Source organism: Aquarana catesbeiana, linkage group LG01, assembly GCF_042186555.1.
Source record: "Aquarana catesbeiana isolate 2022-GZ linkage group LG01, ASM4218655v1, whole genome shotgun sequence".
In the NCBI taxonomy this organism is placed as follows: domain Eukaryota; kingdom Metazoa; phylum Chordata; class Amphibia; order Anura; family Ranidae; genus Aquarana; species Aquarana catesbeiana.
Genome location: NC_133324.1, coordinates 972234607 through 972299133, shown reverse-complemented (window position 1 = coordinate 972299133; position 64527 = coordinate 972234607). Strand labels below are relative to the sequence as shown.

At 45.5% G+C, this 64527-nt stretch overlaps 1 protein-coding gene across 1 annotated transcript; it reads left to right on the top strand.

The window, feature by feature from the left end:
• The first annotated feature begins 6341 nt into the window (after positions 1-6341).
• On the top strand, positions 6342-23486 carry LOC141126923 (killer cell lectin-like receptor subfamily B member 1C). The gene is made up of 6 exons (XM_073612993.1): positions 6342-6459; positions 18172-18465; positions 18921-18989; positions 19246-19394; positions 19512-19612; positions 23012-23486. Exons 1-6 carry the CDS (start codon positions 6414-6416, stop codon positions 23115-23117), a joined length of 765 nt encoding a protein of 254 aa, XP_073469094.1. The 5' UTR covers positions 6342-6413; the 3' UTR covers positions 23118-23486.
• The last annotated feature ends 41041 nt before the right edge of the window (positions 23487-64527 follow it).

The window sequence follows — 64527 nt, the reverse complement described above, 5'->3', positions numbered from 1 at the left end:
CTTGCCAAGCTTATCCATACTGGGGTTGGGGGTTATATTAAAATCATCAATACTGCCGCAGCAGGATATTGAGCCAGTATAGGGGTCAATTTATGGAGGACAGCCAGGGAGGCTGGGGGTGGGTTGTATAGTCCAACTATAACCAATTCCATCCTGTCACACATAGCATGTATAGCAACGTATTTCCCCTCAGGATCCAAATGGAGATCTAGGAGGGTGAAGGGTAATGATTTGTGGATCAGGACGCTAACACATCTGGAGTAGGTGGAATAGGTGGAATGATAATAGGATCCTACCCAGGGCTTTTTAAGAGCCAGCGTCCTGCTCCCAATTAGATGTGTCTCCTGCAATATGCAGATATGGGGGTTGTATTTTTTAATAAAATTAAATACTAAGGAACGTTTTATTTTGGAATTGAGGCCCCGCACGTTCCAGGACAAGATGTTAAGTGGAGTCATAACATGTCTGACAGGATTGGAATAGCCCCCTTGCCACATATAACTTGCATAATACAGTAATATGTCTGATAGGTAGTGCAAATATTTGTGCATCAGTTATTGAATAGACTACTCCCTCCAGTGGCAAGAGAGCAATCTTACATGTCTTACGATTATCAATCAAATCATCATCAAAATTTAAAAAGGAAAAAAAACAAAAAGAAAACCCAAAATAGAACATGGAGCAGAACCAGTCACTCCAACCCCCCCCCCTCCCCCCACCCCGCACCACCACCCAAACCATGGGGTGCCTGATCCCCGTAACAAATTGTGACAACTGCCCAGGGGGCACGTGAACAGTGGAGCACCAGAACGACACAGTCTGTGCTCAGAGAGTCTAGGTATGGAGACAAAAATTCAGGATAAACAGTCCCTGCAGATCAATAGTTCACCCAGAATGTACTGGGGGTCATACTTCTTGAACTTAAACATGTTACTAACCCAAAACTTCAGGCCTAAAAACTTCAGGTGTCCATGTCAGAGGTAGTGGCAGGATCAAATGGCTCACTCCATCACAGCAAACATATAATTCCTGAACCGTCACTGCGTATACTCACAACACAAATTCTTGTGAAGAATCCTGGGCAATGTAGTCGCAGGTGGATGGAGGAGTCGGCGAGAAGCCTGAAGACTCAAAAAGTAAGTAATGGAAGTCAGAAGGCCGGCAGCAGAAAAAAGCCTGCATAGAGAGTAAAATCAAGGCGAGTTGAGATGTGAGATCCTAGCAGCAGTAGGTTCAACCTCTTGGTAGTGTATCCAACCATCTGGACGCATCTTCAGGGAATGTAAAGAACTGCACTGACTCTCCATCTTGGACTCTTAGTCGAGCAGGGAACAACATGCTGTATTTAATCTTACGATTGCGTGAGTCCAATTTAATTTGGTCAAAGGATCTCCGCATTTTTTGTGTGTCAACTGAATAGTCCAGGAATATCATAATCTTTGCTCCCTCATGGCGGAGTAATTCAATCTGCTGCGCTTCTCGCAGGACTAGGTCACGGTCCCTGAAATTCAGAAGTTTTAAGATAAAAGTGCGTGGAGGAGCTCCCGGGGGCCCCCGGGTAGCAGGCATTCTGTGTGCCCTCTCCACTACAAAGAAATCGGAAAACCAGCCATTAGGAAGGAGGGTGCTCAACAACTGTTCGGTAAATGTTGTGGGGTCCTTCCCTTCCGCTCCCTCAGGCAGCCCCACTATCCGAAGGTTATTTATGTTATGCGATTTCTGTTTTCAGCATCCTCTGCACGCGCTTCCAGGGTTTTCATCTTGGTCTGCAGCGTGCGGAGTGAGACTTCATGTGATTGCAGCATGTCCTCTGCCTCTCCCACTCTCCCCTCAGAATCAGTCAATCTGGAACAAAAGCTGTCCATATACCTGCGGATCAGGCTTATATCGAGCTGCATCATTTCAATTTTCCCTGTCAGGGTGGACTGGCAGGTGGTTATAGCTTGCATGAGTGCAGCAAAGTTGTCCTACTCCCTCATCCCTATGTCAGGCCCTTCTGTTTGGGATGCCATGCTGGTAGCTGTGGCGGGAGATGGCCGTGCTACGGAGGACGGGGTTTTGGCTGTATTGCGGGTGGTACGAGACACCGAAGTGTGTTTCCCGCTGGGCATACCGCTCCGTAGGGGTTCCTGCACCGTTCGGGTTCAGTTTGGGCCAGTTCTTCTGCAGGGAAACGGATGATAAGGCAGCCAGGTCACGGAGCTCTCCTAAAGCACGTCTGCTCTGGTGGCCATCTTGGACACGCCCCCCCCAATACCTATAATTTAATAGTTAGTAATAGTTAAGTTATTATTAGTAAATTATTATTTCAGATTTCCTAATTTCCAAATTTATGAATTCACTAATTTACGAACTTAATAATTTACGAATGTATGAATGTACGAATTTACGAATATGCGTATTTACGAATGTATGAATTTACGAATTCACGAACTTACGAATGTGCGAATGTACGAATTTACAAATTTTCAAATATTCAAATATATTCCGATAAATTCATTAGACGGGTTTTCGTTAATTTGAATATTTCCAAATTAACGAATGTGCCAAAATTTGTTAAAAAACTAATCCAGAACAAAACGAATTGCACATGTCTAGTAGCCGAGCTCAGCGAGTTAGGAGGAGGAGAGTGCCGTCCTGTAGCCACGATGGGACCAATGTCACTGATGAGGTATGACACTGCTCAGTGTCTCCTAGTCACCAGCTGGGATTCTCTGTACCCCCCCACCTGGGGATGTCTACTTACCCCACTTCCCTGACAACTGGGGAAAAGACACACACCTCCGGGAGGTGACCTTCCCCCAACACTGACAAAGAAACCTTCAGAAATTGCTAAAAAAATCCCTTAACACCTCCTGAGGGGCCCCTGAAGGGCTGCAGGCTCCAGATTTTGTGTCAGATGACTTTGACCTCCCAGATCTAAGTTGTGCCCCCCCAAGGCCCCCTGATCACCCCCTCCACCCTGCATGCTATGCCCAGCTGCTGAGCTCCTTTCCCTTTACAGCACTCTATACTGTCCCTACTCCACAGGCCTGAAATCACATTCCTTTACAACACAGTCACAATCTGCTCAGGGTGTATCTGCCTACTGCAACGACACTGCTATTCCGACCAGAGAATTTCACAGGTGAGAAGGGAAACATAAAACAGACTGTGTGTAAAGGAATGTGATTTCAGCCTTGTGTAGTGTGTGGGGGGTTGTATACAGTGCTGGAATGAGAAAGGAGCTCTGCCAAGTGACCTGCCAGGGTTGATCCCTGTCCTCTGATTCTCCAGAGGTGATCCCTGTCCTCTGATGTAAGGAGGAACTCTGGGAACTCAAAACTCTTAAGCCACTTTGAGTATCTTGGCGTGCGGTGGATGTATCTGCACACACGTTGGAAGTAGTGGGGGGCCAGGTCAATTTTTGCATCGTGGCCCACAAGCTTCAAGCTATGCCTCTGAGGGGGAGGGTTTCCAGAGAGAAAGGAAAAGAAGTTTAGTGAAGTGGAAGGCAGAAGAGGGAGATTTAAGAGAGAAAGAGAGTGTAGATTAGAGAAGGGGGGGTCAAGAGAGGAAGCAAAAGGAGGTTTGAGAAAGGGATAGCAGTTTAGAAAAGGGAAAGGGAAGGGAGTTTAAGAGAGATAGGTAAAGGAGGACAGAGAAGTGAAAGGGAGGGTTTAGGGGGTGGAAGGGAGAGGAGGGGATGTTTCATGAGAGGAAGAAAGAGAAGGTTAGAGGAGATGAAGGGGGTTCAAGATAGGAGCGAGGTGGTGTACTGAGAAGTGGAAGGGAGAGATGGGGAGGGTTCAGGAGTGGGGGGGGGGGTAGAAGGGAAGGAGAATGGAGAGGAGGGGGTGGTTTAGGAGAGAAAGAAAGAGGAGAATAGAGAAGGGCAAGAGAGAGGTGGGGAGAGTTTAGGAGTGGAAAGAAGAGGGGGATAGAGAGGGGAGGGGTGTTCAAGAGACTAAGGGAGATGAAGCTATAGAAATAGAAGTGGGGGGCCATATACAGTAGATCCTGTGTGTTCCCCTCTGGACACCAGATGATGGGTCTGCTTCCCAGAGTAGCACAGACAAGGTGGGAAGTCTTACCTCACCTCAGAGACAAGTGTGTGTATTTCAATCTTCAAAATTCTGAAAGGTGTAATAACTCATCACTTCCATCCTGTGCAATGTATAATTATAAAGCTTTCTGCAAAAGCCTGGCAGAAGACAAGAGAAGTGAAGAGAATTGGCATTGGAATTTAAGGGGAGAGAAAGCATGGAGAAGAGGAAAGGAGGAGGGCTGGTGAGGGAAGAGGAGGAGAAGAGTAAAGGAGTCAGAGAAGGGGTGATAAGAAGCAGGGACGTGCAGTCAGGGGAGGCAGAGCCTCCCCTGCCATAACAATAAAAAATAACAAATAAAGACCCCAAATTTGTGGGGTAGGTAGCCGAAGTCTGGGTACTCAGCTGTCAGCAGGGTGAATGTAAAGAAACAAAAACCTTCCCAAGAAAAAAAAATGCACAGAAATTGGCGTGTGGTCCCCCCCAGGTCCATACCAGGCCTTTTTTTAAAAAAATGGCGTGGGGTCCCCCCCAAAATCCATACCAGGCCCTCTGGCTCTGGTATTGATTTTAAGGGGAACTCCACACCAAAATGTAAAAAAAAAAATGGCGTGGGCCCCCCCCCAAAGTCCATACCAGAACCTTATCCGAGCAGGCAGCCTGGAGGTCAGGATAAGGGGGGACGAGCGAGCGCCTCCGCCCTCCTCCTGAACCATACCAGGCCACATACCCTCAACATGGCGATGGTGCTTTGGGGTCCCCCCCATGTAGACCTCTTGTTGATGGGGTCTGCAGCTGAGGGCTTATCAGTATCTGGAAGCCCTCTTTAACAAGGGGGCCTCCAGATCCTGCCCTCTCCCTTTTATTTTTTTTATGTATTCATTTGTATGGTTCTTTTTCATATGACTTTTTATGTGAATTTGTTTTTTTTACTTTGTTTTATTGATATTTACATGTATTTCAATTTTTTGTTTGCTACTTTCTGCTACTATTTCTTCCTCGCTTTTTAAAAGTGCTAAGGTGCACACTATCTCTAGTAACAGGCTGCATCTGATCCTTCTAATGAGCAGACCACAGGATCATCAAGTTTGTCCACCCCTGCTATAGAAGAATGTGCTTTGTTCATTTTTATTTTCAGAGGTGTACAACCACTTTAAAGGGAAACATTTAAAAAAAATGCTGAAATTTGTTTAAATAACATGCCTGGGGGATGTGTTAAACCTGCCTGTGAAGTCTGTACGATGTACTACAGCAAAAGTGATATTCACTAAGTAAAAAAAAAATAATTGCCGGCTGCTAAATGATATTTCCCAGCACTTTGTTCTGTTAGTAAAAAAAAAGACCAGGATTACCCTCAGCATCTATATCAGGCCGACATCTTGGGTGAGGGTCTGCTATGGATTGTAATAGGGGAACCCAAAAAAAGCAAACAAAAAACTATGCACATATCCTTGAAAAGGTGTCTGGTATGGATGTCAAGGGGGAACCCACGAAAAAAAAAAAAAACTGCATGTGGTCCACAAAAATGTAATATCAGTTTCCCTTTATAAATAGAGGCCTTCATGCTGCCAACACAGAATTCACCTTTTTGCACATTTTGCTAAACACACGGGGGAACCAAAAAGAAGCAATGGGTTGTGGAAGTGGAACTATACTCACCTCCATTCCATGATGTGGCATCAACGAGCTCCTTCACCAGCAGTGACATCTTCTCAGATAATACCAGTGGATAGTACAATTGTGCCCCATCACCCCCCATCCCTTTCCCTGGCAATGGTAACACTCTTCTTACCCGCTTCTCTTCTCCCTGATTGGAGTAAAAGGAAGGCAAGCGTCACCAAGATTTATAAATGAGAAAATCCTAATTCCAGTGGTAAAAACTGGAAAGTTGAAGAATAGTACTTCCAGTTGCCAAACACAACTATGGAAACCCCTTTTATAAATCGGTGAAATACAGATGTGAGAGGAATGACAGAGGTACCAAACTTGGGCTAAAAAGACCCATCTGACCTGATGTAAAATGTAGACACATTCCTTAGTAGAATAAGGAGTAGGAGGACTTTATAGAGATAGAAGACACAAAGGAGCATTATTTGGATGTACTACACAAACAGTAAACTAGGACCTCTCCGTACACATTGGACATCCCTGTACGATCAGATAGATGGATTCAGGGATCATTAATGCACTCTCATGTGAACCCCCGTCTCTTCTTCATTTCCTTTAGTAAATCAGTCCCATCATCTCTATTAGACGTCACACTCTTGTTCCTCCTGCCCCCGTACAAGGCTAACCACAGACTGCAGACACAGATGAGCTCTCAGATCTCACTACCTCTTCCCCTCCAGCCGGAGAGACCACAGAACATCATATGAGAGCAGAGACACCATGGAGGAGGACGATGAGTCTGCACGGAGGAGCGCTCAGAGAGCAGGTAACCTTGGGAGGGATGGGGAGAACAAAGTGAGGACATTTATTAAAGCCATTGAGGCTATCACCAATCTTCATCTGCAAAAATGTCATGTCAGCAGGTATCGCTGGGTCTTTTTTTGCAATCAAATCAACAGGTGTAGTTTTCTATGGTAGTGCCACCAGATAGCCGATGATATTTTAATGTTTGTCACCAACCCTATGGTCACTCTCCCTAATTTTAGAACCCTTTTGTCCCCCTTTGGTAGTTTCTCTGGCAGTGGCAGTCTGTCCAATAGGGGCACCTGTGCGCCGCCCCCCCTATCCACAGCCGACCCCCCATCCATGCATCCGGCTGCTTTCAGGACGCCGGATGCATGAATTCCAACAGGGGTGTGTTTTCTTTGAAGCATCTGTTTAGAGCCAGAGACTCTCATGCCCCGTACACACGGACGGACTTTGTTCGGACATTCCGACAACAAAATCCTAGGATTTTTTCCGACGGATGTTGGCTCAAACTTGTCTTGCATACACACGGTCACACAAAGTTGTCGGAAAATCCGATCATTCTGAACGCGGTGACGTTAAACACGTACGTCGGGACTATAAATGGGGCAGTGGCCAATAGCTTTCATCTCTTTATTTATTCTGAGCATGCGTGGCACTTTGTCCGTTGGATTTGTGTACACACGATCGGAATTTCCAACAACGGATTTTGTTGTTGGAAAATTTTATAGCCTGCTCTCAAACTTTGTGTGTCGGAAAATCCGATGGAAAATGTGTGATGGAGCCTACACACGGTCGGAATTTCCGACAACAAGGTCCTATCACACATTTTCCATCGGAAAATCCGACCATGTGTACGGGGCATAATAGGCTTCAAAATAGGGTGGCTCAGGGCGCAGAGAATTGCGATATGGGCCCAAACTGGTGTGTTACAATAGCAAATTAATATTCTCTATTGAAACACTGATCCTCTTCCCAGCCAATCAGGAAGTGGGTCTGAGACAAGGGTCCCGATTAGCTGCCGGGAAGAAGGGAGGAAACAGAAGACATTGCCGCCGCCACGGGGATGCCTGTGGAGAGCAGGGGAAGGGAAGCTGCCGCCGCTGTGATGACCGCAGGGAGCAGGAGAAGCTGCTGGTGAAGCCCGGGAGAAGCACTTCCCACCATAGATAGGGTGAGTGACCCAACCGACTGAGGGGGTTGGCAGCGGCACTGTTTGCCACCCCCCCAAAAAAAAAATACCACCGGCCGCCACTACTCTCTGGTCTCCATATCAACCATACCAAATCCAAGATTTTAAATGTTTCCTTATCACCATCTTTAGTGGTCTCTTTCCCCTACTCGTTGGAACTGAAATGCCTCCCCTGCCTGGGAATTAATCTTACCTCCTCATGTGATACTCTATACGAGGCTAACCACCCACCACTTTTTCATAAACATAAGCACTTGTTAGTTTTCTGGTCCACCCTCTATCTGGGTTAGGCTCTATTGCAGCAATTAGGATGAAGTCACTATATCTGTTTTGGGTCTTACCTCTACTAGTCCCCTCCCACATTTCACATATACAACAAAGCCAGATCATATCATTAATTTGATGCCATCACAATCCTGGACTTGTTAGCTACACTCTTTTTTACAGTAGACCCCAAGTCAGCCTAGGAGTTCATATATATTTCCAAGCTGTTCAGTTGTTCTCCCCCACCAAATACCATGTGACCACAGAAATCCCTCTTTGGGTCTCACTGGAGGCAGATGATTGCACCCTTCTCTGCATAGATCATTTACGTTGGATTCTCCAGAAGGACAGAACTTGTATACACAATCCTGTTACATTACATTCTCTGAAAATTTGGGATAATCTTAAGTACTCTGGGCAGATCCAATCCCCCCATCTGTCTTCATAGAATTTTGTACAAAATCCTTTCTACTGGGTTTTGAGGATCCTTCCCTTGTTAAACAGTGATTACAATGAAAGATCACTCGCTTACACACCCTTCTTACACCAGGTGGTGTTAAGTTATTCCAAACTTTTCAAAACACTTACACCCCCCTTAATTCTGAGATATTTAATTTATTGCAGATAAACCATTCTGTCACTTATTCGGTCCATAGCACGTCAGATAGAACTACCCTCACATAAATGTAAACATGACCCCCATGCACCGAATATGGGCTCCTTACAATCGTATAATCAGCTTCTGACTGAAACATCCAGGCCCAACCATGTCCAAATGGCTGCCAGACCTTGACATCCAACTGGACCCAGAGCAATGGTCCTTGATCTGGGATACCACCAAGTCTTGTTCTCAGAATGCTATGGCCCTGGAAACGAGCTACAAGTAATTACACCGTTGGTATTTGACCCTGACTAAAATTGCAAAATTCACCTTGGAATATACGGTAGCTTGCTTCAGAGAGTGTCTAGATCTGGGGATATACCTCCACACCTGGTGGACCTGTCCAGTTGTACAACGAATATGGACTAAGGTATACAACATGTTAGCCCTTCTGTTGACCCCTTCAATCCCAATGCTCCCAGCTGAGGCCTACTAAAAAACAAATTCAGATAAAAACAGATAAAAATTGGCTTCATACAACCTTTATCAATGAAAAACTAGCAGTGAGACTGATGGCTAAATGTCCTAATTCCACTAGGTTTGGGACCTTTGGGTCGCACATTTTATGGCAGAAGACTTCTACCATAGTTGACCTATGAAACTTACTCTGCTACTACTGATCATTGTTGCCTTTTGCTCAGCGAGCTGCTCCTCTCAAACCTTGTCTAAGCTGTAATGATGCCAAATCTTGTATTACTAGTCATACTCTCTTTGTATTATGTTTCAATAAAAAATATTGGATGAAAATTGGAGGAAATTTGGTTAAAGCTGTATCAAACCCAAAAGCAAACATTTATTATATTGCAACTTATCAGTTCCTAAGAAAGGAAACGAATGCAGTCATCACAACTACATATTGGTAAGCTGCAATATATGACATTTTTAGTTTTTAGTTTAATACCACTTTAAACTGTCACTTCTTATAGAGCACTTTTAAACTTTAAAACTTTTGGGTAGAGTTATTTATAGAAAGAAGAACACGGGAGGCATGAATGCATTTCTGTCTGGGAAGATTTAATGGACTCATTCTTGTTATTTGCAACCCAAAGCTAAAACATTGTTTATCATATGTGTTACATTGTATCTTTTATTAAATTGTATGAGAGGTGTTTTGTTACAATTGTGTTTTTATATAGAGTATTGCACTATAATGACTGTAATGTTCTATTGAGCGATGCATTAGGAGAGATTTGGTTTACATACTTCTGCTTTTTGTATACTTTGTATACATTGTATACATACTTTGTATACTTTTGTATACATTTACAAATTAAATCTTATTGCTAACAGCTTTGATTTAAGTGGACTTAGTGTACATGTAAGGTAATCCAAACAACTCAAACGCAATCATTATTTCATAACCAAAAGCCAAAAAAAAATGCAAAAATCCCACTCCCACGCCAAACCTTTGATCCAATCCACCCATCCAACTAACACCCATAACTCATTCTAAACCTTTCACCTACCCCAAACACCTTCTCCCATCCCAAATGCCCTTACCAAACCCAAACATCCCCACCCAGCCCATTTAATTGTACTCAATACAAATACCTTTGTTATCTCCTAACCCACTCAAATAATCACCTTAAGTCAAATGCCTTATCCAACCAAGATCCCTCACTCATTCTAAACCCTTAACCAAATCCAAACACCCTCTCCAACTCAAGTATACTTAACCCTCTAACATCTTTTCAATCTTAGTTTATTTCAAAATAAGGGTAGAACAGGAAGATAAAGTACTTTACAGTATAATATTGCATAAATTATATACAGAACAATAAGGGAACCCTTTACTATACACGCACATGAATATATGTTTTAGCATACAGCTTCTGGAGAAATACTATATTATCATATTGCATGTAGAGGATTTTAATGTAAAAATAGAATAACGTGTGGGGGAACCATCCTGTATCCTCCTTTGTGATTTCGCGTGTTTGTGTTATCTGGAGGTTCCTCCTAATCGGACTGGAACTCCGTAGGGATCATTCAATCGCTTATTATAAATATGCATGTTGTTGAGCAATTCTGGGTATATGATGTTTGTTTATATATTTGAGTGACTGGTTCAGTACATAAAGAAAAGGAAACAGAGGGAGAGGGGTAAGAATGATAGCATGTAGATAGATAGGAGGTGACAACAGAAGTGGGAAGCACCCCAGCATGGCTAATCGGTGGGTAAAGATGGGGCATCCCTGACCCATATGGGGAAGTCATCGGAGTAACGAAACATCGACCATGAGGTCCAGGTGGTGAACCCTCTAACATCTTAACCCCTTCCAATGACCCTCATCCATCCCATATATTGTCCCCCAACCCAAACACCTTCATTAACCTATTAATTTATAAAAATCCCCAAACCAAACTAAATCTCTCAGCCAGTTGAGTCCCCTCACTCATTCCTAACTCATTACCCAACCCAAAACCTTTACTTACACCAAACACCTTCCTCTACTACAAACACATCACCTCAACCCAAAATTCCTTCATCCTTCATAATATTCTCACCAAACCCAAATATCCTCACCCAACCTAACTATTACCTTCTCACCCATCTACTGTAAAAGCTATTCAAAACCCAAATGCCCCACTCAACCAAAGCACCCTTACACAACCCACAATCCTCATCTAAATCCCTCATCCAAGTTATACATCATCAGCCAACTAAATCACCTAATCTGAACCCAAATATCAAATATACCCAATCCAATTCTTACCCCACTTAAATATTGTTACCTAACTGACACATCCTTACCAAACCCAAATGTGAGAGAACCAACCAGGACAGGGGCTTCTGGAGGGGACTGCAGGGTGGCCTCTTGCCTACTGGCTATGGGCCCTGGCATTTCAGGGAGCTACAAGCATTCAGGAAGATGTTCTGTTACATAATTCAAAATTACATGTTATTACCACATTTAACAGTCAAGGAAGCCATGATGGTCTCTGCCAACTTGAAACTCATTAAGAAGATGGATGTGGAAGGAAAGCTGGATAATTACATCTGCTGCCAGACTGTATGGGGTGGGCACTCCCTGACTAGGGGTGGGCTTTATGTTTGGGTCGAACACGAGTTCGACTCGAATATTGGCAGTTCACCCGATCGCTGAACAGCGAACAATTTGGGGTGTTTGCGGCAAATTCGAAAGCCGCGGAACACCCTTTAAAAGTCTATGGAAGAAATCAAAAGTGCTAATTTTAAAGGCTAATATGCATGGTATTGTCATAAAAAGTGTTTGGGGACCTGGGTCCTGCCCCAGGGGACATGTATCAATACAAAAAGAAGTTTTCAAAACGGCCGTTTTTTCGGGAGCAGTGATTTTAATAATGCTTAAAGTGAAACAATAAAAGTGTAATATTCCTTTAAATTTCATACCTGGGGGGTGTCTATAGTATGCCTGTATGACACTTCTAAAGGGAAAAAAAAGTCATTTAATAGTGCTAGAGCTAGTGCCGGGCTGGCTATAATGAATTGGCAATACACATAAAAGTTCATTGATAAAAACGGCATGGAATTTCCCCACAGGGGACCCCGAACCAAATTTTTTTTAAAAATGCGTTGTGGTCCCCCTAAATTCCATACCAGGCCCTTCAGGTCTGGCATAAATATTAAGGGGAACCCCGCGCCAAATGTTTTTAAAAAAATGGCATGGGGGTCCCCTTCAAAATCCATACCAGACCCTTCAGGTGCTAGAGCTAGTGCCGGATATAATGAATTGTCGGGAAAAAAAGTCATTTAATAGTGCTAGAGCTAGTGTCGGGCCGACTATAATGAACTGGCAATACACATAAAAGTTCATTGATAAAAACGGCATGGAATTTCCCCACAGGAGAACCCTGAACCAAATTTTTTTTTAAAAATGTGTGGGGGTCCCCCTAAATTCCATACCAGGCCCTTCAGGTCTGGTATGGATATTAAGGGGAACCCCGCACCAATTTTTTTTTTTTTTAATTGCGTGGGGGTCCCCTTCAAAATCCATACCAGACCCTTCAGGTGCTAGAGCTAGTGCTGGATATAATGAATTGTCAGGAAAAAAGTCATTTAACAGTGCTAGAGCTACTGTCGGGCCGGCTATAATGAATAGGCAATACACATAAAAGTTCATTGATAAAAACGGCATGGAATTTCCCCACAGGGGAACCCCGAACCAAAATTAAAAAAAAAATGTGTGGGGATCCCCCTAAATTCCATACCAGGCCCTTCAGGTCTGGTATGGATATTAAGGGGAACCCCCACTAAAATTTTTTTTAAAAATGGCATGGGGGTCCCCTTCAAAATCCATACCAGACCCTTCAGGTGCTAGAGCTAGTGCTGAATATAATGAATTGTCGGGAAAAAAAAGTAATTTAATAGTGCTAGAGCTAGTGCCGGGTCGGCTATAATGAATTGGCAATACACATAAAAGTTCATTGATAAAAACGGCATGGAATTTCCCCACAGGGGAACCCCAAACCAAAATTTAAAAAAAAAAGTGTGGGGGTCCCCCTAAATTCCATACTAGGCCCTTCAGGTCTGGTATGGATATTAAGGGGAGCCCCGCGCCAATTTAAAAAAAAAAACGGCGTGGGAGTTCCCTTCAAAATCCATACCAGACCCTTCAGGTCTGGTAGGGATTTTAAGGGGAACCCTGCGCCAAAATTAAAAAAAAAAATGGCGTGGGGTCCCCCCAAAAATCCATTACAGACCCTTATCCGAGCATGCAACCTGGCAGGCCGCAGAAAAAGAGGGGGGACGAGAGAGCGCTCCCCCCTCCTGAACTGTACCAGGGTAGCTCCCAAAGCACCTTGTCCCCATGTTGATGGGGAGAAGGGCCTCATCCCCACAACCCTCGCCCGGTGGTAGTGGGGGTCTGTGGGCGGGGGGGCTTATCAGAATCTGGAAGCCCCCTTTAACAAGGGGACCCCCAGATCCCGCCCCCCATGTGAATTGGTAATGGGGTACAAATGTACCCCTACCATTTCACAAAAAAAAGTGTCAAAAAGGTTAAAAAACACAAGAGACTGTTTTCGACAAGTCCTTTATTAATTTCTCTTATGCAACCAAGTGACCCCGCCCCCTCTGACAACACGGGGAAAGCCTCAGGGAAGTCCCCGTGCATCAGAGGAGGGCAGGGTGACTGGGTGGCCCCACCCTCCATTATATAAGAAGTGTCAGAAGAACCAAAGTGTCACACAGCGGAAGACTCCCACTGAGGCGGATCGTGTGGACGGAGTGGAGAAGAAGCCAGAGGAAGATGCGGGACGAGAAGAGCGGAGGAAGAAGAAGATGGAGAAGAAGAAGATGGAGGAAGAAGAAGAACACCGAAGGAAGATCAGAAGAAAGAAGATGGAAGAAGAAGCGGAAAGAAGAAGTTAATAAAGGACTTGTCAAAAACCGTCTCTTGTGTTTTTTAACCTTTTTGACACTTTTTTTGTGAAATGGTAGAGGTACATTTGTACCCCATTACCAATTCACACGGGGGCGGGATCTGGGGGTCCCCTTGTTAAAGGGGGCTTCCAGACTCCGATAAGCCTCCCGCCCGCAGACCCCCACAAACACCGGGCAAGGGTTGTGGGGATGAGGCCCTTCTCCCCATCAACATGGGGATGAGGTGCTTTGGAGGGGCTACCCCAATGCACCCTTCCAATGTTGAGGGCATGTGGCCTGGTCATGGTTCATGAGGGGGGCACTCCCTTGTCCCCCTTCTTTTCCTGTGGCCTGCCAGGTTGCGTGCTCGGATAAGGGTCTGGTATGGATTTTTGGGGGGTCCCCATGCCATTTTTTTTTTTATTTTGGTGCGGGGTTCCCCTTAATATCCATACCAGACCTAAAGGGCCTGGTATGGAATTTAGGGAGACCCCCACGCATTTTTTAAAAAATTTTGGTTCGGGGTTCCCCTGTGGGGGAAATTCCATGCCGTTTTTATCAATAAACTTTTATGTGTATTGCCAGACCGATAATTCATTATAGCTGGCTCTAGCACTTTTAAATGACTTTTTTTTTCCTTTAGAAATGTCATTTTGCTGTCAGACTGTTCTAAGCACGGGAAACATGCGCCCCTTTACAGGCATACTATAGACAACCCCCAGGTTCGAAATTTAAAGGAATATTACACTTTTATTGTTTCACTTTAAGCATTATTAAAATCACTGCTTCCGAAAAAATGGCCGTTTTTAAAACTTCTTTTTGCATTGATACATGTCCCCTGGGGCAGGACCCGGGTCCCCAAACACTTTTTAAGATAATACCATGCATATAAGCCTTTAAAATTAGTACTTTTGAATTTTTCATGTTCGTGTCCCATAGACTTTAACAGTGTTCGCGTGTTCAAACAAATTTTTTGCCTGTTCACATGTTCTGGTGCGAACCGAAAGGGGGGTGTTCGGCTCATCCCTATCCCTAATCAAAGCTTGTCTAGGGGCCTAGCTGTTAATTAGCTTACTGGTATATTAGTTCATTGTTTAATTAGATTAAAGTTAGCTGCAATCTGTTCATTAGATGTACTGTTAGATGTACTGATGATTTTACTGTTCAAAGTTGCATTGTTTAGGATAATGTGATCAAGCTCTTATCTGATTTTGTGTGGTATAAATTCTGTGTGAATTTACAATACAGTTAGTTCCTGTTTGCACCTATCGTGTTGTCTAGTTCTTGGGAGCAATTTTCTGTTATTAAACCTGGTTCCTGGTTCCAGAGTGGAGGAAGCTGTATCTTGTCGGAGGCATGCAGGTGGTGTGTCAGGCAGTCCATCACACCAAATGTCCTCACCCAACTAAAAGTCACTCCCAAACCCAAATCCCCCTACTCAATCAAAACACAATCCTCATCAAAATCCCTCATCCAAAATAAATATCTTCAGCCAACTTAATCACCCTAACTCAACCCACATATCTTTACCCAATCCAAACATTTTCACCAGGCCTACAAATCTCTTTACCTAGACATCCTTGCCTAACCGAAATGTATTTAACAGTGGCGGAACTACCAGGGTCTCAGCAGTCACACTTGCGACTGGGCCCTGGAGTTCCGCCACTGTGGTGGGGCCCTGCCCGTCTGTTTTGCCACTGTGGGGGGGCGCCTGCCCACGTACCCTCCCGCCAGTCACCGCCCTCCGCCCATTGTTCCAGAATCCAGTCAGATGTCAGGAGGAAACTGGAGTAGAAAGTCAGCTTACCAGCTGATGACCAGTAGAGTGAAGGGGGAGGAGCTCTCTACTCTGTGAGGAGCCCCTATGTCAGGAGAGGCATCACTGGAGGCACGTGAATGGAGCAGAGAAGCAGAGATGCACTGAGCAAGGAGGAGGGGGAATCGACTGACACTGAGAGCAGGTGAGTGCCAGTGTCACTGATCCAATGCCCCCATCACCAGAGCTGCCTCTGACTTATCCCACCCCCCCTTCTGTCAGGCAGCGGTGATAGGAGGATAGGGATGACATCAGTGGCAGTGGACTGATGTCATTCTAAGCCTCCATCACCACCACCACTGATGGCATCCCTATCCCCTCCACTGATGTACTCCCCATTCCCATCACTGCTACAGATGTCCTCCCTATCCTTACCACTGCCACTGATATCATCCCTATCCCCCCACTGATGTCATCCCTATCACCACCACCCCATTGATGTTATCCCTATCCCCACCACAGCCATTGATATCATCCCTATCCCCACTACAAATGTCATCCCTATCCCCACCACCACCACCACCACCACCACTGATGTCATCATTATCTATCCAATACCACTGCCACTGATGTTATTCCTATGCCCACCTCTGCCACTGATGTCATCCCTATCCCCACCAGTGCCACTGATGTCATCCCTATCCCCACCACTGATGTCATCCTTATCCCCACCACCACCACTGATGTCATCCCTATCCCTCCTTCACCACCTTTACTGATGTAATCCCTATCCCCACCACCTCCACTGATGTCATCCTTATCCCAAACCACTACTAATGTCTTTCTATCCCCACCACCACCCCTGATGTCATCCCTATCCCCACCACTGCCACTGATGTCATCCCTTTCCCCACCACCGCCACTGATGTCACACCTATCCCCACCACTGCTACTGATGTCATCCCTATCCCCACTGCCACTGATGTCATCTCTATCCCACCACCGCCACTGATGTCATTCCTATCCCCACTGCCACTGATGTCATTCATATCCCACTACTGACACTGATGTCATCCCTATTCTCACCACCACCGCCACTGATGTCATCCCTATCCCACCACCACCACTGATCTAATCCCATCCCCACCACCACTGCTGCCACCGATTGTCCCCCCTTTCCCTCAACACCTTCAGTGGACTCGCTGCCACAGATTCCATTCACCTATCACCCTCAGCGTACTGATCCCATCCCTCCACCACCATCGCTGCAACTGATCCCACCCCCCCACCACCACCGCTGCCACTGATCCCAAACCCCCACCACCCTCAGTGGACTGATCCTGTCCCAATAACTGCCACTGATTCCATCCCTCCACCACCACCACCACTGTCACTGATCCCACCCCCCACCATGGCTGCCATTGATCCAATCCCCCACCACCCTCAGTGGACTGATCCCATCACCACCACCACTGCTGCCACTGATCCCATCTCTCCACCACCACCGCTGCCACTGATTCCATCTGTCCACCACTACCACTGATCCCATCCCTCCACCACCACCGCTGCCACTGATCCCATCCCTCCACCACCACCGCTGCCACTGATCCCATCTCTCCACCACCACCACTGTCACTGATCCCATCCCTCCACCACCACAACTGCCACTGATCCTATCTCTCTACCACCACCGCTGCCACTGATCCCATCCCTCCACCACCACCGCTTCCACTGATCCCATCCCTCCACCACCGCTGTCACTGATCCCATCCCCCCACCACCCTCAGTGGACTGATGCCTTCCCCATCACCACTGCTGCAATTGATCCCATCCCTCCACCACCACTGCTGCCACTGATCCCATCCCCCCACCACCCTCAGTGGAATGATGTCTTCCCCATCACCACTGCTGCAATTGATCCCATCTCTCCACCACCACTGCTGCCACAGATCCCATCCGACCACCACTGCCACTGATCCCATCCTTCCACCACCACCGCTGCCGCTGATCCAATCCCCCCACCACCATCAGTGGACTGATTCCATTCCTTTTAATTAGTTACACAGGTTCTGGGGCTAATTTAATGCAGATAAGGCACGAAGTGAAATTAATTACCACCTTATTCAGCCACAGAACCCTTGGTATATAATATGTGTTCAGTTTTAAAGGGATGAGGTGGCAACCTTTCCCCTTTGCCAACACCAGCACCATTGTCTCTGATCCATGGGGGGCTTCATGGTTTCTTGCACCGGGGCACTGAAGGTTCTAGTTATGCCTCTGGTCCTTATTCAGCCCAAATACCCTCATTAAAACCAAATGCCATGACCACATCTACACATCCCTGAAGAACAGGTAGTTTGGGGCCCCACAAACACTTTGGCTGCACCTACTGATCTTGAGGAAACAATTTTAGTGGAATGAACAATTTTGGACTCTGATCTCTTGGTGTTCTGCTCAGAAGCACTCTTCTTCCTCCAACCATTCTTCATCTTTATGTATTCTGTGTATTTCCAGAATCTGACAGTGAGGATGTGGTCCCTGGATCCAGCTTTCCGAATGTGATCCCTATATCACCCATTTATGAGCATTTGGACCAGAAATCTTCTGTGTGTGACAATGTAGCCCCAGAATCTTCTAGCAATATTTTTACAAGATTTATCTCTCAGCATGTGGCCTTCACATCATCCAGAAAAAATCCTGTGGCCCATAGAACACCCCGCTATGGTTGTCTGGTCCCTGCACTGCTCATGGTGTTGCTGTTGACATGTATCACTCTACAGTCAGTGCTGATATTTCTCCGTGTATCAGGTAAAAGGCTCCTCAGGGGTGGGGCCGATTGTACACACTAAATACTGTATATTGAGAGGAAAAATTGATAGAGAGATTCTGATTGGTATTAGAGAAGTCTGACCAGGAAGACAGTTGACTTCCACTGGTTTGAAGTCTACAGATATCCAATAGTCCCTGCTTTGGAGATGACATTTTCTTATCTGAATGGACTGCGGTCAAATAACCCGAGTCTGCTGGCAGTTTTTTCTATTGGGGTTCTATTACTTCAGATCAGCACTAATAACCAGTGTGACCAAACCCCACCATTTTATACCATCAGAAATGTAAGAGTTCTCTAAAAAAAATAGATCAATATATTGTACTACACAAAATGATTTTACATGAGAGACCGACAAGAGGCTGCAGTCCCATCTGTTACTAAATATTTCTACAGCTTGATAGGAGTTATTACTAAAGATGAATGTTTATCACAGGAAAACCAAGAGAACACTGTGCCACTGGGAACAGTTCCTATTCACCTGTATCAGATCAGACAACACGAGGTACTATAACCATATCTTCATCATTACTGACTGTCTCTATTATTCCATATTACAGGACGGTCGCTCCTGTGTCTGGCTGTCTCTCTATCATTACTGACTGTCTCTATTATTCCATATTACAGGACGGTCTCTCCTGTGTCTGGCTGTCTCTCTATCATTAATGACTGTCTCTATTATTTCATATTACAGGACGGTCTCTCCTGTGTCCGGCTGTCTCTCTATCATTAATGACTGTCTCTATTATTTCATATTACAGGACGGTCTTCTAGATGTCCGAATCTTTGGATCACCATGAATGATAAATGTTATTTCATCTCTGAGAACAAAAAATCCCAATTAGACAGTGGTAAAGACTGTACAGAACGTGGCTCCAGACTGGCCACTGTGAAGGAGGAGACCATACGGGTCAGTGTCGGTGTTACCGGGTGGGTGTGGGGTGAATAGTATCTGGTGGTTCTCAAAAGACTTCCAGAAAGGTGATAGGAATAAATTGAATAATGTGTTGTGTATTGTGTTATCCAGAGACTGGTGACCGTCACAGGAAAGGAATTCTGGGTCGGATTAACCCAATATAGCTATGATGGTGGTTTGTGGACAGGAAAATGGCCAGATGGCAGCATAGAGTAAGTATCACAGGACGTACCTCTGTATGTCAGGCTTCCTCCTCCTAACATTAGTAACTATAAATAAGTTGAAGTATGATAAATCTCTTATGGCTGCACTCTTACCCTAGGTTCACACCTTTATGGTGCATTTTGCAGAAATGCACTACAGTCCATTTAACATGGTTTTCTATGGATGTAGTTTGCATCTATGCATTTTGCAGCAATTAATTTATAATTTATAAGGGGGCAGGGTTTTTTCCCTGCAGCAGATTGTGTTTTGCGTGTAATTGATTTCAATGGAGTCGCACCAAAAACTCAATTGTTGCAATATTAATGTGATTTTTTATGTGTTTTGTGGGTTTTTTTTGCTTTAAAAACACTGTATATAGCTGGTTGCTAAGGAGCAGGCTGGGAAGCCCGCTGCCGTGTCCTTAACAATCAGTGAGTCATCAGCAGTCACCAGGGTTGACAGCTGAATGAAAAAAAAATTGCTGGCCAAAACATTTGGGAAAAAAATGGCATGGGCCCCCCTCAAATCTATACCTTTGGGTCTCGTATGGATTTAGAGGGGAACCCCATACCAAAATAAGAAAAGTGGCATGGGCTACCCCCACCTGGGCTGTGGTTGTGGGTTCTGTGGACGGAGGGTTTATCAGAATCTGGAAGCCCCCTTTAACAAGGGGGTCCCCAGATCCCACCTCCCATGTGAATGAGTATAGGATATTACATTATACCCTTACTCATTCACCAAAAAAGTGTCAACAAGAAAAAACTCACAAACACAGTTTTTGACAATTCTTTTATTAAAAATAAAAAAACAATGTCTCCCGATTAGATCCATCAATCACGACGCCCGTCAAAAACTGTGTTTGTGTTTTTTTTCTTATTGACACTTTTTTTGGTGAATGAGTATGAGTATAATGTACCCCATACTCATTCACATAGGGGGGGGGGGATCTGGGGACCCCCTTGTTAAAGGGTGCTTCCAGATTCTGAAAAGTCCCCCACTCACAGACCCTCTCAACCACAGCATGTTGAGGGCATGCGGCCCGGTATGGTTCAGGAGTGGGGGGGGTTCTTGCTCGTCCCCTCCCTTTCCTGATCTGCATGCTCAGATAAGGGTCTGGTACGTATTTGGGAAGACCCCATGCCATTTTTTTTATTTTAGTGTGAGTTTCCCCTTCAGGTCTAGTATGGATTTGGGGGGGACCCCATGCTATTTTTTAGTAACCAGCTATATACAGTGTGTTTAACTACCTCAACACTGAGCAATTTCACCCCCTTCCTTCCCAGACCAATTTTCAGCTTTTTGTGCTCTCGCACTTTCAATGACAATTACTCAGTCATGCTACATTGTACCCATATGGAATTTTTATAATTTTGTTGACACAATTAGAGTTTTTTCTTTTTTGCGATATAAGCGAAAAAAGAGCAAACATTTTGAAAAATACTATATTTTCTACTTTCTGTTTTAAAAGAAATCCAATAAAATCGAATTTTGTCATAGATTTAGGCCAGAATATATTCTGCTACATGTCTTTGGTTAAAAAAAAATCCCGATAAGTATATGATAATAGGTTTGTGTGAAAGTTATAGAGTCTACAAGCTATGCTACGTATCTTTAAAAATTGATCAATCCTGATGTACTGACAGCCTATCTCATTTATTGAGGCCCTAAAATGTCTGGACAGTACAAACACCCCCCCAAATGACCCTTTGTAAAGATGACAGTCCAAAGTATTTAGTGAGAGGCATAGTGAGTTTTTTGAAGTTACAATTTTTTGCCCACAATAGTTAGGAAAATGAAGAATTTGTTTTCCACAAAATTGTCATATGAACAAGTTTTTTCTCACACATGGCATAGATAAACTTTTACACCCCAAAATACATTCTGCTACTCCTCCTGAGTATGGCGATACCAAATGTGTGAGACTTTTACATAGCCTGGCCAAATACAGACGCCGAACATGCAAGGTGAACCATCAGGCGTTCTAGGAGCATAAATTACATAAATTACATATATAAGTTCCTGACTACCTATCATACTTGAGCACCAGGACAATGGAAACACCCACAAAATGAACCCATTTTCGAAAGAAAACATCCCAATGTATATTCTACGAGGCATAATGTGTCTTTTGAACATGTCAATTTATTCCACAAGCTTTTGGAAAATGTGGAAAGAAAATGAAAACGTATTTTTTTTTTATACAAAGTTGTCAATTTAAAAGATATTTCTAACACACAGGATGCACATAGCAAAAATGACACCCCAAAATACATCCTACTGCTCCTCCTGAGTACGGCGATACCACATGTGTGAGACTTTTCCACAGCCTGGCCACATACAGAGGCCCAACATCTAAGTAGCACTATCAGGCGTTCTAAAGGCATAAATTAAACATTTCATTTCATGAGTGCCTATGACTTTTTTGAAGGCGGCCCTGGAGTACCAGGACAATGGAATTAAATGTGGCAGATGACCACGGACAGATGTGGCAGATGATCACAGAGAGATGTTGTAGATGATCACAGACAGATGTGCGCCAGATGTGCACAGATGATCAGGGACGGTTGTGCCAGATGATCACGGACAGATTTGGCAGGTGATCACAGACAGATGTGCGCAGATGATCACGGGCAGTTGTGGAAGATGATCACAGACAGATGTGCGCAGACGATCAAGGACAGATGTGGCAGATGATCATGGACAGATGTGGCAGATGATCACGGACAGATGTCCACCAGATGTGTGCAGATGATCACGGACAGATGTCCACCAGATGTGTGCAGATGATCATGGACAGATGTGGCAGATGGCCACGGACAGATGTGCACCAGAAGTGCCCCAGATAATCATGGACAGATGTGCAAGATGATCATGGACAGATGTGGCAGATGATCACAGACTGATGTCCACCAGATGTGTGCGGATGATCATTTATATGCAGTGGCTGAGTGGGAAGTGGTTAATAAACGCATGAAATCTGCATGCAAAAATGCATCAAAAATGTGGGTTTGAAAATGTAAAACACACCTGAAAACCGCGTCAACTGCAACCACATAGCTGTGAGCCTAGACTTATAGTCACTTTCTTAGAGTAGATCCCCTATAGCAGTCCTTTTATAACAGCTCTCCTATGGAGATGTTATGGGCACTGGTCATCCTCCAGAAACACTCCTGTGACCTCGTTCATCTGTAATAGGACTGGACATGTTATATCTGTGCCATGTCCTCTATAGTTCTTCATCACCAGACCCTCTAGTGTGGCAGCCGCTGTGTGCACCAACCCAACTAAATAAGTATAGGCCTCTGTACATAATATGTCCAATGTTCTCCTCTATCTCTCTTCTCCCCATTACTGCTCATCTACAATGACTGTGGAAATTTTCTTACCAGACATTGTCTCCCATCTAGAACTCTCCCTGAAGGCATAGGAACCTGTGCCAAGCTCGGATCTACTCTGACACTGGACAACTGTTATGCTGCACTGAACTATATCTGTGAGAGCGACTCTGTGTGACCGCACTGATCTGAGGAACACTGTGTGACCGCACTGATCTGAGGAACCCTGTATGACCGCACTGATCTGAGGAACCCTGTGTGACCGCACTGATCTGAGGAACACTGTGTGACCGCACTGATCTGAGGAACACTGTGTGACCGCACTGATCTGAGGAACCCTGTGTGACCGCACTGATCTGAGGAACACTGTGTGACCGCACTGATCTGAGGAACCCTGTGTGACCGCACTGATCTGAGGAACGCTTTATAAATGTTCTGATCTCTGTGCAATTATTCTGAAATGTATATAAAGTATGGATGATGTCATAGTTGTTGCTCCTTCGTGTTTATTTCTGTATTTTTCAAGTAATAAAATGATTGATAAAAATATGTGTGTACTGAATCTCGGAACATTAAAAGGTAAGGACACTTTTCTCCCACCGTCCTCAGATGTCTCCTCAGAGCTGACAATATTTGTAATAGAGTATACTGGAATGGGGACCCTCAGAGGGTGGTGGAGGGGAGAGGAGATGAGATTTGAGGTTAGGAAAGAAGAGGAGTTTGGACAAGTAGAAAGGAGAATAGGGGTAGGTTTAAAAAAGGAAGGGAGAGAAGGTTAGAGAGAGGAAGGGTGAGGAGGGTTTAAGAGAGGAAGAGAAAGGAGGTTAGAGGAGGGGAGGATTCAGAAGAGGAGGTTAGAGACGATAAAAGAAGAAGAGGGGAAAGAAGAGAAGGTTAGGGAAAGGGAAGGGAGGGGAAGGTTCAGGAGAGGTAGAAAGAGAGGTTTGAGAGGAAGGGTGGGTTCAAGAGAGAAAGAGAATGGGGTTTAGAGGAGATGTGGGTTCAGGAGAGGAGGTTAGAGAAGGTGAAGGTTGCACCGATACTAGTATCGGTGCCGATACAGAGTATTTACACAAGTATCAGTACTCTGATACCTGAAACCGATACTTTCAGGCTCGGTTCTTTGAGCTGTCAGTGGGTCTCCCCTGTGTTTAGGAAGTCCGGTAATTGGAGCTGTCAAAAAGAAAAGCAGCCGGCAATGTTTATTAAACAACATTGCTCAGCCCTGAAATACTAAAATAAAATGAAACATTGTTTCTTTTTGTATATTTCTGTTTCTTCATCTGCAGATCAAAGGGATGAACAAATGTTCCTCTGTTTAACCCCTTAATAACCCTTAATTTACTCAAATCAGCCTTAATTAACTCCCTATTCTCCTTCATTTAATTATTATCTTCCTGCTTTTTTCTTTTGTTCACGTCTATTTTATAAACGATAAGCAATTAAAACTTTTTTTGCTTGCTTTGTTAGTGAATATTTTTACACATATATATTAACATATATTTACACATTTCACATTGAAAAAGTGCTAAATTAAAAAAACAAAAACATTTTATTTAATTTGTAAATAACTTTTCAATGCTTTGTACCATTGCTGAAAGCTGAAGTTAAAACAAAACAGTTGCAGTAGGTATCGGTCATTGGTATTGGCGAGTCCTAAAAAAAAAAGTATCGGTACTCGTACTCATTGTAAAAAAAAAATGGTATCGGTGCATCCCTAATAATAAACATCTAGGATACATGAAAATATATCAACTTGGCAACACGTGATAAAGTAGAAAAATTGGTAAATAGATTCTGTAGATTCACACACACATATATATATATATATATATATATATATATATATATATATATATATATATATACACATCATAATGACAGCACATTAAATAGAGGTAAGTAAAATAGAATAGTTTATGCATAGTTGATGTACATGGTAAGCTGAAGTAATTGCTAGTGCAGGCCTGTATCTGCATCCTAAATTGACCGACGTGTTTCGTGTATAAACACTCATCAGGGGTGAAAGTTTAAGAGTATCTATAAAGAATAAATGTAATTAAACTCATGTGGCACTAAACGGAACAGGAAAAGGCAAATATGCCAGTCCTAAATACTTACAAATGAATCAATGCTCTAAAGTATAATGAGTAGGGGGCCAGGGCCAGAAGGGAACACACAGAGCCCCTCGTAACACAGATAGCCAGACTTCACGGTGAGTCTAAGTGGTGGATAAGTGGTGACTGTCATAGAGTCTATATTAAATAAATGGGATATCACTGTGCTATAAAAGGTTGATAAGAAAATGAAATAAAGATGAGAGGTAGCCGTTTTATAATAGTAAAAATAAGAAACAGTGCGCATGGTGATATACAAATAAATCCAGTTAGCAAGAGTGATGATGTGAGGAAAAATGGGCAAGGGCATTAAAGACAGTCCCATATTGCCAAGTTAGAGAGAAAGGTGGCTGGCTAGCCAAGAGATAAGGGGAGTTACGGTATAGTTACCTTAATGTGTATAACAGAAGACAAGTGCTTCTGTAGCGTGGAGCATCTTAGAGTGTGTGACAAGAAAAGCTGTGTCCGGGGAGGCGCCATATATACGCCACGCATGCACGTCGGCTATTACCAGCACCATGCTAGCACGTGGTATACAGGGAGGTGCCTCAGCTCCGGCAGTGAACACCGCCCACGAATGAGGCCCTGGCTGTATCGGCTGATTGGAAAGGACTCACGCAACATGTCATGACGCCTAGAGGATGTCCCATGTGAGGCACGGTGGGGTAGCGCCGATGTGCTGTGGGTGCATCGGTGCTATGAAGTCACTATATCTGTTCTGGGTCCTACCTCTGTGAATCCCCTCCCACATTTCACATATACAACAAGCGTATATAACAAATCTGCACCCCTCTCTTCTCTATATTCATTCAAAATACAGGATTTACACAGCATTTCTCAGCTCCAGAAGGCAGGGGGCAGGGATCTGATGTCATACACTGCACAGCATAGAGCAGGGAGCTGAGTGTAATCTGAGACCTAAGTGGAGGGAATTGACACCCCCCTCCTCACACAGTCTTTTAGGTAAACATGAACAGCTGAGGCCGTAAATCACCTGCTGTGTGCTGGAGGGGGGGTTTCACTATGTCCTGGAGATCTGTGGAGCAGTCTTAACCTGTCACAAGTGCCACACGCAAATAGAAGAGGGTAGAGAGAGCAGACAAGAAACACACCAGGTGTTTGGACTGAGGTAAGTACACACTATAGAACAGGGGTTGGGAACTGCAGCTGTTGTAGAAATACATGTCCCATAATGCTTTGCAGAACTGACAGTCACATGCATGACTCCCAGAAGCAGAGATGATGGGATTTGTAGTTTTGCAACAACTGGAGGGCCAAAGTTTGTCCACCCCTGCTATAGAAGAATATGCTTTGTTCATTTTTATTTTCAGGGGTGTACAACCACTTTAAAGGGAAAAATTTTTAAAAATGCTGAAATTTGCTTAAATAACATTCCTGGGGGATGTGTTAAACCTGCCTGTGAAGTGGCTCATCTGTACGATGTACTACAGGAAAAGTGATATTCACCAAGTAAAAAAAAAAAAATTGCCGGCAGCTAAATGATATTTCCCGGTCACTTTGTTCTGTCTGTAAAAAAAAAAAAACAGGATTACCCTCAGCATCTATATCAGGCTGATATCTTGGGTGAGGGTCTGCTATGGATTGTAATAGGGGATCCCAAACACAAAACTACACACATATCCTTGAAAAGGCGTCTGGTATGGAAGTCAAGGGGGAACCCACGAAAAAAAATGTATGTGGTCCACAAAAATGTAAAATCAGTTTCCCTTTATAAATAGAGGGCTTCATGCCGTCAACACAGAATTCACCTTTTTGCACATTTTGCTAAACACATGGGGGAACCAAAAAGAAGCAATGGGTTGTGGAAGTGGAACTATACTCACCTCTAGGGATGAGCTTCGTGTTCGAGTCGAACCCATGTTCGACTCGAACATCGGCTGTTCGATCGTTCGCCGAATTGCGAACGTTATGGGCCGTTCGCGCTAAATTCGTGTGGCGCGTCACGGCCCATAATTCACTGCGGCATCGCAGTGCATTGCTGGCTGATGATTGGCCAAGCATGCACTATGACCCGCATGCTTGGCCAATCACAGCGCCGTCAGTAGAGAGAGCTGTAATTGGCCAAAGCCAGGGTGGCTTTGGCCAATTATGGCTCAGGGGATTTAGTACACACCCCACACTATATAAGGCCGCCTGCACGGCGGCCCTGTGTAGTGTGTGTTCCGGTGTGCTGAGAGATAGAGAGAGAGAGAGACAGTGTCATTTGATTTGAGTTAGATAGATTAGGCAGAACAGTCAGTCAGTTAGCTGCACTTACAGTGTATTGTGTATATATATGCATCCCAGGTGTTGCATATATATATATACACTGTATTCAGTTTAGCTAGATCCGTTCCTGTTATCTTCTATCTAGACTATTTACATTTAATGCAGTGCGTCCTGCTCACAGTGTTCAGCTAGATCCGTTCCTGTTATCTTCTAGACTATTTACATTTAGTGCAGTGCGTCCTGCTCACAGTGTTCAGCTAGATCCGTTCCTGCAATTTACATTTAGTGCAGTGCGTCCTGCTCACAGTGTTCAGCTAGATCCGTTCCTGCTATTTACATTTAGTGCAGTGCGTCCTGCTCACAGTGTTCAGCTAGATCCGTTCCTGCTATTTACATTTAGTGCAGTGCGTCCTGCTCACAGTGTTCAGCTAGATCCGTTCCTGTTATTTACATTTAGTGCAGTGCGTCCTGCTCACAGTGTTCAGCTAGATCCGTTCCTGCTATTTACATTTAGTGCAGTGCGTCCTGCTCACAGTGTTCAGCTAGATCCGTTCCTGCTATTTACATTTAGTGCAGTGCGTCCTGCTCACAGTGTTCAGCTAGATCCGTTCCTGTTATCTTCTAGACTATTTACATTTAGTGCAGTGCGTCCTGCTCACAGTGTTCAGCTAGAGCCGTTCCTGCTATTTACATTTAGTGCAGTGCGTCCTGCTCACAGTGTTCAGCTAGATCCGTTCCTGTTATCTTCTAGACTATTTACATTTAGTGCAGTGCGTCCTGCTCACAGTGTTCAGCTAGATCCGTTCCTGCTATTTACATTTAGTGCAGTGCGTCCTGCTCACAGTGTTCAGCTAGATCCGTTCCTGTTATCTTCTAGACTATTTACATTTAGTGCAGTGCGTCCTGCTCACAGTGTTCAGCTAGATCCGTTCCTGTTATCTTCTAGACTATTTACATTTAGTGCAGTGCGTCCTGCTCACAGTGTTCAGCTAGATCCGTTCCTGTTATCTTCTAGACTATTTACATTTAGTGCAGTGCGTCCTGCTCACAGTGTTCAGCTAGATCCGTTCCTGTTATCTTCTAGACTATTTACATTTAGTGCAGTGCGTCCTGCTCACAGTGTTCAGCTAGATCCGTTCCTGTTATCTTCTAGACTATTTACATTTAGTACAGTGCGTCCTGCTCACAGTGTTCAGCTAGATCCGTTCCTGTTAAATTCCTACTGACAGGCAAGCTTGTCTGGTTACAGTATATAAAGCTACCTGAAGAAAATTACAGGTGTTCTATTTGATCCTATTAGTACCACGGTCAGGCAGCTAGACTATTTAGATTTAGTACAGTGCGTCCTGCTCACAGTGTTCAGCTAGATCCGTTCCTGTTATCTTCCTACTGACAGGCAGGCTTGTCTGGTTACAGTATATAAAGCTACCTGAAGAAAATTACAGGTGTTCTATTTGATCCTATTAGTACCACGGTCAGACAGCTAGACTATTTACATTTAGTACAGTGCGTCCTGCTCACAGTGTACAGCTAGATCCGTTCCTGTTATCTTCCTACTGACAGGCAGGCTTGTCTGGTTACAGTATATAAAGCTACCTGAAGAAAATTACAGGTGTTCTATTTGATCCTATTAGTACCACGGTCAGGCAGCTAGACTATTTACATTTAGTACAGTGCGTCCTGCTCACAGTGTTCAGCTAGATCCGTTCCTGTTATCTTCCTACTGACAGGCAGGCTTGTCTGGTTACAGTATATAAAGCTACTTGAAGAAAATTACAGGTGTTCTATCCCAGCTTAGTGCAGCTACAGGCCATTAGTATGTCTGGAAGGCCAAGAAGGAGAGGCAGACAGTCACAAGCCAATAAGAGAGGGCAAGCAGGCTCTGTGTCTAGTGCTGGTCGTGGAGACGGTGCATCCTCATCAGCACGTGGCCATGGGACACGCTTGGCCTTTTTTTCGGCAGCTGGCCGTGTTGAGCCGCAACATGCGGAAGACTTGGTCGAGTGGATGACCAAGCCGTCCTCATCCTCCTCATCCTCTCTCACCCATGCCCAGGGTGCTTTGTCTGGCAAAGCAGCGGCCTCTTCCCTCAGCTCAATGTCATCAGTGACTCCTTCCCTAGCTCCACCATGTCCTCATGAGGATTCCCTCGAACTGTTTGACCACAGTGTTGGGTACATGCTCCAGGAGGATGCCCAGCGTTTGGAAGGCTCTGATGATGATACTGAGCTCGATGAAGGCAGTAACATGAGCGCGGACAGAGGGGGTGCCCAAGAAGGACAGCAATCTGGCAGTCATGCTCCCCCTGCTGCAGCATACTGCCAGGTTTGCTCCAGTGATGAGGAGGGAGGGGATGATGAGGTCACTGACTCAACGTGGGTGCCTGATAGGAGAGAGGAGGAGGAGGAGGAGGAGGAGGAGGAGGCAGCGGCACATCACCAACGAGGCAGGATGCCCTCCAGGGGCCAGCCTAAGGGCAGCACATTGACTGCATCACACCCCAAAGCTCCACATGTGCAGGGCGCTGCAGTCTCTGCGCGTTATTCAAAAAGTTCTTTGGTGTGGGCCTTTTTTGAGACGAGTGCATCAGATCGCACCGCTGCTATTTGCAACATATGTCTCAAGCGTATCTCGCATGGCCAAAACATCTCCCGCTTGGGTACCACATGCTTGACCAGACATATGTTGACCTGCCATGCAGTTCGTTGGCAAGCGTATCTAAAAGACCCACACCAAAGAACAAAGAGGATCTCTCCTTGCTCCTCATCAGCTGAGATTTCCAACCCCACTAGACCTTCAGTCCTCTCTGAGACCTGCAGTGAGAGGAATGAAGGTGTAGAATTAGGTGTGTCACAGCCAAGTACTTGTGGGCAATCTGCTTTTGGTACACCGACGTCAGATTGTACCAGGCAAATTTCCCTGCCCCAGCTGCTGCACCGCCGAAAGAAGTTTGCTCCCAGCCATCCACATGCCCAGCGGTTGAATGATAGCTTGGCAAAATTGCTAGCACTTCAACTGCTGCCTTTTCAGTTGGTAGACTCTGCCCCCTTCCGTGAGTTTGTGGAATGTGCGGTTCCTCAGTGGCAGGTACCCAAACGCCACTTTTTCTCACGGAAGGCGATTCCGGCTCTCTACCGGCATGTGGAAGGCAATGTCCATGCCTCGCTGGACAGGGCGGTCAGCGGTAAGGTGCATATTACCGCTGACTCATGGTCCAGCAGGCATGGACAGGGACGTTACCTAAGTTTCACGGCGCATTGGGTGACTCTGCTGGCAGCTGGGAAGGATGCAGGACAAGGTGCAGTAGTGTTGGAGGTTGTTCCGCCACCACGCCTCCAAAATGCTGATTGTGACACACCTCTCTCCTCCACCCCCTCCTCTTCTTCTTCCTCCATGGCCTCTTCCTCGGAACCAGCGGTGCTCCGTAGGCGTTCAAGGGGCTACGCAAGTACGCAGGCCAAAAGATGCCATGCGGTGCTTGAGCTGGTGTGCTTGGGGGACAGGAGCCACACTGGGGCAGAGGTTCTGTCAGCTCTGCAGGGGCAGGTTCAGAGGTGGTTGACGCCACGCCAACTTAAGGCAGGAATGGTGGTTAGCGACAATGGCACCAACCTCCTCTCTGCCCTCCGACAGGGACAAATGACCCATGTGCCCTGTTTGGCTCACGTCCTTAACTTGGTGGTGCAGCGGTTCTTGGGCAGGTACCCGGGCTTACAGGATGTCCTGAGGCAGGCCAGGAAAGTCTGTGTGCATTTCCGCCGGTCATATAATGCCAGTGCTCGGCTGACGGACCTCCAAAAGGAGTTTAACCTGCCCAAGAACCGCCTAATCTGTGACATGCCCACCAGGTGGAACTCAACGTTGGCCATGCTGCAGCGGCTGCACACGCAGCAGAGGGCCATCAATGAGTACCTGTGCGACTATGGCACCAGGACAGGGTCAGGGGAGCTTGGTTTTTTTTCCCCACGCCAGTGGGCCATGATCAGGGATGCATGCACTGTCCTGTCACCATTCGAGGAGGCCACGAGGATGGTGAGCAGTGACAGTGCATGCATCAGTGACACTGTCCCCCTTGTCCACCTGTTGGAGCACACGCTGCGTGGAATAATGGACAGGGCACTTGAGGCAGAACAGAGGCAGGAAGAGGAGGACTTCCTTAGCTCTCAAGGCCCCCTTTATCCAGACAGTGTTCCTGCGTGCCCGCCGATCACACAGGAAGAGGACGAGGAGGAAGAGGAGGAGGAGGAAGATTGTGTCAGTATGGAGGTGGAGCCTGGCACTCAGCATCAGCAGCAGTCTTTAAGGGATCAGTCCCAAGAAACACATGGACTTGTACGTGGCTGGGAGGAGGTGGCTGCGGACCATGTCGTTCTTAGTGACCCAGAGGACTCCGGACCGAATGCCTCAGCAAACCTACGCTGCATGGCCTCCCTGATCCTGCAAAGCCTGCGTAAGGATCCTCGTATTCGTGGTATCAAGGAGAAGGACCAATACTGGCTGGCAACCCTCCTTGATCCACGTTACAAGGGTAAGGTTGCGGACCTTATCTTGCCATCGCAGAGGGAGCAGAGGATGAAAAATCTTCGGGAGGCCTTGCAGAAAGGTCTGTGCAACGCGTTCCCAGAGACTGGGAGGTTACAAACTCCTGTTTCTGGACAACGTGTTGCTGAGGCTTCGGTCAGTCAAAGAAGGAGCGGTGGAGAAGGTGGCCGTCTGACCGATGCGTTCAGACAATTTTTTGGTCCTCAGCCCCAAGGTATGATCGGTTCCAGCAACCATCGCCAGCGTCTGTTTTACATGGTGCAGGAATACCTAGGGGCAAGATCAGACTTGGACACCTTTCCCACCGAAAATCCTCTGGGTTACTGGGTCTTGAGGATGGATCACTGGCCAGAGCTTGCACAGTATGCAATTGAGCTACTGGCCTGTCCTGCATCCAGCGTTCTTTCGGAACGCACATTCAGTGCTGCTGGAGGCGTGGTAACCGATCACAGGGTGCGTCTGTCCACCGACTCGGTCGATCGGCTGACCTTCATAAAAATGAATGAGTCTTGGATCACCACCAGCTACCAAGCACCTGATGCTGATGTAACCGAATAATTTTTTTTGAAATCTCAGATCCCTTCAAAGACTGCCTATGCTGATGCTGAGTGACTATCCCTGAGTAATTATCCTCTTCCTCCTCAATCATCACGCTGATAGCTTGTAAGAACATTTTTGGTTCTGGGCGCCACCACCAGTGCCTAAGGCACAATTTTTCAGCCCCTGTTTAACAGGGGCGTGTAATTACAATTTTTGATGTAATACTTTGCAGCAAGGCTCGTTCCTGCATTCCAACTAGAGTGTCTGTGAGGGGTTGCAGTGTTGTGACACCAGCACCAGTGCCTAAGGCCCAATTTTTCTGCCCCTGTCTAACAGGGGCGTGTAATTACAATTTTTGATGCAATACTTTGCAGCAGGGCTCGTTCCTGCGTTCCAACTAGAGTGTCTGTGAGGGGTTGCAGTGTTGTGGCACCAGCACCAGTGCCTAAGGCCCAATTTTTCTGCCCCTGTCTAACAGGGGCGTGTAATTACAATTTTTGATGCAATACTTTGCAGCAGGGCTCGTTCCTGCGTTCCAACTAGAGTGTCTGTGAGGGGTTGCAGTGTTGTGGCACCAGCACCAGTGCCTAAGGCCCAATTTTTCTGCCCCTGTCTAACAGGGGCGTGTAATTACAATTTTTGAAGCAATACTTTGCAGCAGGGCTCGTTCCTGCGTTCCAACTAGAGTGTCTGTGAGGGGTTGCAGTGTTGTGGCACCAGCACCAGTGCCTAAGGCCTAATTTTTCAGCTCCTGTTCAACAGGGGCATGTAATTACAATTCTTGATCTAATATTTCACAGCAGGGCCCTGTGAGGGCTTACAGTGTTGTGGCCACAGCAACACCTAAGGCCCAAATTTCTGCTGAGTATATAGGGCAGGACCCTACTTTCAAACATCTAACTTACAAATGACTCCTACTTGCAAACGGAAGGAGACAACAGGAAGTGAGATGAAATCTACCCCTAGGAAGGGAAATTCTCTCCTGTAAGAGTTAATATGGGAAAACAATTTCTCCTTTCCACTGATGCTTTCCAATCCTTGTTCCACAAAAAAACCCAAATTTTCAAAAAACATTTTTCATTGGGACAAAAAAGTGAGGTGAAATCTTCTGAAGAGGAGGAAAGACAGCAAAACAAATGTCACAGGGGTGATAACCCTTCCCTATGTTTTCCAAAAAGCTTAGAAAAGATTTTTTGGCTGGAGCTAAACACGTTAAAAATGTTCAAAATTACAAACAGATTCTACTTAACAACAAACCTACAGTCCCTGTCTTGTTTGCACCGCCTGTATACTGCTGTTCAGAGTATATAGGGCCTGGTGGCCCCACACCTTTCCTTATTTTAATTTGGGTGCGGGGTTCCCCTTAATATCCATACAAGACCCAAAGGGCCTGGTAATGGACTGGGGGGTACCCATGCCGTTTGTCTCACTGATTTTCATCCATATTGCCATGACCCGACATGACATTAAACCCGCAAGCAGTTTTAAATGAGATTTTTTCCTTTAAAAATGACATTTGGTGCAGGGACTGTTCTAAACATGGGAAACACGCGTCACTTTACAGGCATACTATAGACACCCCCCAGGTACGATATTTAAAGGAATATTTCACTTTTTTTTTTTTTACTTTAAGCATCATTAAAATCACTGCTCCCGAAAAAACGGCCGTTTTTAAAAGTTTTTTTTGCATTGATACATGTCCCCTGGGGTAGGACCCGGGTCCCCAAACCCTTTTTAGGACAATACCATGCAAATTAGCCTTTAAAATGAGCACTTTTGATTTCGAACGTTCGAGTCCTATAGACGTCAATGGGGTTCTAACGTTCGTGCGAACTTTCGGTCCGTTCGCGGGTTCTGGTGCGAACCGAACCGGGGGGTGTTCGGCTCATCCCTACTCACCTCCATTCCATGATGTGGCATCAACGAGCTCTCTCACCATCAGTGACATCTTCTCAGATAATACCAGTGGATGGTGCAATTGTGCCCCATCACCCCCAATTCCTTTCCTTGGGAATGGTAACACTCCTCTTACCTGCTTCTCTTCTCCCTGATTGGAGTAAAAGGAAGGCAAACGTCACCAAGATTTATAAATTAGAAAATCATAATTCCAATGGTAAAAACTGGAAAGGTGAAGAATAGTAATTCCAGTTGCCAAACACAACTATGGAAACCCCTTTTATAAATCGGTGAAATACAGATGTGAGAGGAATGACAGAGGTACCAAACTTGGGATAAAAAGACCAATCTGACCCGATGTAAAATGTAGACACATTCTTTAGTAGAATAAGGAGTAGGAGGACCTTATAGAGATAGAAGACACAAAGGAGCATTATTTGGATGTTCTTCAAAAACAGTGAACTAGGACCTCTCCGTACACATTGGACATCCCTGTACAATCAGATAGATGGATTCAGGGATCATTAATGCACTCTCATGTGAACCCCCGTCTCTTCTTCATTTCCTTTAGTAAATCAGCCCCATCATCTCTATTAGATGTCACACTCTTGTTCCTCCTGTCCCCATACACGGCTGACCACAGTCTGCTGACACAGAGGAGCTCTCAGGTCTCATTACCTCTTCCTCTCTGGCTGGAGAGACCACAAAACATCATATGAGAGCAGAGACACCATGGAGGAGGATGCCAAGTCTGCATGGAGGAGCGCTCAGAGAGCAGGTAACCTGGGGAGGGATGAGGAGAACAAACTGAGGACATTTATTAAAGTAATTGAGGCTCATATCACCAATCTTCATGAGCAAATATGTCATGTCAGCAGTTATCGTTGGGTCTTTTTTTGCAATCAAATCAACAGGTTTAGTTTTCTGTGGTAGTGCCACCAAATAGCAGATGATATTTTAATGTTTGTCACCAACCCTACGGTCACTCTCCCTAACCTTTCAGCCCCTTTGTCCCACTTTGATAGTCTCTCTGGTCCCCATATCAACCACACCAAACCCAAGATTTTGAATGTTTCTTTACCACCACATTTAGTGGTCTCTTTCCCCTACTCATGGGAACTGAAATACCTCCCCTACCTAGCAATTAAACTCACCTCCTCATGTGATACTCTTCATGAAGCTAATTGCCCACCACTTTTTCATAAACGTAAACATTTGTTAATTATCTGGTCCACCTTCCCTCTATCTTGGTTAGGCTGTATTGCAGCAATTAGGATGACCTATTAACTGAAGTCACTATATTTCTTCTGGGTCCTACCTCTATGAGTTCCCTCCCACATTTCACATATACAACAAAACCAAATCATACAATTCATCTGATGCCATCACAATCCTGGACTTGCTAGCTATGCTCTTTTTTTACAGTAGACACCAAGGCAGCCTAGGAGTTTCAATTTATATTTCCAAGCTGTTCTGTTGTTCTCCCTCCACAAATACCACAGAAATCCCTCTTTGGGTCTCACTGGAGGCAGATGATTGCACCCTTCTCTGCATAGATAATTTACTTTGATTGCTCCAGAAGGACAGAACTTGTATACACAACCCTGTTACATTACATTCTCTGAAACTTTGGGATAATCTTAAGTACTCTGGGCAGATCCAATCCCCCCATCTGCCTTCATAGAATTTTGTACAAAATCCTTTCTACTGGGTTTTAAGAATCCTTCCCTTGTTAAACAGTGATCACAATGAAAGATCACTCGCTTACACACCCTTCCTAAACCAGGTGGTGTTAAGTTATTCCAAACTCTTCAAAACACTTACACCCCCTTAATTTTGAGATATTTAATTTATTGCAGAAAAACCATTATGTCACTTATTCGGTCCGTAGCACGTCAGATAGCACTACCCTCGCATAAATGTAAACATGACCCCCATGCCCTGGGTATAGGCTCCTTACTGTATAATCAGCTTCTGGCAAAAACATCCTATCCTATGGCCCTGGAAACTACAAGCTATTACACCATTGGTATTTGACCCCAACTAAAATTGCAAAATTCACCTTGGAAAATACGGGAGCTTGCTTCTGAGGGTGTCCAGATCTGGGGACATACCTCCACACCTGGTGGACTTGTCCAGTTGTACAACAACTATGGACTAAGGCAGTGGTAGGCAACTTCAGCTCTCCAGCTATTGTGAAACTACAAGTCCCATGAGACATTGCAGCGAGACTGATGGCTAAAATGTTCAAATTCCACCAGGTTTGGGACCCTTGGGTCACACATATTATGACAGAAGACTTCATCCATAGTTGACCTATGATACCTACTCTACTATTACTGATCATTGCTGCCTTCTGTGCAGCGAGCTGCTCCCCTCAAAATTTGTCTAATGCCGCGTACACACGGTCGGACTTTCCGGCATACTTGGTCCGGCGGACCAGAGTGTGCCGGACAATCCGCCCGTGTGTAGGCACCGGCGGACTTTTCCGGCGGACTTTTTCCCAAAAGCCCGCCGGACCTAGATTTGAAGAAAGTTCTAAATCTTTCCGCCGGACTCAGTTTCGGGCGGAAAGTCCGCTCGTGTGTGTGCTGGTCCGACGGAAAGCCCGCTCGTGTGTAGGCTGGTCCGACGGACCAGATACAACACGAGGGCAGGGTATTGCATCTCACGCTCGCTGCAATAGGAAAAACACATTTTCCTATTGCGGCGAGCGCGGGGCATACCAGGCCCTTAGGTCTGGTATGGATTATAAAGGGAAGCCCCTACGCCGAAAAAAACGGCGTGGGGTCCCCCCTAAAATCCATACCAGACCCCGATCCGAGCACGCAGCCTGGCCGGTCAGGAAAGGGGGTGGGGACGAGCGAGCGCCCCCCCCCTCCTGAACCGTACCAGGCCGCATGCCCTCAACATGGGGGTGGGTGCTTTGGGGGAGGGGGGCGCCCTGCGCCCCCCCCCAAAGCACCTTGTCCCCATGTTGATGAGGACAAGGGCCTCTTCCCGACAACCCTGGCCGTTGGTTGTCGGGGTCTGCGGGCGGGGGCTTATCGGAATCTGGGAGCCCCCTTTAATAAGGGGGCCCCCAGATCCCGGCCCCCCACCCTATGTAAATGAGTATGGGGTACATGGTACCCCTACCCATTTACCTAGGAAAAAAGTGTAAGTAATAAAACACACTACACAGGTTTTTAAAATATTTTATTAAACAGCTCCGGGGGGGGGATCTTCCTCCGGCTTCGGGGGTCTTCTTCCGGCTTCGGGGGTCCCTCCGCTTCATCTTCTCCCGGCATCCGGTTGGTTCTTCTCCGCTCTCTTCTCCCGGTGTTCCTGTTCTTCGGCCGGCTCCTCTGCTGTCTTCAATTAGCTCTCTTGCCAGCAGAGGTCCGGACTTCTGGGCTTCTGGGCTTCTTCTCTTCTCTTCTCCAGATGTTGACACGACGCTCTCTCCTGCTGGACTGCTCTCCGAGGGCTGCGTTGTGACTTATATAGGCGGAGACCCCGCCCCCTTTTGATGTCACAGTCCCTGGGCATGCTGGGACTGTGACGTTTTAGGGGGCGTGGTCACTGGGTGATGTTGACCACGCCCCCTAAAACGTCACAGTCCCAGCATGCCCAGGGACTGTGACATCAAAAGGGGGCGGGGTCTCCACCTATATAAGTCACAACGCAGCCCTCGGAGAGCAGTCCAGCAGGAGAGAGCGTCGTGTCAACATCTGGAGAAGAGAAGAGAAGAAGCCCAGAAGCCCAGAAGTCCGGACCTCTGCTGGCAAGAGAGCTAATTGAAGACAGCAGAGGAGCCGGCCGAAGAACAGGAACACCGGGAGAAGAGAGCGGAGAAGAACCAACCGGACGCCGGGAGAAGATGAAGCGGAGGGACCCCCGAAGCCGGAAGAAGACCCCCGAAGCCGGAGGAAGATCCCCCCCCCGGAGCTGTTTAATAAAATATTTTAAAAACCTGTGTAGTGTGTTTTATTACTTACACTTTTTTCCTAGGTAAATGGGTAGGGGTACCATGTACCCCATACTCATTTACATAGGGTGGGGGGCCGGGATCTGGGGGCCCCCTTATTAAAGGGGGCTCCCAGATTCCGATAAGCCCCCGCCCGCAGACCCCGACAACCAATGGCCAGGGTTGTCGGGAAGAGGCCCTTGTCCTCATCAACATGGGGACAAGGTGCTTTGGGGGGGGGGGGCGCAGGGCGCCCCCCTCCCCCAAAGCACCCACCCCCATGTTGAGGGCATGCGGCCTGGTACGGTTCAGGAGGGGGGGGGGGCGCTCGCTCGTCCCCACCCCCTTTCCTGACCGGCCAGGCTGCGTGCTCGGATCGGGGTCTGGTATGGATTTTAGGGGGACCCCACGCCGTTTTTTCGGCGTAGCGGGGTTCCCCTTTATAATCCATACCAGACCTAAGGGCCTGGTATGCCCCGCAACGGGGCTAGTAAGGTGTCAATCTCGCCGATAAAAGCGGCAAGATTGACATCCTTTTCTAGTCCCGTCGCACCTGAGTCACGTTCAAAATGAACGGACTTGTCCGTGTGTGGGCAAGTCCGTTCATTCTGAAAGTCCGCCGGAACTCCGGCGAAAGTCCGTCGGAAAGACGGGCGGACTTAGCCCGCCGGAAAGTCCCGGCGTGTGTGGGCAAGTCCGTCCGTTTTAAAGTCCGGCGCACCTGGCGGACAAAGTCCGTCGGAAAGTGTGCCGGACCAAGTAGGATAGAAAGTCCGCTCGTGTGTACGCGGCATAAGCTGTAATGATGCCACATCTTGTATTACTAGTCATTCTCTCTTAGTATTATGAATCAATAAAAATTATTGAATGAAAATTGGAGGAAATTTGTTAAAGCTGTATCAAACTCAAAAGCAAACATTTATTATATTGAGACGCATGCAGCCATCACATCTATGTATTGGTAAGCCGCAATATATGACATTTTTAGTTTTTGGTTTAATACCGCTTTAAACTATCACTTTCTTATTAGAGTACTTTTAAACTTTTAAACGTTTGAGGGGGAGTTATTTATAGAAAGAAGAAAACTGGAGACAAGAATGCATTTCTGTCTAGGAAGATTTAGTAAGCTCATTCTTGTTATTTGCAACCCACGGCTAAGACATTTTTTATGTTATATACATTGTATCTTTTAATACATTGTATGAGAGGTGTTTTGTTACATTTGTGTTTTTATACAGAGTATTGCACTATAATGACTCTAATGTTCTACTGAGCTCTGCAGGAGTGATATGGTTTACATACTTCTGCCTTTTGTTTACTTCTAAAACCACATTTACCAATGAAATGTAGGGATGAGCCAAACACCCCCCGGTTCGGTTCGCACCAGAACCTGCGAATGGACCGAAAATTCGCACGAACGTTAGAACCCCATTGAAGTCTATGGGGCTCGAACGTTCAAAATCAAAAGTGCTCATTTTAAAGGCTAATTTGCATGGTATTGTCCTAAAAAGGGTTTGGGGACCCGGGTCCTACCCCAGGGGACATGTATCAATGCAAAAAAACTTTTAAAATCGGCCATTTTTTCGGGAGTAGTGATTTTAATGATGCTTAAAGTAAAAAAAAAAAAAGTGAAATATTCCTTTAAATATTGTACCTGGGGGGTGTCTATAGTATGCCTGTAAAGTGGTGCGTGTTTCCCGTGCTTAGAACAGTTCCTGCACAAAATGACATTTTTAAAGGAAAAAAGTCATTTAAAAAATATATAGATGAAAATCAGTAAGACAAATGGCATGGGTACCCCCAGTCCATTACCAGGCCCTTTGGGTCTTGTATGGATATTAAGGGGAACCCCGCACCCAAATTAAAAAAAGGAAAGGCGTGGGGCCCCCAGGCCCTATATACTCTGAACAGCAGTATACAGGCGGTGCAAACAAGATAGGGACTGTAGGTTTGTTGTTAAGTAGAATCTGTTTGTAATTTTGAACTGGTACATTTTTAAAGTGTAGCTCCAGCCAAAAAATCTTTTTTAAGCTTTTTGGAAAACATAGGAAACGGTTATCACCCCTGTGACATTTGTTTTGCTGTCTGTGCTCCTCTTCAGAAGATTTCACCTCACTTTTTGTCCCAATGACAAATGTTTTTTGAAAATTTGGGGTTTTTAGTGAAACAAGGATTGGTGATAAAGCATCAGTGGAAAGGAGAAAAGTTTTTCCCATATTAACTCTTACAGGACTTCCCTTCCTATGGGGTAGATTTCATCTCACTTCCTGTTGTCTCCTTCCGATTGGAAGTAGGAGTCGTTTGTAAGTTGGATGTTTGAAAGTAGGGGCCTGCCCTATATACTCAGCAGAAATATGGGCCTTAGGTGTTGTTGTGGCCTCAACACTGTAATCCCTCACAGGGCCCTGCTGTGAAATGTTAGATCAAGAATTGTAATTACATGCCCCTGTTAAAACAGGGTCAGAAAAATTGGGCCTTTCGTGATGGTAGTGCTGGTGCAACAACACTGTAACTCCTCACAGTTACTCTTGGTGGGTGCTGGAATGGGCCCTGCTGTGAAATATTAGATCAAGAATTGTAATTACATGCCCCTGTTGAACAGGGGCTGAAAAATTGGGCCTTAGGCACTGGTGCTGGTGCCACAACACTGCAAACCCTCCCAGATACTCTAGTTGGAGCACAGGAACGAGCCCTGTTAAACAGGGGCTGAAAAATTGGGCCTTAGGCACCGGTGGCGGCGCCCAGAACCAAAAATGTTCTTACAAGCTATCAGCATGATCATTGAGAAGGAAGAGGATAATTACTCAGGATAGTCAGTCAGCATCAGCATAGACAGTCTTTGAAGGGATCTGAGATTTCAGATTTGGTGATCCAAGACTGATTCATTTTTATGAAGGTCAGTCGATCGACCGAGTCGGTGGACAGACGCACCCTGTGATCGGTTACAAAGCCTCCAGCAGCACTGAATGTGCGCTCCGAAAGAACGCTGGATGCAGGACAGGCCAGTAGCTCAATTCCATACTGTGCAAGCTCTGGCCAGTGATCCATCCTCAAGACCCAGTAACCCAGAGGATTTTCGGTGGGAAAGGTGTCCAAGTCAGATCTTGCCCCTAGGTATTCCTGCACCATGTAAAACAGACGCTGGCGATGGTTGCTGGAACCGATCATACCTTGGGGCTGCGGACTAAAAAATTGTCTGAATGCATCGGTCAGACGGCCACCTTCTCCACCACTCCTTCTTTGACTGACTGAAGCCTCAGCCACACGTCCAGAAACAGGAGTTTGTAACCTCCCAGTCTCTGGGAACGCATTGCACAGACCTTTCTGCAAGGCCTCCTGAAGATGTTTCATCCTCTGCTCCCTCTGCAATGGCAGATAAGGTCCGCAACCTTACCCTTGTAACGTGGATCAAGGAGGGTTGCCAGCCAGTATTGGTCCTTCTCCTTGATACCACGAATACGTGGATCCTTCTGCAGGCTTTGCAGGATCAGGGAGGCCATGCAGCGTAGGTTTGCTGAGGCATTCAGTCCGGAGTCCTCTGGGTCACTAAGGACGACATGGTCGGCAGCCACCTCCTCCCAGCCACGTACAAGTCCATGTGTTTCTTGGGACTGATCCCTTAAAGACTGCTGCTGATGCTGAGTGCCAGGCTCCACCTCCATACTGACACAATCCTCCTCCTCCTCGTCCTCTTCCTGTGTGATCGGCGGGCACGCAGGAACACTTTCTGGATAAAGGGGGCCTTGAGAGCTAAGGAAGTCCTTCTCTTCCTGCCTCTGTTCTGCCTCAAGTGCCCTGTCCATTATTCCACACAGCGTTTGCTCTAACAGGTGGACAAGGGGGACTGTGTCACTGATGCATGCACTGTCACTGCTCACCATCCTCGTGGCCTCCTCAAATGGTGACAGGACAGTGCATGCATCCCTGATCATGGCCCACTGGCGTGGGGAAAAAAAACAAGCTCCCCTGACCCTGTCCTGGTGCCATAGTCGCACAGGTAATCATTGATGGCCCTCTGCTGCATGTGCAGCCGCTGCAGCATGGCCAACGTTGAGTTCCACCTGGTGGGCATGTCACAGATTAGGCGGTTCTTGGCCAGGTTAAATTCCTTTTGGAGGTCTACCAGCCAAGCACTGGCATTATATGACCGGCGGAAATGCACACAGACTTTCCTGGCCTGCCTCAGGACATCCTGTAAGCCTGGGTACCTGCCCAGGAACCGCTGCACCACCAAGTTAAGGACATGAGCCAAACAGGGTTGTCAGTTGTCCCTGTCGGAGGGTAGAGAGGAGGTTGGTGCCATTGTCGCAAACCACCATTCCTGCCTTAAGTTGGCGTGGTGTCAACCACCTCTGAACCTGCCCCTGCAGAGCTGACAGAACCTCTGCCCCAGTGTGGCTCCTGTCCCCCAAGCACACCAGCTCAAGCACCGCATGGCATCTTTTGGCCTGCCTAATTGTGTAGCCCCTTGAACGCCTACGGAGCACCGCTGGTTCCGAGGACAAAACACAGGAAGAGGCCATGGAGGAAGAAAAAGAGGAGGGGGTGGAGGAGAGAGGTGTGTCACAATCATTAGTAGTGGCATTTTGGAGGCGTGGTGGCAAAACAACCTCCAACACTACTGCACCTTGTTCTGCATCCTTCCCAGCTTCCAGCAGAGTCACCCAATGCGCGGTGAAACTTAGGTAACATCGCTGTCCATGCCTGCTGGACCATGAGTCAGAGGTAATATGCACCTTACCGCTGACCACCCTGTCCAGCAAGGCATGGACATTGCCTTCCACATGCCGGTAGAGAGCCGGAATCCCCTTCCGTGAGAAAAAGTGACGTTTGGGTACCTGCCACTGAGGAACCACACATTCCACAAACTCACGGAGGGGGCAGAGTCTACCAACTGAAAAGGCAGCAGTTGAAGTGCTAGCAATTTTGCCAAGCTAGCATTCAACTGCTGGGCATGTGGATGGCTGGGAGCGAACTTCTTTTGGCGGTGCAGCAGCTGGGGCAGGGAAATTTGCCTGGTACAATCTGACATTGGTGTACCGAAAGCAGATTGCCCACAAGTACTTGGCTGTGACACACCTAATTCTACACCTTCATTCCTCTCAGTGCAGCTGATGAGGAGCAAGGAGAGGTCCTTTTTTTCTTTGGTGTGGGTCTTTTAGATACACTTGCCAACGAACTGCATGGCAGGTCAACATATGTCTGGTCAAGCATGTGGTGCCCAAGCTGGAGATGTTTTGGACACGCGAGATACGCTTGAGACATATGTTGCAAATAGCAGCGGTGCGATCTGATGCACTCGTCTCAAAAAAGGCCCACACCAAAGAACTTTTGGAATAACGCGCAAAGACAGCAGTGCCCTGCACATGCGGAGCTTTGGGGTGTGATTCAGTCAGTGTGCTGCCCTTAGGCTGGCCCCTGGAGGGCATCCTGCCTCTTTGGTGATGTGCCTCCTCCTCTCTCCTATCAGTCACCCACGTTGAGTCAGTGACCTCATCATCCCCTCCCTCCTCATCACTGGAGCAAACCTGGCAGTATGCTGCAGCAGGGGGAGCATGACTGCCAGATTGCTGTCCTTCTTGGGCACCCCCTCTGTCCGTGCTCACGTTACTGCCTTCATCTAGCTCAGTATCATCATCAGAGCCTTCTAAATGCTGGGCATCCTGCTGGAGCATTTACCCAACACTGTGGTCAAACAGTTTCGAGGGACTCCTCAGGAGGACATTCTGGGGCTAGGGAATGAGTCACTGATGCCATTGAGCCGAGGGAAGAGGCTGCGTTGGCAGCTGCTTTGCCAGACAAAGTACTCTGAGCATGGGAGAATGGATGAGGAGGATGAGGACGGCTTGGTCATCCACTCGACCAAGTCTTCCGCATGTTGCCGCTCAACATGGCCAGCTGCCGAAAAAAAGGCAACGGCCCGCGGCCACGTGCTTGCCCTCTTTTATTGGCTTGTGACTGTCTGCCTCTCCTTGTTGGCCTTCCAGACATACTAATGGCCTGTAGCTGCACTAAGCTGGGATATACTGATACTGCAGCTAGCAAAATCAACTGCCTGCCTGTAGTTTATTGTTGTAGCTTATTTAGCTGCCTGCGGTAGTGATAGGATCAGGAAAACACCACCAACCTTCTACAGGTAGCTTTAGCTGAACACTGTGCAGAGCTCGCAAAAAACTAAGTTGTAGCTTATTTAGCTGCCTGCGGTAGTGATAGGATTATGAAAACACCACCAACCTTCTACAGGTAGCTTTAGCTGAACACTGTGCAGAGCTCACAAAAAACTAACTTGTAGCTTATTTAGCTTCCTGCGGTAGTGATAGGATCAGAAAAACACCACCAACCTTCTACAGGTAGCTTTAGCTGAACACTGTGCCGAGGTTGCACTACACTAACTTGTAGTTTTAGCTGAACACTGTGAGGAGGATGCACTACACTAACTTGTAGCTTATTTAGCTGCCTGCGGTAGTGATAGGATCAGGAAAACACCACCAACCTTATACAGGTAGCTTTAGTTGAACACTGTGCAGAGCTCGCACTACACTAACTTGTAGTTTTAGCTGAACACTGTGAGGAGGACGCACTACACTAACTTGTAGCTTTAGCTGAACACTGTGCAGAGGTCGCACTACACTAACTTTAGTTTTAGCTGAACACTGTGAGGAGGATGCACTACACTAACTTGTAGCTTTAGCTGAACACTGTGCAGAGGTCGCACTACACTAACTTGTAGTTTTAGCTGAACACTGTGAGGAGGACACACTACACTAACTTGTAGCTTTAGCTGAACACTGTTCAGAGGACGCACTACCCTAACTTGTAGCTTTAGCTGAACACTGTGCACTACACTAACTTGCAGCTTTAGCTGAACACTGTGCACTACACTAACTTGTAGCTTTAGCTGAACACTGTTCAGAGGACGCACTACCCTAACTTGTAGCTTTAGCTGAACACTGTGCCATACACTAACTTGTAGTTTTAGCTGAACACTGTGGAGAGGTCACACTAAACTAACTTGTAGCTTTAACTGAACACTGTGAGGAGGACACACTACACTAACTGTAAATAGTCTAGCTGCCTGACTGTGGTACTAATAGGATCAAAAGAACACCAGCAATTTTCTTCAGGTAGCTGTAAATACTGTAACAAGACAAGCCTGCCTGTCAGTAGCAAGATAACAGGAACGGATCTAGCTAAACTGAATTCAGTGTATAAATATATATATATATATATATATATATATATATATATATATATATATATATATATATATACAACACCTGGGATGCATATATATACACACTACACTGTAAGTGCAGCTAACTCACTGACTGTCCTGCCTAATCTATCTAACTTAAATCGAATGACACTGTCTCTCTGTCTATCTATCTATCTCAACGCCGGAACACACACTACACAGGGCCGCCGTGAAGGGGGCCGTATATAGTGTGGGGCGTGTACTAAATCCCCTGAGCCATAATTGGCCAAAGCCTCCTTGGCTTTGGCCAATTACGGCTCTCTGTTCAGACGGCGCTGTGATTGTCCAAGCATGCGGGTCATAGTGCATGCTTGGCAAATCATCAGCCAGCAATGCACTGCGATGCCGCAGTGAATTATGGGCTGTGACGCGCCACGCGAATTTGGCACGAGCGGCCAATATCGTTCGCAATTCGGCGAACGGGCGAACAGACGATGTTCGAGTCGAACATGGGTTCGACTCGAACACGAAGCTCATCCCTAATGAAATGTTATTGCAAACAGCTCTAATTTTTTAATTGGCCTTAGTGCATTTGTAAGTTAATCCAAGTTCCAACCTTAAACTCAAACACCCTCAATATTTCATAACCAAAAGCCAAAAAAAAGGAAAAAAAACACTCCCATGCCAAACCTCTTATCCAATCCACTCTCATCCAACTAACACTCCTCACTCATTCCAAACCTTTCACCCAACCAAAACACCTTCTCCCATTCCAAATGCCCTTACCAAACCCAAATACCCCCATCCAAGCCCATTTCATTGTACTCAATACAAATACCTTTATTACCCCCTAACCCACTCAAAAAAATCCCCTTAAGTCAAATGCCTTATCCAACCAAGATCCCTCACTCACTCTAAACCATTAACCAAATCCAAACACCTTCTCCAACCCAAGTATACTTAACCCTCCTAACATCTTCACCCATTCCAATGACCCTCACCCATGTATCATCCCCCAATCCAAACATCTTCATTAACCTAATAACCTCTTCAGCCCCGGAAGATTTTACCCCCTTCCTGACCAGAGCACTTTTTATGATATGGCACTGCATCGTTTTAACTGACAATTGTGTAGTCATGCGACGCTGTACCCAAACAAAATTTGCGTCCTTTTTTTCACACAAATAGAGCTTTCTTTTGGTGGTATTTGATCACCTCTGCAGTTTTTATTTTTTGCGCTATAAACAAAAAAAAGCAACAATTTTGAAAAAAAAACACTATTTTTTACTTTTTGCTATGATAAATATCCACAATTTTTTTTTTAAACAAATGTCTTCATCAGTTTGGGCTGATATGTATTCTTCTACTCTTAAAGGGAACCCCGTACCCGTACGGGGTGTCGTGCAGGGGTAATAAGATGTGAGGCGGTCGGGAACCAAATAATCAATCAAAAACCCCAAACCAAACCAAATCTCTCAGATAGTTGAGTCCCCTCACTCATTCCTAACCCATCACCCAATCCAAAACCTTCACTTACACCAAACAATTCCTCCACTACAAACACATCACCTCAACCCAAAATGTGTTCATCCTACACAACATTCTCACAAAACCCAAATATCCTCACCAAACCTAAACATTGCCCCCTCACCCATCTAAAAGCATCTCCAAAACCAAATCCCCCACTCAAATAAACCACCCTTACACAACCCACAATCCTCATCACATCCCTCTTCCAAGATATACTGTACATCTTCAGCCACCTTAATCATCCCAACTGGACCCAAATGTTTATACCCAGTCCCAACATTTTCACCCAACCTAAATATCTTTAATTAACTGAGACATCCTTACCAAACCGTGACCGACCCAACCGGGACAGTGGCTTTTGGAGGGGACTGCAGGGTAGCCTATTTCTTACTGACTATTTACAATAAGGTTAGTTCCTGTTTGCACCTAAGCTGGTGTCAGTTAGTTCTTGGGAGCAATTTTCTGCTATAATACATGTCTCCTGGTTCCAGAGTGGAAGTAGCTGTATCTTGGTGGAGGCACCCAGGCAGGCTGTCTGGCGGTTCATCACACCAAATGTCCTCACCCAACTAAAAGTCGCTCCCAAACCAAATCTCCCACTCAATCAAAACACGCTTATACAACCCACAATCCTCATAAAAATCCCTCATCCAATATATATACGTCTTCGGCCAACACCCTAACTGAACCCACATAAGTTTACCCAGTCCAAATACTTTCACCAGGGCTACATATCTCTTTACCTAACTGAGATATCCTTGCCTAACCCAAATGTCCTTACCCAACCCAATCACCCTCATCCAAATCAAACGCTATAACACAATCTATACATCCCTGAAGAATGGGCAGTTCTGGACCCTCAAACACTTTGGCTGCACCTACTAATCTTGAGGAAACAATTTTAGTGGAATGAACAATTTTGGACTATGTCCTCTTGGTGTTTTGCTCATGTGCACCGTTCTTCCTATAATCATCCTTCATCTGTATGTTCTCTGTGTATTCCCAGGATATGACAGTGAAGTTGTGGTCTCTGGATCCAGCTTTACAACACCCATTTATGAGCAATTAAACCAGGAATCTTCTGTGTATGACAATGTATCCCCAGAATCTTCTAGCAATTTTCCTACAACATTTATCTCTCAGAATGTGGCCCTCACATCATCCAGAAGAAAGCATGGGGCCCAAGGAGCATCCAGCTGTGGTTGTCTGGTCCCTGCACTGCTCATGGTGTTGTTGGTGACGTGTGTCACTCTACAGTCAGTGCTGATATATCTTCGAGTATCAGGTAAAAGACTCCTCAGGGGCGGGGCTGATTGCACATACTGAGTACATTGACAGATACAATTGGTACAGAGGTTCTTAGTAGTATAAAATAAGTCTACCCAGGAAGACAGGTGACCTTTCGATACAGATGGGTCTGTCCAGTAATTTGTAATTTTTTTACAAGAACTATATACCAGATTTTCACTGAATGGGATGACATAATAAATCCAGTATTTGCACAAATATTTACATTTTGGTCACATTTTGGATGGGGGTGTGGTATAAATAATCCGGGTATGATGGCAGTTTTATCTCCTGGAGTTCTTTTACATCAGACCATGATCAGAACTAATGACCAGCGTGACCAACCCCCCACTGTGCATAATCAATTATATATATAAAGATTGGCAAGAGGCTGCACTCCTGCATACACATTATTACTGAATATGTTTACTGCTTGTCTGGAGTTCCTCCTAATGATGAATATTTATTACAGGAAGAGAAAGAGAAGTCAGGATAGAAGACAGTTCCCATCCCCCCAAGACTTATCAGACTACGCAAGGTACTCTGTCTCTTCATCATTACTGACTGTCTCTATTATTCCATATTACAGGACAGTCTCTATTGTGTCCGGCTGTCTCTTCATCATTACTGACTGTCTCTATTATTCTATATTACAGGACGGCCTCTCCTGTGTCCGGCTGTCTCTTCATCATTACTGACTGTCTCTATTATTCCATATTACAGGACGGTCTCTCCTGTATCCGGCTGTCTCTCTATCATTACTGAATGTCTCTATTATTCCATATTACAGGACGATCTCTCCTGTGTCCGGCTGTCTCTCTATCATTACTGAATGTCTCTATTATTCCATATTACAGGACGGTCTCTGCTGTGTCCGGCTGTCTCTTCATCATTACTGAATGTCTCTTTTATTCCATATTACAAGATGGTCTCTCCTGTGTCCGGCTGTCTCTCCATGATTACTGACTGTCTCTATTATTCCATATTACAGGACGGTCTCTCCTGTGTCTGGCTGTCTCTCCATCATTACTGACTGTCTCTATTATTCCATATTACAGGACGGTCTCTCCTGTGTCCAGCTGCCTCTTCATCATTACTGACTGTCTCTATTATTCCATATTACAGGACGGTCTCTCCTGTGTCCGGCTGTCTCTTCATCATTACTGACTGTCTCTATTATTCCATATTACAGGACGATCTCTCCTGTGTCCGGCTGTCTCTCTATCATTACTGAATGTCTCTATTATTCCATATTACAGGACGGTCTCTGCTGTGTCTGGCTGTCTCTTCATCATTACTGAATGTCTCTTTTATTCCATATTACAGGACGGTCTCTCCTGTGTCTGGCTGTCTCTCTATTATTACTGACTGTCTATATTATTCCATATTACAGGACGGTCTCTGCTGTGTCCGGCTGTCTCTTCATCATTACTGACTGTCTCTATTATTCCGTATTACAGGACGGTCTCTCCTGTGTCTGGCTGTCTCTCTATTATTACTGACTGTCTCTATTATTCCATATTACAGGACGGTCTCTGCTGTGTCTGGCTGTCTCTTCATCATTACTGAGTGTCTCTTTTATTCCATATTACAGGACGGTCTCTCCTGTGTCTGGCTGTCTCTCTATTATTACTGACTGTCTATATTATTCCATATTACAGGACGGTCTCTCCTGTGTCTGGCTGTCTCTCTATTATTACTGACTGTCTATATTATTCCATATTACAGGACGGTCTCTCCTGTGTCCGGCTGTCTCTCCATCATTACTGACTGTCTCTATTATTCCATATTACAGGACGGTCTCTCCTGTGTCCAGCTGTCTCTCTATCATTACTGACTGTCTCTATTATTCCATATTACAGGACGGTCTGTCAAGCAATTTGTCATTTTTTTACAAGAACTGTATACCAGATTTTCACTGAATGGGATGATATAATGAATCCAGTATTTGCACAAATATCTACATTTTGGTCACATTTTGGATGGGGGTGTGGTATAAATAATCCGGGTCTGCTGGCAGTTTTATCTCCTGGAGTTCTTTTACATCAGACCAGCATCAGGACTAATGACCAATGTGATCAACCCCCCACTGTGTATAATGCATTTTATATATAAAGATTGGCAAGAGGCGGCACTCCTGCATACACATTATTACTGAATATGTTTACTGCTTGTCCGGAGTTCCTCCTAATGATGAATATTTATCACAGGAAGAGAGAGAGAAGTCAGGAGAGAAGACAGTTCCCATCCCCCCGAGACATATCAGACTACGCAAGGTACTCTGTCTCTTCATCATTACTGACTGTCTCTATTATTCCATATTACAGGACGGTCTCTCCTGTGTCTGGCTGTCTCTCCATCATTACTGACTGTCTCTATTATTCCATATTACAGGGCGGTCTCTCCTGTGTCCGGCTGTCTCTTCATCATTACTGACTGTCTCTATTATTTATGTCAGAATTATGGTATATAGGAAATCCGCCCCCTCCTATATTTAAAAAGCTGCACTAATGGAAATAAAGCCTGATATTGAGCAGCTGCTTACAGTGTGTATAAATATATGTGCAAAAAATTTGATTCACCAAAAACTAGCCCCAACCAATAGTGAATTCAAATAGCAGCGCTAAATCAATATAACTCAATGAACTAGTGAAAATATTAAAAAAATGAAAAATAATATTCCACAATACAGTGCATCAAAACAATGTGAACTATATCCACAAAAATGTGAGCATAATCAATTAAGTGAATAAAGAATCTGTGCAAACTGCAAAAGTATAATAAAGACTTTTAAATAAAACAAATATGAAAAAGTCCAAAGATTTGTGATAAATCAACGAAATTTCCAATAGTGTTAATCCGTGATGTGATACAGTGTAGATCTTCACTCAATCAATCTTCCACCGCACATCTGTGACTGTGAATCCACTCCCCTTAGGTAAATAAACTCACCAGCTCCTCTTGCCTCACACTCTCGTGTTAGGTTTTAAGGCTTTATCCCACACAGAAGGGGGAAAATAGTGGCCTCCAATGGTTCACCAGTGCAGTAACGTAATGAAATTTATTAAGAGAGTGTTATTTTAAAAAATTTCATTACGTTACTGCACTATTGGATCACTTTCTTTTTTTCATGTGGAGAGAGCACCTTATTGTAATACTCTGGATGTGTAAAGGTGAACCATTGAAGGCCCCTATTTTCCCCCTTCTGTGTGGGATAAAGCCTTAAAGCCTAACACGAGTGTGTGAGGCAAGAGGAGCTGGTGAGTTTATTTACCTAAGGGGAGTGGATTCACAGTCACAGATGTGCGGTGGAAGATTGATTGAGTGAAGATCTACACTGTATCACATCACGGATTAACACTATTGGAAATTTCGTTGATTTATCACAAATCTTTGGACTTTTTCATATTTGTTTTATTTAAAAGTCTTTATTATACTTTTGCAGTTTGCACAGATTCTTTATTCACTTAATTGATTATGCTCACATTTTTGTGGATATAGTTCACATTGTTTTGATGCACTGTATTGTGGAATATTATTTTTCATTTTTTTAATATTTTCACTAGTTCATTGAGTTATATTGATTTAGCGCTGCTATTTGAATTCACTATTGGTTGGGGCTAGTTTTTGGTATATCAAATTTTTTGCACATATGTCTCTATTATTCCATATTACAGGATGTTCTCTCCTGTGTCCGGCTGTCTCTTCATCATTACTGACTGTCTCTATTATTCCATATTACAGGATGGTCTCTCCTGTGTCCGGCTGTCTTTTCATCATTACTGACTGTCTCTATTATTCCATATTACAGGACGGTCTCTCCTGTGTCCAGCCGTTTCTTCATCATCACTGACTGTCTCTATTATTCCATATTACAGGACGGTCTCTCCTGTGTCCGGCTGTCTCTCTATCATTACTGACTGTCTCTATTATTTCATATTACAGGACGGTCTCTCCTGTGTCCGGCTGTCTCTCTATCATTACTGACTGTCTCTATTATTCCATATTACAGGACGGTCTCTCCTGTGTCCGGCTGTCTCTTCATCATTACTGACTGTCTCTATTATTCCATATTACAGGATGGTCTCTCCTGTGTCCGGCTGTCTTTTCATCATTACTGACTGTCTCTATTATTCCATATTACAGGACGGTCTCTCCTGTGTCCAGCCGTTTCTTCATCATCACTGACTGTCTCTATTATTCCATATTACAGGACGGTCTCTCCTGTGTCCGGCTGTCTCTCTATCATTACTGACTGTCTCTATTATTTCATATTACAGGACGGTCTCTCCTGTGTCCGGCTGTCTCTCTATCATTACTGACTGTCTCTATTATTCCATATTACAGGACGGTCTCTCCTGTGTCCGGCTGTCTCTTCATCATTACTGACTGTCTCTATTATTCCATATTACAGGACGGTCTCTATTGTGTCCGGCTGTCTCTTCATCATTACTGACTGTCTCTATTATTCCATATTACAGGACGGTCTCTATTGTGTCCGGCTGTCTCTTCATCATTACTGACTGTCTCTATTATTCCATATCACAGGACGGTCTCTCCTGTGTCCGGCTGTCTCTTCATCATTACTGACTGTCTCTATTATTCCATATTACAGGACGGTCTCTATTGTGTCCGGCTGTCTCTTCATCATTACTGACTGTCTCTATTATTCCATATTACAGGACGGTCTCTATTGTGTCCGGCTGTCTCTTCATCATTACTGACTGTCTCTATTATTCCATATTACAGGATGGTCTCTCCTGTGTCCGGCTGTCTCTCTATCATTATTGACTGTCTCTATTATTCCATATTACAAAACGGTCTCTCCTGTGTCCGGCTGTCTCTCTATCATTACTGACTGTCTCTATTATTCCATATTACAGGACAATCTCCTAGATGTCCGGATCTCTGGATCACCATCAATGATAAATGTTATTTCCTCTCTGAGAACAAGAAGATACGTCCACTTAGTGATAAAGAATGTGAAAAGAATGGCTCTAGACTCGCCCAGGTGAAGGAGAAGACCATACAGGTCAGTGTTGGGGTCACTGGGTTGGGTGTGGGGTGGGGAGTATCTGGTGGCACTCATAAGACATCCAGGAAGGTGATAGTAATAATAATATGTTGTGTATTGTGTTATCCAGAGACTGGTGAACATCACAGGAAAAGGATTCTGGGTTGGATTATCCCAATTTAACATGCATGGTGGAGTGTGGACAGGAAAATGGCCAGATGGCAGCATGGAGTAAGTTTTAGGGGACTCTTTTTTTTTCTTAAACAGAAACCCCCCCAACTCTTCAGTAGAAGTATCTCTGTTTGATGTCAGGCTTCCTCCTCCCTCCTCTTCCTGCACAAAGATTTGTACACAATCTGTTTGGATAACAGAATATTTTTTTGTCTTTACTGAACCCCAGTATAAATAAGTGGGGACATGCTAGATCTCCTAAGTCACCCCTATTTTGACAGCTCTTTGGTCCAATTCACACCGGCACCAAGCATCATTTAGCGTGTTTTTTGCCATGTTTGTCACACTGCAGCACAGGGAAACCCTTTCACTTGAATTGGCTTCCCTATGCCCAGCAAATGTGGCAAAGTTGCCCAAGTACCTCTTTGTACAAGTGATCCAAGTACATTTTGCATTCCACATTTTGCCTCGTTTTTCATGCATTTTTTTGCGAGGGAAACATACAACAAAATACAGGACGGCTCCCTGTGTTTGGGATGCCATTAAGAAATAACGTCACCACAAGCATGTTGTTTGTTTTGCCGAATTTTGAGTGTTTCCAAAAACAGAAATTCACTACTCTGCCAGCGAGTTTAGAATGCCCAGGGGTGAATGCAACCTTATTGTCACTTTCTTGGAGCAAAGCACATCTCTCCTAAGGCAATTCTGTGTCTCGGTGGGGCTGTTATGAACATTTGTCACCAACCTAAAACACTCCTTTGGCCTCATTCACCTGTAATAGGACTGGATATGTTATATCTGTACAGTGTCCTCTATAGTTCCTCATCACCAGACACTCAGCTGTGACAGTTTGGGGGTGCACCAACCCAACTACTTACACGATAATGTCAAAAGTATTGGGACGCCTGCTTTTACACGCAAATGAGCTTTAATGGCATCTTTGATTATCACTACAAAACAAACAAAAGTATGATAATGTACCATCGTCATGTCAATTTGAGAAACAAAAGGCAGCAGGTTTGAGGCAACTATGGACTTTCATGGTACGATAAAGACTCACATAGGCAAATGTATAAAAAAAAAATACAAGTTTATTGAGACAAAAGCATGATTAAAATGGTCCTATACAATACACATAAACTTGGATCTCTGAAAAAGAACTGAGTAAGTAGACGTGTATCCATCCGTGAGAAAGGGATCAGATAATCGTCCTTGGTCAGTTCAACCTCTACAAGTTTTGCAGGGAGACCGCTTCTTCCGGAGTACGCTTCAGAGAGTATTGTGTGTAGATATGTAAATACATAAGCTTCAAGACAATAAAGTCGAATACATACGGATGGATACACGTCTACTTACTCAGTTCTTTTTCAGAGATCCACGTTTATGTGTATTGTATACTTTCTCTATAGGACCATTTTAATCATGCTTTTGTCTTAACCACTTCAGCATCGGAAGAATTTACCCCCCTTCCTGACCAGAGCACTTTTTGCGATTCGGCACTGCGTCGCTTTAACAATTTGACAATTGCGCGGTCATGCGACGTGGCTCCTAAACAAAATTGACGTCCTGCTTTTCCCACAAATAGAGCTTTCTTTTGGTGGTATTTGATCACCTCTGCGGTTTTTATTTTTTGCGCTATAAACAAAAAATTAGCGACAATTTTGAAAAAAACACAATATTTTTTACTTTTTGCTATAATAAATATCCCCAAAAAATAATTTAAAAAAAATGTTTTTCCTCAGTTTAGGCCAATACGTATTCTTATACATATTTTTGGTAAGAAAAATATCGCAATAAGCGTTTATTGATTGGTTTGCGCAAAAGTTATAGCGTTTACAAAATAGGGGATAGATTTATGGCTTTTTTTTATTAATAATTTTTTTTTTACTAGTAATGGCTGCAATCAGCGATTTTTATTGTGACTGCGACGTTATGGCCGACACATCAGACATTTTTGATACATATTTGGGACCATTGTCATTTATACAGCAATCAGTGCTATAAAAATGCACTGATTCCTGTGTAAATGACACTGGCAGTGAAGGGGTTAACCACTAGGGGGCGGGGAGGGGTTAAGTCAGTACTAGGGGAGTGTTTTCTAACTGTAGGGGGGATGGTCTAGCTGTGACACGTCACTGATCTCTGCTCCCGATGACAGGGAGCAGAGATCAGTGACACTGTCACTAGGCAGAACGGGGAGATGCTGTTTACATCAACATCTTCCTGTTCGTCCTCTCCGTGAGGCGATCGCGGGTATCCCCGCGGCGATCGAGTCCGCGGGACCCGCGACCCGACTCACGGAGCTCGCAGCCGGCGGCGCGCATGCAATGGCACGGCGGGGAATTCAATGGGACTGACAGATACACCCATTTGCCCAGCCATGCCATTCTGCCGACGTATATCGGCGTGTGCCAGTCGGGAAACGGTTAATAAATTTGTAATTTTTTTATACATTTGCCTATGTGAGTCTATTTATTTTATCATCCATAGTTGCCTCAAACCTGCTGCCTTTTGTTTCTTTAATGGCATCCCAATCTTTTTTTAAATACTTTTTATTTCATAAGTCTGCATTAACAAAAATCATAATATCACATTTCATCATTTCTCAAATCATTTGTTTCTTCGTATAGATCAATGCAACCCCCCCCCCCCCCAAAAAAATAAATAAATAAATAAATAAATACACATTATATTTCCACCCCAAATAGAAAGAAAAAAACAAATAGAGTAGAGACAGATAAATACCCTGGTTGCAGTGCCCTCCTCACCCCACTTTTCTGACTTCCATCCATCCAAGTCATCTTCTATCTGTGCCCCTCTTATACATTATTCATTTCCACTAAGAGTTAATGGTGAGTTCAACCATCCATCCCAAATTCTATAGTATCTCTGAGGTGTTCCTCTATGTTCATGCATTCATTTCTCATATGGAAGTATTTGGTTTACTGCTTTAAAGGGGTTGTAAAGATTCATGTTTTTTTCACCTTAATGCCTCCCATGCATTAAGGTGAAAAAACATTCAGCGATTGCAGGCCCCCCAGCCCCCCCCCCCCCCCGTTTACTTACCTGAGCCCTCGAAAGTCCCGCGTTGAGAACGTGCTTGATGTCGACTCGGTCTTTTCGCCTATTCTCGGCTCTTCATTGGATAGATTGATAGCAGCGCAGACATTGGCTCGCGCTGCTGTCAATCAACTCCAATGACGCGAGGGCCAGGGGCAGGGCCGAGTCCTGTAATCGGCAGCTTATGGACGCCGAATTCAGGACTCGGGAGCGCACCCGCAAGCTAACCCCCCTGTAGTGATCGGGTATATTAATGGGTGTATAGATAATTAATATTTAGGTATTATTATAATGATGATGATGTAAGTACTCTTCCGCAGCAACCCAATTCTTCCAGAGAGATGCACTTTATTGACTTCCAACACAGAACAAAGTCCAAAGTCCACAGATGACAAAGAAATCCGACAGAGGAAATATAATTCAGAGACCCAAATTCCTAGGCCTGTGTGTTCCCAGCCATACACAGACAAGCCTCCCTCATACACAGACGAGCCTCACTCACAAACCTATAGACTGAATGCCGTGTTATATTCACTAAATATTGAATGGCTGAGCAATTTGATTGGCCGTTTCAATTTAGGACTTTGATTAGCTTTAGTCTTTCAAACAGACAACAACCCCCAGCCGTGAACAGCCGTGAACCACCCCAATTTGCACTCCCGCATATCAACATCAACGAGTCCCCTTTAGATATGTGTATACCACCTGAACACCCTTTTGAGCCCTTGGAATACCTACATTCCTGCATATCAACAAGCCCCCCTGATAAATTAGCCCCACAGGAGGGAGCCTCCGCTAGGCCAACCCAAAACACTCCTTGATCCCATTGTTACCCCCTCAAGTCTAATTACCATCAATAAATATTTCTTCTATGGTCCTTTAAACAATGTACCCTTTGAAATGTTCAATTAGGTTAACAGCCCATACCTCACACCCCTAGGTAGACTTGCATGAGACTAACACATCAAAGGGTTTTCAGCTGTTATATTAAAATTGAGTTGGTTTGGACAAATAGACCATCGTCAACTCAATTCTGGCCTGGTTAATATTGACTGTATGTGTATATACATATAATAATGTCCCACATAAATCGGTGAACATTACAACATATTACAACACCCCCCCCAGGAGAGCACTTCCCAGAGGGGGTTAGCTTTAGCGGGGAGGAGCCAAGACAGCTGCCGAGGGACCCCAGAACAGCAATACGAACTGCACAGTGGAGGTAAGTATAACATGTTTGTTATTTTAAAAAAAAGAATCAAACCTTTACAACCACTTTAAGCCATTGATCCCTTGAGGGGGGGTATTTGTTGCATCCAATTAAGCACAATTTGCTTACGTGCCATGAATAGTGTTTCTCGTGGAGAGGTCTTGGTTTATCCAATCCACTTCTGGTTCTTGAGCCAGTCCTAACAGGCAAACTTCTGGAGTAAATGGAATGCGGTCCCTCAGTACTTTTGATAATATATCCAAGACCTGTCTCCAGTATCTACTAATACCCGGGCAAGACCACACATAGACCACACATTTTAATCACACATAGGTTGGACTTGATGGACTTGTGTTTTTTTTTCAACCTTGCCTACTATGTAAGACCACATAAAATGCACAAAATCAGCCCCTGGTTGATAACACCTGTAGCGCTGGTAGATTTTTAATCTACCGCTGATAGGTAAATTTAGTGGGTTATCCATTCATACATAGTCAGATTTGCCTCTGTTCCAGCTCGGCTGAGTTGCATGTAATTTCGCACTGTGCCTGTGGGTGTCGTTGTCACCATGGGTCGGTGTTTGGAAGGCAACACGTTAAAGCGCATGAGTGCTGCTCTGTCCCGGAGATAACTCGGTGGAGGTGGTCCTCCGAGTTGCATTCTGGGAGAGGGTATTTATGGGACAGACGCCATGTTTTAGAGTCTTTTGTTCCACCTGCTGGCCCTCCTGGCCATCAGGTATGTGTTAGGAGTACTACCGCGTGGTCCTCCGACCGGGAGGACCATGTTGCTGCAGCGTGTGGGTGGGCCCAGAAGCCTGTCTGGGGCCTACCCCAGCGGGAATGGTCCTGTGCTGTCTGTCCTACGGGAAGAAGCTTGACAACTGAGAAGATCCCAGGGGAGGACCCGTCATGGAAGGATCATGCAGAGTGCTGGTCTGGAGAGGGGCCTGGTGACTCAGTTGGAGGACGCATCCTAAAGTTAACCTACCACATAGTACTGCCGAGTCGGCTTAAAGGTTCTAGCGCTGTGTTTGCTGTTCATCATAAACCAATACATCCTGTGGCAAAAGATCGTACGGGTTTCTATTCCATTCAAGTCTGTGGCAGAGACTTTTGTTCGTGCTGCGTACTGGCTGCTAGGTTAGTGAGAGAAGCCTGTCCGGTCGGGCAAAGATTCAACTCTAAAAGGAGAGTACATTTATCTACAAGATTCCAATTCCTAATACTACATCAAGAAAAGTTATTTGAACTTCCCTGCAACTCTTCTTCTACCTCTTTCCTGCTACTTCCTTCAGTTACTCTTTATTAAAGCATTGGAAAAGATACTCAAGTGTCCGGTGCCTATTTTGTCTGGTATTAAACTCAACGGGACCCTAGACCCGGTTCTGGTGAAATTGAGGTAACAAAGGTGACGGTAACAGCCCGCTATAAACCAGCAGCTCCCCCTTGAGTTATTTCTACACACCTCACACAGTCCGCGGATGCCGTTCGTCCCACTAAGTTTAGTTTACATGGTGTGAGGTAGGCTTGATGTATTATATACAGCTGTATCAATCTGTTATTACTTGCAGGTGATACTCCCAAATGTGAATTACACGCCTCCCTCCATATCTCATCTGTCATGGATGTACAGACCATTTGCCACTTTCTTTTTAATCTGTAGCCGAGCATCCCGTATCTTGGCCTGCATTAACCACTTCCTTCCCTGGCCATTGTCATATGACGTCCGCAGATGGGATATCCCATCCTGGGCAGGCGTCATATGATGGCCTTGGCTTCCCGGCGGTATAGGGGGTGCGCGCCACGATGGCTGCCAGGCACCCGCGATCGCTCGTGACAGAGCAGGATTGTGGATCTGGGTGTGTAAATACCCAGATCCACGCCTTGTCAGAGGAGGGGAGACATATATAGGAACACCGATTAGTCTCCTCCCCTAGTCAGTCCCCTCCCCCCACAGTTAGAATCACTCTCTAGGTAACACATTTAAACCCTTGATCGCCCCCTACTGTTAACCCCTTCCCTGCCAGTGCCATTTATACAGTAATCAGTGCATATTTATGATCGCTGTATAAATGTCACTGGTCCCAAAATAGTGTCAAAGGTGTCTGATCTGTCCACTGCAATGTCACACATTACATTACTAGTAAAAAATAATAATAATAATAATAATAAAAATGCCATAAATCTATCCCCCATTTTGTAGACGCTATAACTTTTGTGCAAACCAATCACTATACGCCTATTGCGATTTTTTTTTACCAAAAATATGTAGAAGAATACATATCGGCCCAAACTGAGGGAAGAAAAAATGATTTTGTATTGTTAAAAATTGGGATATTTATTATAGCAAAAAGTAAAAAATATTGTTTTTTTTCAAAATTGACATTTTTTTTTGTTTATAGCGCAAAAAATAAAAACCGCAGAGGTAATCAAATACCACCAAAAGAAAGCTCTATTTGTGGGGAAAAAATGATTCATTTGGGTACAATGTTGCATGACCGCACAATTGTCATTCAAAGTGTTACAGCGCTGAAAGCTGAAAATTGGCCTGGGCAAGAAGGGGGTGAAAATGCCCAGTATTGAAGTAGTTAATTTATATACTAATCCCCTTGGTCCCTGAGTTCTTAATATTGCAATAAGAGGGAATTTTGATATATTGACATTATGACTGTCAAATTGAACCTGTAGTGCGTCCTTAAAGTGGTTGTAAACCCACAAACAACACAAAAAAAAAAACCTGCAAGACAAAGGCAAAATGAGCTAGTATGTATAGCATACTAACTCATTATGTATTACTTACCGTATATACTTGAGTATAAGCCATCCCGAGTATAAGCCGAGGCACCTAATTTACCACAAAAAAACTGGGAAAACGTATTGACTCGAGTATAAGCCGAGTGTGAGAAATGCACAGCTACTGTAAATGGAAAAGAGGGTCAACAATGCCCATCTGCAGCTGCATACCTCCCTGTGCAGATCTGCCTAACTCACTGTGTCCATTGCAGCCTCCCTGTGCGGATCTGCAACCTCTGTGTCCATTGCAGCCTTTCTGTGCTGATCTGCAACCTCTGTGTCCATTGCAGCCTTCCTGTGCAGATCTGCCTACCTTACTGTGTCCATTGCACCCTCCCTGTGCCGATCTGCAACCTCTGTGTCCATTGCAGCCTCCCTGTGTCGATCTGCAACCTCTGTGTCCATTGCAGCCTTCCTGTGTCGATCTGCAACCTCTGTGTCCATTGCAGCCTTCCTGTGCCGATCTGCAACCTCTGTGTCCATTGCAGCCTCCCTGTGCCGATCTGCAACCTCTGTGTCAATTGCAACCTTCCTGTGCCGATCTGCAACCTCTGTGTCCATTGCAGCCTTCCTGTGCTGATCTGCAACCTCTGTGTCCATTGCAGCCTTCCTGTGCCGATCTGCAACCTCTGTGTCCATTGCAGCCTCCCTGTGCCGATCTGCAACCTCTGTGTCCATTGCAACCTTCCTGTGCCGATCTGCAACCTCTGTGTCCGTTGCAGCCTTCCTGTGCCGATCTGCAACCTCTGTGTCCATTGCAGCCTCCCTGTGCCAATCTGCAACCTCTGTGTCCATTGCAGCCCTCCTGTGCTGATCTGCAACCTCTGTGTCCATTGCAGCCTCCCTGTGCCGATCTGCAACCTCTGCGTCCATTGCAACCTTCCTGTGCCGATCTGCAACCTCTGTGTCCATTGCAGCCTTCCTGTGCCGATCTGCAACCTCTGCGTCCATTGCAGCCTCCCTGTGCCGATCTGCAACCTCTGTGTCCATTGCAGCCTTCCTGTGCCGATCTGCATACCTAATCAGCGTGTCGTGCAGTCAGACGGTGGCCATTCCAGTGTATAAAAGCTGCGCCTCCTCCTCGTCCTCGTCTGTGATAGGCAGAACACTCAGTTTCCCAGCAGTCAGTGTTCAGCCTATCATGGACATCCTCTCACCCTCGTCCGTGTGATGAGTGTTTCCCTATCACAGACGAGGAGGAGGCGCGGCTTTTGTACACTGGAATGGCTGCCGTCTGACTGCATAACATGCTGATTAGGTAGGCAGATGGCAGTGACTTAAGTATAAGCCGAGGGGGGCACTTTCAGCATAAAAAAAGTGCTGAAAAAAGCAGCTTATACTCGAGTATATATGGTACCTTAGATTGAAGCCACCACAGAGGTCCTCGTTCACCACTCCGGGCAGCAACATCGCTCCCGGAGTTACTTCCTAGCAGGTGCTAGGTCTGCAAAAGATCTGGGGCTAGAGCCCATAGCTGCGGTCAACAAACTTTCTGCAGGTCCGCGGGGGGAGGGGGGCACACCGGTGGTAAGCAAGTGGTTCAACTCACCATAATGCAGAATCAGTGGGAGCCCTGGGCGTGTCACTTGCCACATCTCCTGCCACCAGATGCAGCGTGTCACTTGCCACCGTCGCCTGTCACCAGATGCAGCTTGTTACTTGCCACCATCACCTGCCACTAGATGTGGATTGTCACTTGCCACTGTCATCTGGCACCAGATGTGGATTGTCACTTGACACGTCACCTGCCACCATTTTCAGATTGTCACTTGCCACATCACCTGCCACCATTAGCAGATTGCCACGTCACCTGCCACCATTTGCAGATTGTCACTTGCCACGTCACCTGCCACTAGATGTGGGTTGTCACTTGCCATGTCACCTGGCACCAGATGTGGATTGTCACTTGCCAACCGATGTGGATTGTAACTTGCCATGCCAGCCAGTGCCACCAAATGTGCATTGTCGCTGCATTGGTGGCAGGCTGGCAGCACTGGTCCATTTAGTGAGGGCAGGAGAGCGGTGATGCGGAGCGGGCAGTGAGAGACGTTGTCATCTCGCTGCTACCCGCTGCACCTCTGACATTGAAGAAAGGGGGTCTGGTTGCAAAGTGGAGCTCCACCGTTGACAGGAAACACGTGACCTCCACTCCACCACGTTGTGAGGGCATAAGAGCACTGATGTATGGCAGGCGGGGAGAGATGATGTCATCACTCTGCACCTCGCTCCCACATTGAAGAGACCCGGCTGTGAAGAGCGCTGATGTGGAGTGGTCGAAGAGAGATGATGTCATCTCTGCTCGTCCTTCCGCTTGCTTCTCTCCTCTCCTCCACCTCTCTCATGCAGCCAGCCTGCCCGCCGCAGCTGCGGCCCGCTGGTTAGGTAGGAACCCTGCAGCAAGAGACTCGGGGCTATGGGCCCCAGATTCAGGGCTATAGCCCCAATAGCCACCCCCTAGTGATACCCCTGCTTCCAGGCACTGCGGGCTCTGGGCTGTGATTGGACGGAGCCGCGACAATGTCACTCCTGCCGCTGGTAACGGCGCACTCACTGAAGCAACGGCACGTACGTGCCATTGCTTCAGTTTGCTTCAGTGCGCATGTGCCGATGACATCGGCACATGCAAATACAGGGGAAATCTCCTAAACCGTGCAGGTTTAGGAGATATCCAGGGTAGCTACAGGTAAGCCTTATTATAGGCTTACCTGTAGCAAAAAGTGTGTTGTAAGGGTTTACAAGCACTTTAATTGTAGGAACCTGTAAAAAATTCTATCTGCTAGGTTATATTGTGTCTTTAAAGAATCAAATGAGTATATATTCCCACTTTCATAAACCTGATCCAGTACTGCTATTCCTTTTTGCGTCCAAAATATATTATCTTGCAGTGTACTTAATTGCTTAAATAAGGGATTATTCCTCATGGGTAGCTCGGATGAGATGTCCCTAAATCCTGTTATCTTTTTAACCTCCCGCCATACCGATCGCGCCAAAGAGAGCATAGTGATCTTTACCCTCAGTAATTGTATATGTCGTGCCTCAAGCCCTATCAATAGATTCTTAGCCTGGACAATCCTTAAGAGATACTTCTCCACTCCCAGGCTTTGTTCCTGTATCAACCAAGTACGCAGATGTCTTAATTTCCCCACAAGGTAGTACGGGTACATATCTGGCAAAGCCAGTCCTGCCTCCAATTTTGGCCGCTGTAGTGTTGGAATCTTTACTTTGCATCTGCCATTAGCCCATATAAATTTAGTAAATTGAGAGTTCAAGCTTTAAAAATGGCAACTTACTCCAGATCCTCAGCTTACATTTAATATGTTCCATCAATGGGTTTACATTGGCCACCAAAGTGTCCAAGGGTTGTCTTGTTATGTAGATCCCTACGTATTTAAAGGAGTCCACTATTTTAAGTGTGGCATCTATCCTTTCCTCCGTTTCTGGTTCTTGCTGCAATGGTATAAGAAAGGACTTCTGCCAGTTAATCTTAAGCCCTGAGTGCTGACCAAAAATGTCTATTAGACCCCTTTCACACTGGGTCGTTTTGCAGGCGCTATTGCGCTAAAAATAGCGTCTGTAAACCGACCTGAAACAGCCTCTGCTGTGTCTCCAATGTGAAAGCCCCGAGGGCTTCCACACTGGAGCGGTGCGCTAGCAGGACGGTAAAAAAAGTCTCCTGCTAGCCTTCACCACTCCTACCCATTGAAATCAATGGGGCACCGCGGCTGTACCACCGGCAAAGCGCCTCTGGTTTTTGACCCTTTCTCGGCTGCTAGCTTTACCGCTGACTCACCTCTTGCCCCAGTGTGAAAGGGGCCTTATATTCGTTGCCTTTTCTAGTGTGCTCTGCATATCCCACATATACAATATAATATCGTCAGCGTAAAGTCCAATATGTTCTATGTTGTCACCCAACTCTATCCCCTGGTATTCTTCAGTTTACCGAAACCGTAGGGCCAACGACTCTATTGTAATAGCAAACAAAAGAGGGGATAATGAGAATCCCTGCCTCATGCCCCTAAATAAATTTATTGATGGGGTCAGTATTCCATTAAT

Bases quoted from the DNA above. Each gene is read 5' to 3' on its own strand.
- LOC141126923 (XM_073612993.1), top strand. From the start codon at position 6,414: ATGGAGGAGGACGATGAGTCTGCACGGAGGAGCGCTCAGAGAGCAG. The intron at 18,466-18,920 runs GTAAAAGGCTCC...TGTTTATCACAG, and splicing joins GATATTTCTCCGTGTATCAG to GAAAACCAAGAGAACACTGT. The intron at 19,613-23,011 runs GTAAGTATCACA...TCTCCCATCTAG, and splicing joins TGGCCAGATGGCAGCATAGA to AACTCTCCCTGAAGGCATAG.